The sequence below is a fragment of the Amblyomma mixtum genome, chromosome 9 (genome assembly GCF_055824585.1).
Source record: "Amblyomma mixtum isolate Tamu chromosome 9, ASM5582458v1, whole genome shotgun sequence".
Lineage (NCBI taxonomy): Eukaryota > Metazoa > Arthropoda > Arachnida > Ixodida > Ixodidae > Amblyomma > Amblyomma mixtum.
The window spans coordinates 96,949,255-97,012,755 of NC_143020.1; the positions used below are offsets into that span (position 1 = coordinate 96,949,255).

Below are 63,501 nucleotides of genomic sequence, written 5' to 3' on the forward strand. Positions count from 1 at the left end.
AGGAAAATGACGTGTCATCACGGGTTAGGAGCGTCAGAGGGCTGGCGAGCTGGGCGAAATTTCTAATGAAGCGGCGATAATAGGAGCACAGGCCCAGAAAGCGTCGGACTGCTTTTTTGTGGACGGGGACCGGAAAGGCAGCAACGGCAGCAAGCTTCTCTGGGTCAGCTCGGATTCCGTCAGCACTAATGACGTGCCCGAGGAACTTCAACTCGGTGAACCCAAAGTGGCATTTTTCTGGTTTGAGGGAGAGGTTGGCGGATCGAACGGCTTCGAGGACAGTCCTGAGACGGTGCAGATGTTCCGTGAACGTTGCGGAAAAAATTATGACATCATCAAGATAAACGAGGCAGGTCTGCCACTTCAAACCTGTTAGCACGGTGTCCATCATTCTTTGGAACGTGGCAGGAGCACAGCAGAGCCCGAATGGGAGGACGCGAAATTCATACAGCCCGTCCGGTGTGATGAAGGCGGTTTTCTCAAGGTCCCTCTCATCAACTTCTATCTGCCAATAACCACTTCTGAGGTCGACCGAAGAGAAGTACTTGGCTTGACGAAGTCGGTCGAGAGAGTCGTCGATACGCGGGAGCGGATACACGTCTTTCTTGGTCACACTGTTCAGCTTCCTGTAGTCGACACAGAATCGTAGTGTCCCGTCCTTCTTTTTCACGAGCACGACAGGAGACGACCACGGACTGCTTGACGGTTGGATGACGCCGTCTGTGAGCATCTCTTCTACCTGTGTTTGGATAGCATCTCGCTCACGAGGGGACACGCGATAGGGCTGCTGATTGATGGGTCGTGCTCCTTCATGCGTGATAATGCGGTGTTTAACTATCGACGTTTGTCGCACTTTAGACGACGACGTGAAACACGCACCAAACTCCCGCATGAGGTCCTGGAGTTGCCTCTTTTCTGCGGGTGGAAGGCCTGGATTGATGTCTACGTTGGTGACCGCTTCGGTGTCAGCTCCAGGTGTGCCCTCCTCGCAAGCAAAGCATTCGGCCACTTCCTGAACATAGTCGACGTAAGCGATGGCTGTGCCACGAAAAAGATGTCGATGCTCATTGCAGAAGTTGGTGACAAGGACCTCTGTACAACCGTCATGAAGGGATCCAAGGCCTCGTGCCACCGCAACTCCCTTAGTGAGTACGAGGGAGACATTAGGCTCGACAACCCGCAGTCCCCTATGTGGCTCGTCACAGGTAACTCTTGCGAGAATGCTGGCACGTGGTGGCACCGTAACGGTATCGTCGGCAACTCGCAGGGCGGATCGAGAACCCTGGTGCGCAGGTTCTTCTGTGGCCATTGCGGTCGAAAATGTCACCAAGCGATTCGGGAGGTCTATGATAGCACCGTGCTCGCGAAGAAAGTCGATGCCAAGGATGACATCGCGAGAACATTCGCGCAGAACGAGAAAAGTGGCAACGAATGTGCAGCCTTGGACCGTAACCCGGGCCGCACACATACCGAGTGGTGCGACAAGATGTCCGCCGGCCGTACGTATGTCGGGGCCGTCCCACGGTGTCGTCACTTTTTTCAGGGCCGTCGCAATCCGTCCGCTAAGGATAGAGTAATCTGCGCCCGTATCGACCAACGCGCTAACCTCCTTTGTGTCGACGAGAACAGGGATATCCAAAGAGACCCTTCGTTCAGCGCGGCCCATCGATGGCTGTTGTGGATGACTCAGTCGGTGCGGCGGCGGAAACTGGCCGGCGACTGGGGTTGCGTCGTCGGGGCGATTCAAGCGGCGGGTAGAGGGAAACTCTTCGGCGATGCGGCGTTCGGCGTCGGGGCGATTGGGTCGGTGCGGCGGCGGAAGCGGGTCGGCGATTGGGGTTAGGGCATCGCGGCGAGTCGAAAGGCGCGTCGGGGAAAACTGCGCAGCGTTGCGGCATCCGACGTCGGGGCTGTTCGGTTGCTGCGGCGGCGGAAGCTTTGCGGCGGATCGGCGTTCGGCGGCCTCGCCTCCAAAGGCCGCCGGAGCTAGTTTTCCCGACGAGGGCTCGAGGAACCGCGTTGTCCTGAGGCGAAACGGCGCCCAGAGGGGGAAGACCGGCGTGGAGAAGGCGATCGCGACTCGCGGCGCGGAGGAGACGGCGAACTGCGCTGGCGGGTGACATACTCGGCGATGTCTTGAGGGTGCTCTCCAGGCCGTGGACGGGGGCTGTCGATAGAAAATCCGCGTAGTCCAATTTCGCGATAGGGGCACCGCCGGTAGAGATGGCCGGCCTCACCACAGTGATAGAAGAGCGGTCGTTGATCCGGGGTGCGCAAGAGGTAAGTCTTCCGTGGTGCCTAGCGCCGATCCGCCCAGTAAGGAGTAGGCTGAGCAGAGTGCACCGCGACCAATGGTGCGGTGTAAGGTAAAGGCCCAGGAGATGGGGCCGCGCGGCGCACGACGTCCGCGTACGTGACTGGCTGGACCGGAGTCGGGTACGGCGCGGGATCGTATGGAGTCGGTGGCGGCGCCGGCACAACTGCAGCGTCTGGTGCTCTGAGTGCCTGCCGGACTTCCTCGCGGATGACGCTGGCGACGGAATCGACGCGAGGGGCAAAGGTTCTTTGAAGGTGCTGCAGCTCCTCGCGGACCACTGAACGGATGAGTTCACGAAGGGAGTCCGGATTCGTCCTGGGATCATGGTCGAATCGGTCCAACGTTGACAGTGTCGACGACGGACGCAGTTGCCGGGCGTGCTGTTGGGATCTCTGCTGCAGTAATTTCTCCATGTGGACGGCCTCGGCCAGAAACTCCGCGACGGTGTTGGGCGGGTTCCGCACGAGGCCGGAAAAGAGCTGGTCTTTCACGCCGCGCATGAGGTGCCTCAGCTTTTTTTCTTCAGGCATTGCCGGATCAGCGCGATGACAAAGACGCGTCACATCCTCGACGTACATGGCAACACCCTCATTGGGGAGCTGAATTCTAGAGGACAGGGTGCGCTCCGCGCTCTCCCGGCGGTCGCTGTTGGCGTACGTACTCAGGAGCTGACGTCGAAAGTCCTGCCACGTCGAGAAAGTAGCCTCACGGTTTTCGAACCATGTGCGCGCAGAGTCCTCAAGGCTAAAGTACACGTTACGCAGCTTTGTAGCGGCGTCCCAGCAGTTGAAGGTCGCAACCCGTTCGTAGTGCGCCAACCAATCTTCGGCATCTTCAAACAGGTCACCGCGAAAGGGCTTAGGCGTTCGTGGGGTCTGAAGAGTGAGATAGGTGGGGCTGGCTGCAGGGACAGTCGGAGGCAGGGCGGGTATTGGCGTCGCCATGAGTGGAGGGGTAGTCGAGGGCTCACCGACAAAAGGGAGGGCCTCGGGGGACAAGCCTCGGATCCTCCGGCTGGCACGATGGACAGGGGTGGTCACAAGAGGCCGGCGTGTCGAGTCGTCCTCAGGAGTAGGGAGCATCGGCCGCGCCTCCACCAGTGTCACGACCAGAGGGGCCGTGGAGATAGGCGTCGGGAAGAAGCCAAGACTGGGAGCCTTCTTTTAATTACAGCGCCAGGTTCCAGGACACCGAACAGAACAAGCGCGCCTCGAGAGCCCACCGCCGCTTCGTCGTCGTTTTCGACTCAGCGCGGAGGCCGCGCGGCGCGTTAGGCGCGTGGCAATATATTATAGGTATACAAAAGCCAGTGTCGAGCTGTGCAAATGGATATGAAAAATGCGTACACAAGCACATTCGATAGTACTGGGTACAAAGATTGCGACTGTAAGCTTTCGCAGAAACCTAGGAAAAGTTCTACCACTATGCAGGCTTCGCGAGTTTTGTACGTTAAAACCCGGATGACGTACATGAAAAAGTGCTGTTTTTATGCTGTTTACTATACTTGCCAAATACAAGGTGTACATAACGCGTCACCCAGTTGCGTCATTGCATGTACATCTGCTCTGTTGATATACAGGTGACGCAACGCATTTCATTACACCTTACGCAATGTTCGCGGGCACGTTGAACGCGTTGGTCCCAAGTAAGCGCGCTAATTGTTGCATTTGTTTGACGAGTTTGTTCATATGCAAGTCAGCCAGTCCTTGAAGGCCTGGCTGCCTTTGGTCTGGACGTCGGGCCTTCCGTTGGCGCAGATGAGCGCCCCGTCCGCCTTCAGAACCACCAGCGTTGGTATGCCCGCCACCTTGTAGCGAGTCTTCAGCGTCCTGCGAACAAAGTAACTTCGCGTCCATTACTCTGTCCCGAGACAGTTTTTATACACGTGTATAAGATGCACATATCCTGGCTACATTTGTACCTTTATGCACAAACTCCTTCCTATCGCTCGCCTACTGAGTTCGAACCCGACCGTGGCGGCCGCGTTAATAAGGCGGATAATGATAAGGAAAGAGGCTATTCGGATAATGACAGCGTCCATCATACCGCACCTCAACTACCCTCTCCCGTAACAATGAGCTGGCTCACCAGCTTGCCTGCGATACTATACACCGGGCGCCGGGGATCCCATGGACGAGTCCACCGACGGAGCAGGCGGTCAGGGCTAACAAACACACTGTCAACGAATACTACACGCAGCGAAAATTGGACTTAGCTGATTTACCGCCACCACACCAATCCTTATCGATCCGTGTGGCTAGCATTCTTCGCCGAATACAGTTTAATCTTCTACGTACACCAGCCAAACTTCATCTATACCGGCGCACTTCCACAACTCAGTTCCCAAACTGTCCACACACATATGCGGCCATAGAGCACTGCCTTACTCAGTGCCACGCAGCCTTCCAGTCCCCCGCCCATCCTCCCCCCCCCCCCCCTCCCCCCCCCAACCGTGGCTCATCTGGCTCGCCTCCCTAGATCTGAAGCAGCAACGTGTCCTCGTCGCCTTGGCTCAGGACCTATTGAACGCCCAATAGAAAGGATTTTCTAATAAAAGTGTCACACCACCACCACCCGTAACAGATATCAATCATGACGGAAGGGAAAAATAAACGCGCTAATTAGAAAGGCCTCTAGACTGGCGTTAAGATTACCACAAGTGCTTCATAACATCGTGTTAAGATTAATCCCATGCGTCTCAGAGAGGAAGTACTTGGACGGTCTGGGATTCTACTGGGCTTTCGAAGAACGTAAAAAATCTATCTGCTCGACTCCCAGATCAGGAGACTTAAACGGATCAGGACGGGCCGCACTCTCCTCACTAAACTCAGACTTCTCAACCTATAGAAGACCATAGCGATCAAACCACAAACATCGCTCCAGTAATCAGACACCTTCGTGGTTAGACCGCTGCTCAGGAGTATCGACCCGGCCAACCACGAGGGCTGAAGTAATGCCACAGAGCTAAAATCTTGGACGAACATCTAAAAAAGGCCCAGTTTGTGATGTACGTGGATGCTTTGGTTTGGTTTGGTTTGGTTTGGTTTGGTTTATGGGGGTTTAACGTCCCAAAGCGACTCAGGCTATGAGGGACGCCGTAGTAAAGGGCTCTGGAAATTTCGACCACCTGGGGTTCTTTAACGTGCACTGACATCGCGCAGTACACGGGCATCTGGAATTTCGCCTTCATCGAAATTCAGCCGCCGCGGCCGGGATCGAGCCCGCGTCTTTCGGATCAACAGCCGAGCGCCGTAACCCCTGTGCCACCGCGGCGGGTACGTGGATGCATTGAGGTAAAAGGGCAGAGAGGCGGCCGCAGTAGATATACGGAGTAACTATACCAACCAAATTGCATCCGGACGGCGGAAAAGGTGGCGATAGCCTTAGCAATCTCGGAAGTCAACAGAAGACGAAACAGTTACTGGGTAGTATCAGACTCACAAGCAGCCAGTCGAGCCATCCAAAACAATAAGGGTAGCCTCATAGAAAACAAACTCCTGGCCTGCCGGCCAGAAGGAACAGACACAGACAGGCAAAAAACAATCGTTTTGGGTCCCCGATGATGATGATAAAAGGATCTTATTGGTACAGAGAGCTATGACTGGTCCGACTCTTAAGGGCCGGCCCTCACAAAAACTAAGGGGGGGGGGGGGGTCCCTGTTTTCAAGATTATTCCGGAGCATTCTAACTGCGACACATCTTCTTTCACTCCCATCTTCCTTCTTTCCCTCACGGCACGGTTGAGGTGTCCACCGAGATATGTGAGACAGTCACTGCACCACTCATTTCCTGATAACGAAACTTATAATTTCGACCGCCTGGGGATCTTGAACGTGCACTGGCATCGCACGGCACACGGGCGCCTCTTGCGTTTCGCCGCCATCGAAACGCAGACGACGGTGCCGGGGTCGAACGGGTCCTATGGATCGGTAGTCGAGAGCTCTAGTCACTGAGTCACCGCGACGGGTCCGTAAGCCAAAATGGTCATTCTTCAGTCACTAATTAATTAGCCCGTGCATATTCGGAGTCACAAATAATGAGTGCGAAAAAAACCTAACATGTTATGTTGGTAATACGATAGCATTAGAAACGGTTTATGCCTTTACCGGAAGTGACGGAACTTCCGGTCTGGTGACGTCACTTTCCTCCAGTCAATGGGCGAGTTTCATGACCAACGATGTATTTTACATTAAAAAACATTGAGCAGCGCGTCACTCACAACTGCAGATTATCGCCGAAGGGAAGCGAAAGCCATTCTGCGTGGTGGTTCTTCAGGTCGTCCCGCATTTCCTCCGCAGTTCGGTTCTGCGAGAGGAACACGACCTGCGTTGGTGAGAACAGTCTACCGTTGGCTGCCTGCCGCGTCGAAACCGCGCCAATTCCCACCGAGCAGCCACGTGTCTTTTACACCGGTGTTGCTCTTAACGCCTTGCTAACCACTGAACTATTGCTAACCACGGTGGTGCACGGCTCGATAATAAGCGCAATCTTGTGCATTGCTCTTTGCTCCAGCAACATGGCGGGTATCAGCGCAAGCTACTAGCTAACTAGTTTCAATAGCGATCATTCACTTGGCCTTCAATCTTCACGGGTCCTTGCCCGCACCAGTATAGCTACCCGCTGAATGGAAGCCGTGCCGATTTTGCATCGAATGCCTACCAGGCCGAAAGGAACTTGGCGGTATGTGGTGCTCCAATCCTAGCTGCCTTTCGTTGCAGATTGAACGAGGGGTACAAAAACTAACCCTTCAGGTGGCGCTGCTAATACAACAATTCACTGGGGAGGAACGGCAAGTCCAGGCACAAAAGGGCAGCCTATATGTTCACATGCAATGTAGGCCTAACCCAAATGCATCGTGACCGCTTGAGACGAATTGGACCGGGACTCTGAGGAAGCGTTCAAGTACTTGTTCCCCTGGAGTACCACTTCTGCCGCCACCATAACGGCGCTTGTCATATGGCCTGGTGATTTACCAATAACGCTATACTCGTCCTTGCGTTTTATGCGCATTTTGTGCCACGGATTGGATTACAAACTAGCCCAAACCCACACCTTACTAATCTTCGTCTTTAGTTGCGTCGTTTTCTCTGATTGTCACCAAGTTACCAACCTGAGCCCAAGACGTGCGGCGCAGTTAAGCTTTCGGGCGCGCATACACGTACCTCGACAGGGAGTCCGAGTTGCTTGGCTTCCCGGTATGCCTGGGCCAGCAGGGGCGTGAAGGAGCAGCACGGCGGACACCACTGGGCCGAGAAGTAGAGGCAGACGATCCGCTTGTTGCGCAGGGCCGCGTCGGCCGAGATGCCGGTGCCGTCCTTCGTCAACAGCACTTTGCCCCGGAACAGTTCCATCCACGACCCACTCTGTCAGAGGGTGGGCCGAAAGGCGAGGCACGTTGGGCTGCGCAGAAGGCAAATCATGCCCACGTTCAATTGTTAAGAGCGATACGCACTATTTTAGCGGCAACCGTGCGAAGCCTAGCCCATTACTGGCAATGGGTAGGGAAAGCCGAGACATGGTAGTTGTTTTATATGTGGTTTTGGTTTCAGTTTAGTGTATTCTTTTGTGACTTCTCTCTGTAGATCAGTGTAGATGTGTCCTTAACACGAGTTAAGGACATCGTAGTCGAAATCAAGAGGAAGAAATGGGCTTGAGCAGGGCATGTAATGCGAAGGCAAGACTAACCGCTGGTCTTTAAGGGTAGCGGAGTGGACTCCAGGCGTACAGAAGCGTAGCAGGGGTCGGCAGAAAGTTAGGTGGGCGGGTGAGATTAATAAGTTTGCTAGGATAGGGTGGCCGCAGCTGTCACAAGACAGCGTTAATTGGAGAGGCATGAGGAAGGCCTTTGTCCTGCAGTGGGCGTAGACAGGCTGATGATGATGATTTTGACTGTTATGTGGCCAAAAATGACAATTATCGGCGTCCTCGTCAAAGAAAGAGTCTTTTGTCTTCCACTCGAGCAATGAACCTCGTCTCCGTTCCTTCGGGGCCTTCGCCCCACCACAGTAGCCATGAAGAAAAGCGGGAACTGATGATGTTATTCGAATTTCTCTATACGACATTCGTAAATTTGGCTTCAGAAGTTCAGATCACTTTCCATTATCAGGAGAATCCGGACCCACTGGGGTTTCACGGTACAGAACATAGCAGAACGACGACTCGACGTTGTAGTGCCGGAGCCCACATTTCGCTGGCGGGCCTGTCTAAACCAGCGCTGCGCGCCCGCCGGCGCTCAAAGCAGGCCCAGACTTTCTCGGACAAGTCGCGACATGCAGCGTGACTCATCCCGCCGCCGCGGCGCCGACACGGACCCTTCCTCCTCTCCTCCTCTACGTCGGTGCGAACTCCTCCGACGCTCGCCGGCTCTCGACCATTGGTCTAATTTGAACGGTGGCCAGTGATTGGAGGATTTGAACGGCAGGCTGCCGTAACCGTTACCAGCGGCTATAAAAACGGAGCCGCGCTGAACCCGAGCAGCAGACGGGCAGCAGAAGAGCCATCACGCCGGAGCTACGCTCGCCGCCGGGGCCGCCCTTCTTCTGTGTGCCTGCCCGTGGTGCTCTTGACCCTTGTATCATGTAAAAGCCCTTGTACATACTGTACATAAACGTCCTTTTACTCACCGTCGCCTCGACCGTTTCCTGGCTCGGACTCCCAGTCCCAACAGTGGATGGCAGCTGCGGGATCGACCGGCGTCAGCTACCTCGGTGCGGTGAGTGCCTGATGTTTTCCCCTCAATTCGCCAGACTGCTCTAGCACACGTGATTGTAGTTTAGAGTAGGGCTGTGTGTTGCACTGGAGAGAGCTTTGTTGTTTCGAGCCAAGTCGGAGCGCTTTGAAACGAAAGCTGGTGCAGAGGGAGTAAACGAGGCGTTTTGGAAAGAATTACTTGCGCGTGTCATACTAGTAGCGCTATAGTAGTGAACGGCAAGGGAATTCTAAGAAAAGGGCAAACTACAAGAGGCTATTGTGAGCGATGGAGAACTTCAAAGTGAAGGAACTCATCGAAATTTGTGAAGAGTTGGGCATTGATTTGGGCCCCGCAAAACGAAAGCATGCGATTCTTGAGATCATGCGGAAGGAGAATGTAACGGCTGAGGAAGCCAATGAGGCCTGGGAAGAGATCACAGAACGCCGTGAGCGCGAGGAGGCCAAAAGGCGCCGTGAGCACGAAGAGGCTGAAAAACAGAAGCAGCTTGAGCGCGAACGGGCAGAACGTGAGCGCGAGGAGGCCAAAAGACGCTGTGAGCTCGAAGAGGCAGAAAAACAGAAGCAGCGTGAGCGCGAAGACGCAGAGCGAGAGCGTCAGGAACGCCTTGAGCGGGAAGAGCGAGAGCGACAAGAACGCCTCCAAGAGGCAGAGCGACAGGAACGCCGAGAGATTAGAAAATTAAAAGAGTTGTAGTTGCTGCGAAGCTCGCCGGCGCCTAGTGTAGCTTCAATGACAGTGCAGGCTAACGGCCAAAGAATCCGAGACCAACTGCCGCCGTTCGTAATAGGCGAGGACATGGCAAAGTATCTCGTGAAATTTGAGCATGTCTGTGAGAGGAATGTCATTGAGCGAGAACTGTGGGCACAGAATTTGCTAGCTCTGCTTCCCGGGGAAGCATCTGACGTGATAACGTGTTTGTCGAAGGAGGCGTTCGAGAGTTACGATGAGGTCAAAGAGGCCCTGTTGAGGAAATATAAGCTGTCACCTGAGGCATTCCGGCAAAGGTTCCGGTACGCAAAAAAAGGCAGTGAGTCGCACATCGACTTCGCGTTTAAGCTGAAAGCCGACCTAGTTGAATGGCTCAAGGGCGAGGAAGTTTATGACGATCGTGATAAGGTGGTAGAGTGCATTGCGCTGGAGCAATTCTACCGCTGCATCCAGGACGATGTAAGGCTCTGGCTGCAGGATAGGCTTACTGAGGTTAAGCTCAACAAGGCAGCAGAGCTGGCTGAGGAATACTACACTCGCCGAAACTTGCACAGCAGGGCATTACGCATCGAAAAGGCGGAAACAAAGGATGCTTCTCTAAGGAAGCCTGATGGAAGGAAACCGTTCGCGCGTCGCGATTTTCGAAAAGATGCGTCCGCTTTAAAGGAGGCTGTAGGCGAAGAACAAAAGGAGTTAAGGAAATCTGACGATGCTCCTAAGCAGCGCGCTGATGCCGCACGTGCGTTTGAGTCACGGAGGCCTTTGACATGCTACCACTGCAAAAAGGAAGGGCATATCGCGGCAAACTGTAGACAAAAGGTTGCTTTCGCAACGATTCGGGAGACAGACAAGAATATGCGGTTGTTGGAACCATATATGCAGGAGATAAGTGTGAACGGTAAGAGATGCAAAGCCCTTCGTGACTCGGCGGCAACTACGGACGTTGTCCACCCGTCCTTAGTTTCTCCGAATGATTTTACAGGAGAATGCGCGTGGATAAGGCAAGTAGCCGAGGAGCAATGTGCTTGCTTACCGATCGCTACAGTGATCATTGAGGGTCCTTTTGGTCAGCTTAACACCGAGGCGGCCGTGTCTGCCGCCCTCCCTGAGCATTTTCCTTACCTCTTTTCGAACAGCTCAGAGCAGCTTCTGAGGGATAAAGGCAAATCGTTCTTTGCCGGCGTGGCATGCATGGCCCTTACGCGATCTCAAGCGCGGAAGCTTTCGCAGAAACTTGACCTTGCACCGGAGAGGGAAACACCGCTTAGGGAAGCAGATGAGCATTGTAGCCTAGATACGGTGTCGGTGGAACCTCAGATCGAGGACTCTCCGGGAAGCGGAGAACTCGCTGCTAACGAAACTGAAAACAGTTTAAACGATAGTGGCAACGAGAAGGTAACGGCGACGCTACTGAGCGAGGCGAATTCCACATTGAGCCCAGTTTCCGACACTTGGCACGAGCTAACTCAGGTTGACAGAGCGACGCTCGTTCGGGAACAGCAGGAAGATAGCTCTATAATAGCTTTGCTGGATAAAACTAAAGGAGGAACAAAGAAAAAGAATGTTTCATTTCATCAGAAATCCGGCTTGTGGTACCGAAATTACGCTGACGCCCGTGGTCGCAAGTACGAACAGCTTTTGATCCCACAAAAGTATCGCCGTCAGCTATTGAACCTGGCGCACGAAAACGCGTGGGCAGGGCACCTCGGCGTGAAAAAGACCAAAGCTAGGCTCGCCCAAGAGTATTACTGGCCTCATTGCTGGATGGACATTGAAGGCTTTGTGCGCTCTTGCGACACTTGCCAGAGAGTAGGCAAGTCTACCGACAAGTGGAAGGCGCCCATGAAACTGGTGCCAATCATAACCGAACCCTTCCGCCGGTTGGTAATTGACATTGTAGGGCCACTGCCCGAGTCCAAGAACGGTTGTCGGTATATTCTGACTGCTCTGTGTGTCGCGACAAAGTTTCCTGAAGCGATACCTCTCAAGGAGCTCAATTCTCCTCAGGTCGTAGACGCCCTTCTCTCAATTTTCGCTCGTGTCGGATTTCCCTCGGAAATTCAGTGTGACAATGGCAGTGTCTTTACCAGCTGCCTAACCTCTACCTTTTTCGAAAGGTGCGGTATCAAGGTCGTACACAGCTCGATCCATCACCCGCAGTCGAACCCAGTAGAGCGTATGCACTCGGTGCTCAAAAGAATATTGCGAGTTCTTTGCTTTGAGCGCAAACGCGATTGGGAAGCCTGCGTGCCTGCAGCTATGTTCGCTTTACGATCCGCTCCCCACGAGAGCACAGGCTTCAGCCCTGCGGAGCTTGTGTACGGCCGAAGCTTAAGAACACCGCTGCGAATGTTGCGAGAGTCGTGGGAAGGCGAGGAGGAAGACCCAAACGTGGTCACGTACGTCCTTAACCTGCTTCAAAGGATCGGAAAAACGAAAGATCTTGTCGAGAGCCACATGAAGACAGCGCAACAATTGTCAAAAGAGTACTACGACAAGTCAGCAATGAAGCGTACTTTCGAAGTGGGCAGCCAAGTAATGATACTGCGACCGTCTAAGAAAAATAAGCTTGAGGTCCAGTGGGAGGGACCAGCGAACGTGGTATCGAAACTTTCTGATACCAACTACGAAGTTAAACTAGGTAGAAGGCCCAACAAAATCTATCATAGTAACCTGATGAAACCGTACATTCAGCGTCACGCTGTCGTGAATGTGATTTTGAATGGTTCGGACGAGGAAGGTGCAGAAATCCTGACCTCTGCGGACATGAAGGAATGCGGTTCGGCTGCATTGTTAGAACAGGTTAACTTAGAACCACGTCTAAGCCAAGCCCAGAAGGAAGACTTGAGAACGATTGTTTCTGAGTTCGAAAAAGTGTTTTCGGATCGTCCCGGAAAGACGACGCTAATTGAGCACGATATCGAGCTAACGTGTGAAGAACCGATCCGTAGTAAGCCGTATCGCTGTTCTCCCGAAAGAAATCATGGCAGGTGAGATCAAGCGAATGTGCGACCTGGGAGTCATAGTACCGGGTGAGAGCGATTACACATCGCCCTTGATACTAGTGCAAGTACCGGGAAAAGATCCCAGACCGTGTATTGATTACCGGCGACTAAACGCGATAACCCGGGATCAGACCTATCCAATACCAAACCTTGAGGAAAGGGTGGAGACAGTGTCAAGGTCGAATTACGTATCCACGCTAGACCTCGTGCGAGGCTATTGGCAAGTCCCCCTTACAGAGCGCGCCAGCCGCTACGCCGCGTTCGTTTCCCCATTCGGAACGTTCCGCCCAGTCATGTTGAGTTTCGGACTCAAAAACGCGCCATATTGCGTCTCGAATCTAATGGACCACGTGCTCCATCGTCTGTCCGAGTACGCGCTCCCGTACCTGGACGATGTCGCCATCTTTTCTAACACATGGGAAGAACATGTAGATCACTTACGGGTCGTGCTGAGCAGGCTGAAGGATGCCGGCCTCACAGTCAAACCTGCTAAATTCCAGCTAGGTTGCGCCGAAGTGACTTACCTAGGGCATGTGGTGGGGCGCGGCCGGCGTAGACCGTCAGAAATCAAAGTAGCCGCTGTCGTAAACTACCCCCGGCCAACCACTAAGACCGAGATAAGGGCCTTTTTAGGCTTGGCTGGATATTACCAGCATTATGTAAAAGACTACTCGACGCTTGCCAGTCCTCTCACAGACGCGCTTCGAAAGTCGGAACCCGTGAAGGTGACATGGGACCAAAAAAAAGAGAACGCGTTTCAAATGCTGAAACAAGCCTTGAGTGAGGAGCCAGTACTAATGGCGCCTGATTTTTCAAAAGGCTTCATAATTCAGTGTGATGCCAGTGATCGGGGCATGGGAGCTGTGCTATGCCAAGAGGATGATGAGGGCAATGAAAGGCCAGTTTTGTACCTAAGCCGTAAGTTGACTTGCCGTGAAGAGGCGTACAGCACTTCTGAAAAAGAATGCGCCTGCCTGGTGTGGGCAGTTCAGAAGCTCGCCTGCTACGTCGCTGGTTCCAAGTTCGTAGTCGAAACCGACCACCGCCCACTAACTTGGTTAAGTAATATGTCATCTAAGAGCGGCCGGTTGCTGAGGTGGAGTATGATACTCCAACAGCACAATCTTGTCGTTCGTTACAAGAAAGGCAAGTTAAACGCGAACGCAGACGCACTAAGCCGTGCGCTCTGAGCAAAGCTACCTTCGACCTCCTCGTGATTTACATTTTGTGGCTTCGCGTTAAGTTCGCTTGTAAATCGGGGCAAAATTGATGCCCTCATTCGCGGCCTCAGCCGATTGTTTTCCTGCCCAAATGATCTCGAGGGACCCAATTTACAATCATTTCATTCCTTGTGTTGCTTGCGTTTGACACTTTGTTTGAGTTTATTATTTTAAGAGTTCTGGCATCCCACATGTGTCTCTTGTTGAAGAGGGAGCGAAAAGGAGACAGAACTATTGCTAGCGGAGATTTTATGACCTTTAAGTCTGGCGTTTTGACGGGTGACGGAAGGCACTTGCTCGTGTTGGGTGTTGCCTGCTGTCGGTCGGTTCTTGGCAACCTGCAGAACGATCAACGACCGATGCTGTGAAGCAAGCTCTTCCGAAGGACTGAGCGAAGCTGATCCAGTCACCTGGGCGACAAAGCTGCGGAGCAGTGATCCTGTCCTTACGAGCCGGACCTGTTCATGGAAAGGAGCCTGGAGCTACCTGCGGCTGAACACCGGACGAGAACTTGGAGGAGCCTGGCGTACGAGCGCGCCCCGCATCCGAGCCACGCGGAAGTAGCTCGTCTTCGTGGCGCATTGTCTGGCGGCGGTGGTGCTGTAGTGCCGGAGCCCACATTTCGCTGGCAGGCCTGTCTAAACCAGCGCTGCGCGCCCGCCGGCGCTCAAAGCAGGCCCAGACTTTCTCGGACAAGTCGCGACATGCAGCGTGACTCATCCCGTCGCCGCGGCGCCGACACGGACCCTTCCTCCTCTCCTCCTTCTGTAAAGGTCTCTCAAAGGCGGAGGAGCGGCTTTTGCTTCGCCTGTATACCAATACTTTGCTGTGCCCGGCAGCTCTCAAACACTTCGACCCTTCTTTTTCGGGCAGCTGTCCGCACTGTGCGGAGAAGTCTTCGGACATTTACCACATGGTGTGGGCCTGCCCCTCCAACCCTGCTATCCCCCCTAACCCCAACCCAACCCGGGAGGACTGGGAGGCGACCCTGCTCGGCTGCTCTGACCTGCAGGCCCAACGGGCCTTGGTCGCGCGAGCCCGGGCGGCGGCCGACGCCACTGGGGTCCCGAACTAGGGGCCTCCACCTAGTACTTGTAAGGGCTGGCCCCCTCTGGGTCAGCTCATGCAATACCTCCAGTAGTGCATGTGTAAATAAATGTTTTCCACCACCACCATCTCCGTCGGTGCGAACTCCTCCGACGCTCGCCGGCTCTCGACCATTGGTCTAATTTGAACGGTGGCCAGTTATTAGAGGATTTGAACGGCTGGCTGCCGTAACCGTTACCAGCGGCTATAAAAACGGAGCAGCGCTGAACCCGAGCAGCAGACGGGCAGCAGAAGAGCCATCACGCCGGAGCTACGCTCGCTGCCGGGGCCGCCCTTCTCCTGTGTGCCTGCCCGTGGTGCTCTTGACCCTTGTATCATGTAAAAGCCCTTGTACATACTGTACATAAACGTCCTTTTACTCACCGTCGCCTCGACCGTTTCCTGGCTCGGACTCCCAGTCCCAACAACGTGCGCAAGGAAGTTGAACAGGACAGAAGGACAGATGAGAGAGTTCGATGGACTAATAAAATGTCTAAGATGCTGTGAGGTAGAAGGCTTGAGGAGGTAGTGTAGCTTCGTAGTGAACAAACGCAAAGGAGTACAGCATTTGGTAAAAAAATATAACAAGCGTTCAGAATTCCTACGTTCCGAAGTCACACACTCGCAAAGAGCAACGACGTAATGCTGGACTGCCGACAAATTCCTGAGACGACATATGCCGCAAACGAAGCTTCAGCGCACTGTTTTCGATTTCCCCTCTACCAAAATGCGGCTGGTAATTCGAACGACGAGCGTTCGTCCTCAAAAGGAGCACAACACGGCCGCTGAGTCTATTGAGAGCAACAGTTTAAATAAAATTTGTGTGGAAAGGGGGGGGGGGGGGGCACAGGCAGTGCTGATTAATGGCCCGAAAAGATCGGTAACTTACAACACGTTGGGCAAGTTGGTAATAACACAGCGCGCAAAAAGATAGAACAACACATAGGACACGACGAACAAGAGGACTAACACACAGCGCACAAAAAGATAGACTAACGCAGAAAGCGCACTAACTTGCGCATCGTGTCCTTTACTAACATTCCGTGTTTTTGAGCTCGATGTTTCATAATGCATCTCGATAAAAGAAGATTTTAGTGGGTCAAGTCTTCCTGTAGAGACGTATGCAGCATACCGGTCCAGAATTTCCTCGCATCCGGTATGCTGCATACGTCTCTACAGGAAGACTTGACCCACTAAAATCTTCTTTTATCGAGATGCATTATGAAACATCGAGCATACCGGTCCAGAATTTCCTCGCATCCGCCGCCGCGGTGGCCCATAAACCAAACCAAACCATTTCCTCGCATCCTTTGCTCAAGATTATGGTTGGTTGGTTTATGGGGTTTAACGTCCCAAAGCAACTAATGCTATGAGAGACGCCGTAATGGAGGGCTCCGGAAATTTCGACCACCTGGGGTTCTTTAACGTGCACTGACATCGCACAGTACACGGGCCTCTAGAATTTCTCCTCCAAAGAAACTCAACCGCTCAAGATTATGGTGTCGAGAATTCCACAGAGCCGCAAAACTACTGATAACAACATAACAAGTACTCGATAAATGGTTGATGGTTGATGCGGGTTTAAGGTCCCGAAGCGACTAAGGCTATGAGAGGCACCGTGGGGAAGGGCTCCGGAAATTTCGAGCACCTGGGGTTCTTTAACGTGTAGTGACATCACACAGTGCACGGACATCTAGAATTTCTCCTCCAAAGAAACTCAACCGCTCAAGATTATGCTGTCGAGAATTCCACAGAGCCGCAAAACTACTGATAAAAACATAACAAGTACTCGATAAATGGTTGATGGTTGATGCGGGTTTAAAGTCCCGAAGCGACTAAGGCTATGAGAGGCACCGTGGGGAAGGGCTCCAGAAATTTCGACCACCTGGGGTTCTTTAACGTGTACTGACATCGCACAGTGCACGGATATCTAGAATTTCGCCTCCGTCAAAATTCGACCACTGCGGTCGGGATCGAACCCGCGTCCTTCAGGTCAGCAGCCGAGCGCAATAACCACTGAGCCACCGCGGCGGCCTAAGTGCTCTCACACCAAAAATTCGGCCTTCCAGGTCCGCATGCACTGGGGACGTGCACAGGATACGTACTTTCCCAATGAATCCCATTGTGCTTTATACGGGTTCAGCATGAGCAGGATCGAGAAGGTCGGATGGCGAAGCCCACCCACAAAAATAATACGCTCAAAGCTTGGCTACAGCGGCTCTGGCGTCGTGAAGGTATACCCTGCACAAAGCGGGCCAATGTTCGCGAGGTCGACATACTGACCTGGTCAAGTTCCGGTTCGTGGCTAGACTCACGGCCCAGTAACCCTAACCCTGCGTCCTTCGTAAAGCGGACTTCTTCTTCTTCTTCACCTCTTTATAATGGCACATACCCACGTGGGGGGATTGGCCAAGGTATAGTGGTATACATAAGGGAATTTTCATAGGATTACGACAAAATATCGGAGCCAAACGTGAATTTTGAAAAATGTATTCATGAAAAACGACAGAAGAATATTTGAAGTGAAATAAGAAAGAACATTTTGGCGAGAATAATAATATTAATAATAAAAACTCCGAGACTTTTAAAGGAGTTAGCAAATCAACCTACCAGTTGCAATTATGTAATCATGGAGATTCCCACAAATTGAACCCAATGCAAATCCTTTGGCGCTCGCTCCGAACGATAACAACACTGGCAGAAATAACGGGAGCCCTAACCTGGAGAGAGGGACCTCCAGGTAAATCTTTCTCTGAAGTGCGAACTTTGGACAGCAGAGAAGGAAATGGTCCACAGATTCAACGTCCCCGCATGAGTCACATAGGTTTGTCTGTGACCACCCACATCTGCATAGGTATAAATTTAAACTGGGAATCCTGCACCGCAAACGCGTCATTGATACCTCACACTGCCTGGTTTTACACGAACGGACGTTCCATTTATACGCTATAAGTGCTGATAATCAGTAGTATTTAGTAAGGGATCGCGTAACCTGGCTGATATGTGTTGAAACCGCTGAAACCTGGAGATCGCCAGCAGACTGAAATTCGGGACAGGATGCGTTACTGGCCCGTCGAGCTGACCTTGCTAAATAATCAGCCACCTCGTTGGAATGAATGCCTGCATGACCAGGAACCCAGACAAAACGGACCTCCTTTAAAGTGGACGGGACAAAAAATCGCAGGAAGCGGCACAAAAAATCTTTTTGGGAAGTTTCAAGGGAGACTAGAACTGACAAACAATCAGCCAGGATGATAACGTGAGATACATGACACGGAATTTTGTTCAGGGCCATTCCAAGAGCAAAGAATTCCGCATAGTATATGGGGATATAATCTGGGATGCGGACAGAATAGCTCCATGCCAAATCCTGCGAAAAGATGCCAACTGCGGACGTCCACAGGGCGATGTTTTCTTCACTGGTCGGCACGAGACTCGAGTCGCGCGCCCGTGTTCGGTATTGAGGCAGAGCCGGCGAGATGATGATGATGATGTCCTCAGGCTTAATGGCACATACCCACGGCGGAGCATTGGCCAGGGTGCATAGCGGATACGAACGCACTAGAAAACAGCACGAGGACGTTGTTGTCGTTCACCTAATAACACATGGCATACACTCACAGTGTGGGAGTGGCCAACAATCCGGAGGCATAGATAGCTATCTAGCTGTACGTTTACGCGGCCAAGAAAAAAAAAAGGCACATGATAACGCACGCGGGACTGAAACACCGTTGGGTCCTAGTTCAAGTTGGGCATACCCTTATAAAAGTGGTCTATAGACTGTCTATAGACTTCTTGTAGACTCTGTAGCCTTCCTATTGCAGACACATCGTTTTGTCTATTCCTAGACTACAGACTGTATGTAGACAAAGTCTACTAAAAGTGTATGGCCATAAATCTATAGACTGGCTATAAACTGTCTACATGGTTTGTATTGCCTTTAGGCTTGTCTATAAGAATTGTCTACTGAAAGCCAATAGACTTTATAAGCAATAATCTGTGGATAGTCTATAGACTGCATAAATTTTTCAGTCTACAGACTGAAAAGGAAAAAGAAAAACTAACTAATTAAAAATGTAACAATAAAGACAGAAAAGGCGTTATTAGAAAAATTTAGCAAGGCAGCCAATGAGATTCCAGCAAGAAATTTTGAACGGCAGAACAAAGAGATCTGCGGCTGAAACCAAGTGTGGTGGCGCCAAATGACGGCAAGAGCGGACAGCTCAAAAGAGGGTCTAATGCTGCAAGGGCTCCTCCAACAACCATCTTATAAAAAGAGGTAATGCGGCGGCAATAGAGCCGAAAATGATAAACATAATGAGGTTTACGGCGAAATGCGCAAAAGGAATATACCCGCCGCGGTGGCTCAGTAGTTAAGGCGCTCGCCTACCGAGCCGGAGTACCTTGCTTCGAACCCGACCGAGGCGTCCGCATTTCGATGAAGGCGTAACGCAAAAGGCGCCCGTGTGCTGTGCGATGTCAGTGCACTTTAAAGATCCCCAGGTGGTCGAGTGAGTGAGTGAGTAGAAACTTTATTGATTTCTAAGATTTAGACTGCGGTGGAGGTCGTCTTCAAGTCTTCTCTTCAAGTCTTGAGGTTGCCTCCTTAGCCTTGGGTGGTCCCCTAGTCCAGGGCTCCACTGAGTCTGGCCACCTCGCTTGCGTGTGCTATGAGTGCCCTTTGGGCCTCTAGCTCGCAGCTGGTAAGCCGGCTCTCCCATTGCTCCGCACTTGGTGTGTCGTGTTTGTGGAACGATATGTTTCTATCGCATTCCCATGTTATGTGGTATAGTGTTGGCCTCGCTTCGCACCAAGGGCATGTGGCGCGGTATTGTGTCGGGAACATCTTCCTTAGTATATATAAGTTGGGGAAGGAGCCTGTCTGTAGCTTCCGCCATTTTGCGGCTTCTTCCTTGCTTAGCTCTTTGTGTGGTGGGGGGTATTTGTATCTTAGCCCCCTGTATAAACTTAGTGTTTCAGAGTACCCAGCCCCTAGGCTAGTCCAGAGCTCCTCCGGGGCTTGTGACCCCCCAGCTCGGATAGTAAGCCCTCGAGCTAGTTCGTCCGCCCTTTCGTTGCCCCAGACCCCCGCGTGGCCTGGTATTCAAATTATGTTATGTTTCTCTCTCCTCCCCGAGGGTGTCCCCTCGCTGAGGATCCTGAGTGTCGTTTTGCCTACCCTTCCTTTTGTGTAGTTTCGACACGCTTCTTGTGAGTCTGTTAGGATATTCAGGGGTCTCCCCTTTCTATCCCTCTCCCTCATTGCTAGGGCTATCGCTATCTCCTCCGCCTCTGCTACATTTGATGCCCTGGCCGTGAGGCTCGTTATTTGTTCTCCCTGGTGGTTGACGACTACCGCCACCATTTTATTTCCTCGTTCACCATAGTACGGGGAGGCGTCGGTGTATACCGTGCTGTCCCTGTGCCCTATTGTTTTTTCATAGTGTTCTGCCCTGGCCCTCCTCCTGCTGGCATGGTGGTTTGGGTCCATGTTGCGGGGGATGGGTTGTACGCTTATGTTTCTTCTTAGTGCGTCTGGTATGTTTGCCCTGTTGTTCTGATGTTTCTCCGTCTCCCGACCCAACCTAGTCAGAAGTGCTCTTCCGGTTCTTGTGTCGCTGAGTCTTCGAAGTTGTGCCTTTATTTGACATTCACTCAGCTCTTCAAAAGTGTTGTTAAGCCGTAGTTGCATTAGCTTCTCGTTGGACGTGTTCCTTGGTAGATGTAAGGCTATCTTGTATGCTTTGCGAAGGATAGCTTCTGCTTGCTCTCTTTCAGCTTTGATGTGGCTACAAGGTAGCAGGTGGTCGAACTTTTTTCCGGAGACTTCCACTACGGCACCTCTTTCTCTCTTTCATCTTTCACTCCCACCTTCCTCCCTTCCATTACGGTGCGGTTCAGGTGTCCGCCGAGATATGTGAGACAGATACTGCGTCATTTCCTTTTCTCAAAAACCAAGTTACCAATTTATTTAAACTATGTCTGTGCCGATAGAAGTTTAGAGGAGGGATACGGCGGCGAAGCCTCGTCAAATAGACCTCAAGATGTCGTGTTCGAGAAGATTTCTAGCTGTACGCGGGACTTTCTCTGGACAATTTATATTCCGTTAATTGTAATGCAAAAATGCGCTCTATTTCTTGCACGCCAAACTGGGCAACCCATGTCCAAGTTCACTCGGAAAAATAAAAAACGCTTGCATCTTTAAAGTAAGCACTTTACATAATTTTTAGAAATAGGCTTTCTTATCTAGAAGAACGCTTTTTTCGGCATATCATTGTCATCGGTGTAGTACATCAGAATACATTTAAGACGAACTAACTAGCAGGCTGGTTTAAGTAACAAGGATCAGTGTTCCTTCTTCGGACAGATACAGCTACAACTGCCAAAGCAGCGCTTCGCTATTAGTCACGATTGCTCTCTGAGAATTCGTACAAGTACCGAACACTCGTCAAGATATCTGATTCATAGCAAATTCGGTAGCAAGACTACACAACTTCTCCCCAGTTCGGTTTGGAGAACGTGCCTACTATTTGCACACCCATTGTGCGTAGCACTAAGCATATATTCCATAATACCGACGGTATGCATATTTGTCTGCATGGAAATTCTTCATGAAAAGCCACTGACAATAACTGCAAAGCACGACCGTTCCGGCCGCCGCAGTGCATCTGGCGTTACTGTGTTCCAATGCTGACCCGAAATCGGAAAACTTCAATGCAGGCGTAATGCTCGAGACCTCTGTGTTGTGCGATGTCGGTGCGCGATGAAGCTAAAACCGAAATCAAATGCACATTTCGTAGATTCCCACGTTGTAGTGACGGCAGTCCAGTGGTCAGGAAGACACCAGCCAGTCTTGGAAACGAAGCTCTTTATTTTGGGCTGACTTGCGCCAACAAAATAACTGGCACTCCGGCGTAACATTTCACAGCTCTGTTTGTTTCACAAATTGTACTACACCTTCCCACAGCTAAGAAACTCTGTATTGCACCCGCCGCTTCGCACCTCACGACGACTTTTTAACTCTTTAAGTCTGCAGCGCATTCACGGCTCCACAAACTCATTTAATAAATCTTTTTTACCTAGCTCCATTACACTGTGGAATGACTTACCCGATTTCATAGTTATTGAAACAGAACCCATTAAATTCAGGCAGTTATTATCATCACATTTCAAGGGCTGAGTTATTTTGTCGTGTTTTTGAGTGTGTGCATGTGTTTTTTTTTGTTTTTTTTTTCTTATCTCAAGTTGTTCTTGAGCTGCTGTGTCTTTCTCATGTTAATATTTTGATAATGTTAATGTTGACCATGTACCCTGTACTTTGTATTTCTTGATTTCACTGACCACTGATTATGAAACGACCTTTCCCCCCCCCTTATGTAATGCCCTAAGCCAAGGGCCCTTAAGGGTAAATAAATGACGATGATGATGATGAATCACTCGGCGGCGGCGTAAGCAACAAACGTGCTCGTCGGTCGTCGAACTACGAATGCCGGCTGCTCGCGGCATCGTTCACTTTAAAGCCGGCAAGGAAACTTCGAGATAACAGGTCGAGATCGTCTAGAGTAATCTCGAAAAACGTAGATGCAGCTCGGCATGGCTGTGATCAATCGAGATTAGACTGGTCGCTTCTCGCGTCACGAACAAAAATGATAACAGCCCTTTCCTGCAGCCTTGAGCGCGAACGAACAAACACTACAATGATACGTGGCATTACCCCCCTTCCAAAGAAGCATCGTCTCGATGCTTTAAAATGAAAATAAACACGGAGAATGAAAACTTCGAGTCCTTTAGCGTTCATAATATGGCTTCAGGCGTACGACATGTACGACTTCCGGGCGTGGGTCGCGTCGCTGAGATGCTGTCATGCCGTCGGGGATGACTTCATAGTCGAGGTCACCGATGCGGCGGAGAACCCTGTACGGGCCAAAGTAGCGTCGCAGCAACTTTTCGCTCAATCCACGGCGGCGAACTGGCGTCCATATCCAAACCCGATCACCTGGCGTGTAATGCGTGTCTCGTCGGCGCAGATTGTAGCGTCGGGCGTCGGTGTGCTGCTGGTCTTGAATGTGAAGCCGCGCAAGTCTTCGGGCTTCCTCGGCGCGATGAAGGTAGGCAGCGACGTCGAGGTTGTCTTCGTCGGAAACGTGCGGGAGCATTGCGTCGAGTGTTGTCGTGGGCTTCCTGCCGTATACCAGCTGGAATGGAGTAGACCTGGTTGTCTCCTGGGCGGCAGTATTATAGGCGAAGATCACGTAGGGCAGAATAGAGTCCCACGTCTTGTGTTCGGCGTCGATGTACATGGAGAGCATGTCTGCGATGGTCTTGTTCAGACGCTCTGTCAGTCCGTTGGTTTGCGGTTGATAGGCAGTTGTCCTCCGATGGCTTGTCTGGCTGTACTTTAAAATGGCTTGCGTCAGCTCCGCTGTAAATGCCGTCCCTCTGTCTGTGATGAGCACTTCGGGGGCGCCGTGTCGCAGGAGAATTTGTTCGACAAAAAATTTTGCGACTTCCGTTGCGGTACCATTAGGCAACGCTTTTGCTTCGGCGTATCGGGTCATGTAGTCGGTGGCCACGATGATCCATTTGTTACCTGATGATGAAGTCGGAAAGGGGCCGAGGAGGTCCATTCCTATTTGCTGAAAGGGCTTAGTTGGAGGTGGTATGGGGTTCAGGAGTCCGGCTGGTCTAATCGGAGGCGTTTTGCGTCGCTGACACTCACGGCACGTTTTCACATAATGGGAAACGTCAGTAGCTAGCCGCGGCCAATAGTACTTCTCCTGGATGCGGTGCAACGTGCGAGCAATCCCGAGATGCCCCGCAGTCGGCTCATCATGACATGCCTGCATAATTTCTTGCCTAAGATTCTTGGGCACGACAAGAAGATGTACTGTCCTGTTGGACGCGAAGTTCTTCTTCAGGAGGACATTATTGTGAACGACGAAGCACGACAGTTGGCGCTTGAACCCTCGGGGAGGCGATGCGGTATTGCCTTTCAGGTAATCAACTAGGCTTTGCAATTCAGGATCCGAGCGCTGCTGCTCCGCGAAACTGCTGGCGCTTACCGGTCCTAAGAAAGCGTCGTCGTCTTCTTCTTCGCTTGCTGCGTCGACGGGGGCTCGCGACAAGCAGTCTGCGTCGGAATGCTTGCGGCCAGATTTGTAGACTACAGTTATGTCGAATTCTTGAAGACGCAGGCTCCAACGGGCAAGGCGGCCGGAGGGATCTTTCAAATTGGCTAGCCAGCACAGAGCATGGTGATCGCTCACAACCTTGAATGGTCGTCCGTACAGGTAGGGGCGAAATTTCGACGTGGCCCAAATAATGGCGAGACATTCTTTCTCGGTCGTCGAATAGTTGGCTTTGGCTTTCGGCAGTGAACGGCTAGCGTACGCAATAACTTTTTCCTCTCCACCATTTTTCTGAACGAGCACCGCTCCTAAGCCCACACTGCTTGCATCGGTATGGATTTCGGTTTCGGCGTTTTCATCAAAGTGCCCGAGCACAGGAGGGGACTGTAATCGGCGCTTTAGCTCTTTGAAAGCCTCCTCTTGCGGCGTTTCCCATTTAAAAGGCACGTCCGCCTTGGTAAGTTGGGTCAAAGGCTCAGTGATGCGCGAAAAGTTCTTGACGAATCGCCGGTAATAAGCGCACAATCCAAGAAATCTTCGTATAGCTTTCTTGTCATTAGGCTGTGGAAACTGTGCGATCGCAGCCGTCTTCTGAGGGTCTGGGCGAACTCCATCCTTGCTTACGACGTGACCAAGGAACAGCAGCTCCTCGTAGGCGAAGTGGCACTTCTCTGGTTTCAGTGTTAGGCCCGAAGACTTGACTGTTTCCAGCACTGTCCGAAGCCTTCTGAGGTGGTCTTCAAAGCTTGTGGAGAAGACAACAACGTCATCTAAGTAGACTAGACAAATTTGCCACTTCAAGCCTGCGAGCACTGTATCCATTACTCGCTGGAACGTCGCTGGGGCAGAGCAGAGGCCGAATGGCATCACCTTGAACTCGAAGAGTCCGTCTGGCGTGATGAACGCAGTCTTCTCGCGATCTCTTTCGTCGACTTCAATTTGCCAGTAGCCGCTCTTCAGGTCCATCGATGAGAAGTACTTAGCGTTGCATAGCCGATCCAGTGTGTCGTCGATGCGGGGGAGGGGGTAGACATCCTTCTTCGTAATGCTGTTCAGGCGGCGGTAATCGACGCAGAAGCGAAGGGTGCCGTCTTTCTTTTTCACTAGGACAACTGGTGCTGCCCAGGGGCTCCTTGGTGGCTGGATGACGTCGTCACGTAGCATTTCCTCTACTTGCTTGCGGATAGCTTGGCGTTCTATCGGCGATACGCGGTAGGGGCTCTGCCGCAGTGGTCGGGCGTGTTCGTCTGTGACAATGCGGTGCTTGGCAAGCCGGGTTCGTCGCACATTCGATGCTGATGAGAAGCAATCGCTGTACCTTTGAAGAAGACTGCGTATTTGGTCTTGTCTGCTCCGGGGTAATGCCGGGTTGATGTCGAACGTGGGTTGATGGCCTTGGTCAGATGGTTCTGCGGGTTGGTCGGGTAGGGAAAATACGTCTCTGATGTCTGCCAGCTCGTCGAGGGAAGCGATCGTCGTACCTTTGTTTAGATGCCGGTATTCTTCCGTGAAGTTGGTTAGCAACACCTGGGCTTGGCCATTTCGGATTTCGGCGACTCCCCTCGCGACGCCCAATCCTCGATCCAGGAGTAACTGGGTGTTCGCCTCGATAACGCCTTCGGCATTTTCGATGTCTCCAGTACCTATGCCGACGAGAACACTTGATCGGGGCGGCACGCTCAATGCTTCATCGAGGACGTTTAAGGCAACGTGATGAGTCGCGCCCGTCGCAACAGGTATGGCTTTTTCCGTGGAAAGCTTGATCGACTTAGATCGAAGGTCGATGATCGGCCGATGTTCTTTCAGGAAGTCCATTCCCAAAATCACGTCTCTCGAGCATTGCTGTAGGATCAGGAAGGTTGTCGCATAGGTTCTCCCATTTACAGTAACTCTCGCGGTGCAGCGTCCTGACGGCGTAATCAGGTTGCCACCTGCGGTGCGGATCAGCGGGCCATCCCAGGTTGTTGTTACCTTCCTGAGTCGGACAGCGAGTGGGCCACTCATGACAGAGTAGTCAGCTCCCGTGTCCACCAAGGCAGTAACCGCGTGACCGTCGACCGTAACTTCAAGGTCACTTGTTCGCGTTCTCGTATTATACGTTGTCTTCGGTGTCCGATCTCGGCTTCGTCGAGTAGTAAAGCTGCGGTGGGCGTACTGCGACGTTACTTCACTGGGCAGCGGTAAAAGCTTCAAGTCTGGCCGCGTCGTCGTCGTCGTCGTCGGTGTCGTCGTCGTCGGTGTCGTCATCGTCGGTGTCGTCATCGTCGGTGCCGTCATCGTCGGTGCCGTCATCGTCGGTGCCGTCATCGTCGGTGTTGTCCTCGTAGTTGAGGCATGGTCTTGAGTACTCGTCGATGGAGGATCTTTGTCATTGCGCTTAGAAGCAACCTCACCTCCAGAGGCTGCTTTATTTAGTTTAACCTTCGGGGGCTGAGGGAGCGTCCACGCACGGCGTAACCTCGGCTAGGAGATACAAAGCGCGGGGACGATGGCGACGGGGAACGTGATAGGCCGCTCGGCGATGAGTATTCTTCCCGGCGCAAAAATTCCTCAATTCCGGCTGGTCGCTGGCCGGGTCGGGGTCGTGGAGCGTCGTAAGAGAACCCTCGGATGCCCAGTCTTCTGTATGGGCAGTGCCGGAGGACGTGACCGGCTTCGCCACAGTGGAAGCATAGTGGGCGGCGCTGGTCGGGAGTTCTCCACTCGTCGCATTTCCTCGGCTGCGCGCGTCGCTCGTAGGACGGGCGGGTTGGGGCGAGTGGGCGGCGGTCCAACGCAGCTAGCTGAGGGCGATAGGGGCTTGGGTCCCGTCGTCGAGGGGCAGGACGGCGCACAGCTGCGGCGTAAGTCATGGCTGGGGGCTGCAGAGGCTGCGTGGGTGTCGGCGTCACACCCAAGGCCTGTTGAACCTCGTCCCGGATGACGTCAGTGAGCGATGAAATTTGCGGCTGCGTTCCCGTTGGCAGCAATCGTCGGAGCTCCTCTCGCACAACTTGACGTATAACATCCCGCAGGTCATTGCTGTTAGTGGTGTCCAGGCAGCTTGCTGAGAAAATGCGCTGCTGGCGGTCATACTGGCGGGCTCGGGCATCCAGAGTTTTTTCCATCGTGGATGCCTCTTCTACAAATTCCGCGACAGTTTTTGGTGGGTTTCGGACGAGGCCGGCAAACAGTTGCTCTTTAACGCCTCGCATGAGCAACCTTACTTTTTCATCTTCCTTCATGTTTGCGTCAGCACGCCGGAAGAGACGCTTCATTTCCTCAGTGTACACAGCAACGGTCTCGTTTGGGTGTTGTATGCGAGACTGTAGCAGCTGCTGGGCTCTCTCCTTTCGCACAACGTTCGTGAAGGTCTTTAGAAGCTTCTCCTTGAAGGTTTCCCAGTTCGTAAGGTTAGCTTCCTCATTCTCAAACCAGACTTTTGCTGGTCCCTCCAAGGCGAAGAAGACGTACCTAAGTTTCGTGGTATCGTCCCAGTTGTTGAAGATAGCCACACGGTCGAACTGCTCAAGCCATTCTTCGGGGTCGGCGCCAGGCGAAGCGTCGAAGGTTGGTGGCACCCGGGGCTGGTGAAGAATGATTGGAGTCGTCGTCTGGGGCAAGCTCATGGTAGGCGTTGCGGCTGGCTTCCGCTTCCGGGTAGGGTCCGGCAGATTCCCGAACTCTGGTGCGTCCCCTTGCAGGCGTCGGCTTGCGCGGTGACTGGACTCAGGTCCTGCGGTTGATGACTCAGAGGGCTGGCGTCACGACTTGTAGGGGGTGTCCGGAACATGGGAGGCTACCCCGCACCTCCACCAGATGTCACGTTGTAGTGACGGCAGTCCAGTGGTCAGGAAGACACCAGCCAGTCTTGGAAACGAAGCTCTTTATTTTGGGCTGACTTGCGCCCACAAAATAACTGAATCACTCGGCGGCGGCGTAAGCAACAAACGTGCTCGTCGGTCGTCGAACTACGAATGTCGGCTGCTCGCGGCATCGTTCACTTTAAAGCCGGTATTAAGATCGACGTCAGCGGGTCTCGTTTGGAACCAGCCAGCACACCTGTTTCTACTGTGCATAGCTGCGAGCAACTTCAGCGTGATTACTTTCGGGCCTGCCGCGATGGACCGCACACACAGAGAGGACCCAGGTGACAGCTGACTTCAATTACGGAGTTTGCCCGGTTGGAGTACAGGACCAAAACCAGACCCCCTTTCCGAAAGGTCTGCACGTGTAGAACGCCGCCGCCTCCGCCGCCGCCTCGGGGAGACGAACATTATCTTCCCCATTTGCCGTGACCGTGCCAGGGAACAAAGGGTCTCGTTTCCTGTTGGTTCTTTGGCGTGCCAAGCACCGCGACAAGCTGGCGGGCATCATCTCCGACCCTCGCGAACGTCTCCAGGCACGGGGAACCACTTTCGGCCTTTTCGTGACCTCGCTTTCCGGCATCGAGCGGCGGGTATCTTTGATTATCAGCAGATGTCGGTGACCCGCAGAAACCTTCGGCTGGCCGGAGGCCCTCACCTACCGCAGTCAACGCTACCTCGACGACAACCTTCTTTCCCTCAGACTCCACATGTGACGGGGGCGTGGCCCTAAGTGCAGTGGTGTGTTTGTGTGCACAAGTTTGTGTTGTTTGTGATCTGGGCCCCTCCCACCTCGGCGTGGGCGTCCTCAACCTAGGGAATTTAGGGAAGGAGAACAGTATAAAAGTCGACAACGAGTGCGGCAGGACAGCCTCCCATAGAGCCTCCCATAGCCTCTCTTCAAGCCTCCCATAGAGCCTCATTTGGAACCTCACTTCTAACCATGATGTAAAAAGATGTAAATAAACCCTCTTGTAATCTTCCTCCCATCACCCAACTCTTCGACTTGACGGCACTCATGTCCTGGTGGTGGTGGGAACGGGTTCGAAGCTTGACCGCGGTTCCGTCAAGTGAGCAGCAGCAGCAGCGAGCTAGCAACGACGCCAAACCGACCCATCTTCGCCAACAACTGGTGGCAGCGCCAACAACTGGTTGGCAGCGGTGTGATGAACCTGGTGACATGGTGCTGCATCTGCGGGTGAGTGTTTGGTTTTTGCTTTGGATCCTCCAGGCTTCAAATTCTGGGTTAATAATTTGAACTGCTGGTTGATCGGGTGTTTGTATGTCTGTAGCACAGGGGTAGTAGCTCAGAATCACCATGAGCGAGCAAAGCCAATATTTAAAAGCAGCGACCGTGGACCTGACGAGGTTGTCGAGGACAGAACTGTTGTTCTTTTGCGATGAGTTAAGTGTGGATGTGGAGGAAAGAGCGAAAGATTGGGATATTATCCAGGCAATCAAAAGTTTTGAAACGGAAGAAGAAGATGATTTTGAAATTGCTTGGGATAATACGCACAGGTGGGCAAAAGAACAGGAGCGTAAAATAGCTGAGGAAGCGGAAAGAGAGGAACGAAAAGCACAGCACCAGGAGCGTATGGAGAAGCTAGCAGCGGAGCTAAAAGAGCTTAAACTCGAGGCTGAGAAAAGGCGGCTCGCAAGGCTCAGTGTTCTTAATAGGAACGAGGTAGCAATGAGCGACGCTATCTCCTTCCAGACAGGGCCCTTAACGTTCCAGTCCATCGCCGGGCTGGAGAGACATGACTCCATAATACAGGATTGCGAAATGGCGCAAAACCGGCATGGATGGTACACAACAGAGCGCGGCCAAAGTAGAGAGGCTACAGAGACAGTCTCCGAGTTAGCTAGAAGTAACTCCGCTAGAGCTCGTTCAGAAAACTTGTGGAAAGGGCACGGATGGCGTCGGTCAAAGCCGAGCCAAGAAAGATTTCCGAAGCGAGCTAAAGAGACAGTCGCCCAGTCAGATAGTCGCAAACCTGCGATTAAGGGCCGAGAAACGGAGTCTAACCGGCACCCGCGGTTTAGAAAAGAGAGAGCTCCGAAGAGAGGTTGTGCAGTGAAAGTAGGAACCGTGGCCGATTTGGTTAAGCGCGAGGACGCTAGAAAGGAGCCATTACAGGCGACTAACCGGCACGGATGTGAAAGGGACAACTTCCCCAAAGGTAGAGGTTTCAAAAGGGAAACAAAGGGGAGCTCTTTAGGAATGGCGAATCGTGGCAACTCCGATTTGAGGCGTCACTGCGGTGCCAGTGACCAAGCCAGTGTTGTGGCTACCTCGGCGAAGCTGGCGTATCAAGAGTGCGAAGCTACTGTTGAGTTAAAATGCAGTATTGAAAGCCAGGCTGAGACAGAGGAAGAGAGCCCGATTCGAAAAGAGCAGTGCGTTTCGGAGGAAAGCACTGAGAGCGATAAGCCAGCTGCAGAGGACTACCTTCAGGGGAGCGAACTGCTCAACTCCGGGGCAGCTGAAGGTCCGTCTGTCAGCTCTGTGGAGATGACCATCTGTTGCGAAGGCAAAGAGGTCAATTTTGTGACTAATGAAGGATCACGCGATGCATGTCAAGGGCTGGAGGAAACAGTCTTGACTCAGGCGGTGCATGCGGAAAGTCCAAAGAGAAAAAGGAAAAGGGCAAGAACCAAAAGGAAACGGTTGAAATGTGAGGCCCTAAATTCACGTGTGCGGACAGGTGCTAGTGTTAGCACAGATGAAAATGCGGCAGAAGGGAAAGAAAAGCCTTCCCGCATTAGAGATCGCAAGTTTGCGGCTAAAGTTACTGGTCAGGCGACACGCGGGGATTGTTCTAAACCTGACCGCAGTAACAGAAAGGGAAGACCGCATCTTCCGAGCAGAAAAGGAGCGCGGTTTTGCAAAGGGCATCGGCCTGCGAGAAAGCTCAGACCACTCCGACCTTGCAAGAAGGCAGCAAGGAAAAAGGCAAGGCGGCCCGAGAGACCGGAAGGCGCTAGGTTGCGCGACCGTCAGCGCATGCGAGCACAGGGATTCAACAGAGACCACGCATGCAGGCGTGATCAGCGCGCGCAATTGAAAAGAAGGATGCGTCCTTCACTTTCGGCACTGGATTCCGGGAAGCGCGCAGGGCGAAAGGGTAGCCGTGCTTCGTGCTGGGGGCGAGAACAAAGAACAGCTTCTCGCGCTGGTCGCTGTGCGTCGCCAAGAGCCGGTTCTCGACTTTGCATGCCCTACCAAGGCTTTCTGAGCGTGTCGAGGGGGCGCGGAGACGACAGAGGGAGTCGTAGATGGCTTTTTTCGGTGGCCTTTTGTCACGAAATGACAGCAGTGTCATCAGTCAAAGCGCGACCCCAGCGGGCGCGTTTGAAGGACTAATCGTTTCAACGCCGCAGAGGTGAGTCAGCTTTCACCCCCGCGTAGCCATTCGAAGTAGCTGGTTTTTTGTTCCTTTTTTTTGTGTGTGCGAAATCAAAAAGGGAAAGGCTACTTTGTTTTGGGCTAAAGATTTGGAGTTGACGAATGTTACTGTGTTTTCATATAACTTCGGCAAAAATGTTATTGGGGCCCCTGAGTTAGGAATTGCGAGTGTTAATTTGCCATGCTACGAAGTTATGAGAGCACTCGCAGGAGTTTAGCGAAGATTTGTGAGTAGACTATGTGCTGTCTGCATAGTTGGAACTGTTCAGAGCATTCAAGTTTTGCTGTGTTTGAAGGTTGGCACAGGTTTCCTTTATATCGATATTAGACTCAGACGTGTCAGACTTGGTTGAGGTACATGGCGGTTGTAGCTACATTAGCGGCAGTGTAGCTAATGCCTTGCGAAGGCAAAGAAAGTGCGTGTATTTGTGCTCATTTGCGTACTCGTGTTTACTGGCGCGTGGTTAGTTATCCGATTGCGGTATTCGGAGATTAACCGAATGAAGTGAAGGTGCAGAATTTTGTGTAGAACGCTTGTAGCAGCTTGCGTATAGGTTATGGTGCCTGACATAATGAGTATAAGAGAAGTATTGCGCCAGTACTGGAATGAGTACGGATTCTGATGAGCAGTCGTATCTTTGTGAGGTTAACTGGAGCAGTTGATTCTCAGTCTCGAGCGATCAAGGTTCTTTGAGAAGAGCCAGAGGATTAAACTGAGCGTGGGCCAAATTTTGAGCAGACTTTCGATATTCGGGTGGTATTGGGTATCAGAGCTTTATTGATAAGGAATGGAGTTTCTATTCAAAATTTGTAGGCTTTGACACACCACCGCTTATCGTACAACGTGGCAGTCTTGTCTTTGGCGACCTCAGATGTGACGCGGACGCTCGCTTTGACCCTAAATTCGGGCAAAATTGAGGGGTCAGTATTCTGGAGCAGGATTTTGTTTGGAATTAAAAGGAAGCCTGGTGAATCTTGAGTGAATTCCAAGCGCCTGCGCGTGGAGCGGTGCTCTGTTGTTTGGAACGTCCCATCTGTGCTTTCCTTTGTCGGTGGTTTGGTGTTTCGGGTTTGCCTTGGGAGTTGATGTTTCAAGACAGGATATCAACGTGGACGCGAGCCCATCTCTTCCTGCCAAGCGGTGGGGAACGCTGGCCATTCGAGATTTTCCGGGCCGCGGAGGAGCTATTAAGATCGACGTCAGCGGGTCTCGTTTGGAACCAGCCAGCACGCCTGTTTCTACTGTGCATAGCTGCGAGCAACTTCAGCGCGATTACTTTCGGGCCTGCCGCGATGGGCCGCACGCACAGAGAGGACCCAGGTGACAGCTGACTTCAATTACGGAGTTTGCCCGGTTGGAGTACAGGACGAAAACCAGACCCCCTTTCCGAAAGGTCTGCACGTGTAGAACGCCGCCGCCGCCGCCGCCTCGGGGAGACGAACGTTATCTTCCCCATTTGCCGTGACCGTGCCAGGGAACAAAGGGTCTCGTTTCCTGTTGGTTCTTTGGCGTGCCAAGCACCGCGACAAGCTGGCGGGCATCACCTCCGACCCTCGCGAACGTCTCCAGGCACGGGGAACCACTTTCGGCCTTTTCGTGACCTCGCTTTCCGGCCTCGAGCGGCGGGTGTCTTTGATTATCAGCAGATGTCGGTGACCCGCAGAAACCTTCGGCTGGCCGGAGGCCCTCACCTACCGCAGTCAACGCTACCTCGACGACAACCTTCTTTCCCTCAGACTCCACATGTGACGGGGGCGTGGCCCTAAGTACAGTGGTGTGTTTGTGCGCACAAGTTTGTGTTGTTTGTGATCTGGGCCCCTCCCACCCCGGCGTGGGCGTCCTCAACCTAGGGAATTTAGGGAAGGAGAACAGTATAAAAGTCTACGAGTGCGGCAGGACAGCCTCCCATAGAGCCTCCCATAGCCTCTCTTCAAGCCTCCCATAGAGCCTCATTTGGAACCTCACTTCTAACCATGATGTAAAAAGATGTAAATAAACCCTCTTGTAATCTTCCTCCCATCACCCAACTCTTCGACTTGACGGCACTCATGTCCTGGTGGTGGTGGGAACGGGTTCGAAGCTTGACCGCGGTTCCGTCAAGCGAGCAGCAGCAGCAGCGAGCTAGCAACGACGCCGAACCGACCCATCTTCGCCAACAACTGGTGGCAGCGCCAATACCGGCAAGGAAACTTCGAGATAACAGGTCGAGATCGTCTAGAGTAATCTCGAAAAACGTAGATGCAGCTCGGCATGGCTGTGATCAATCGAGATAAGACTGGTCGCTTCTCGCGTCACGAACAAAAATGATAACAGCCCTTTCCTGCAGCCTTGAGCGCGAACGAACAAACACTACAATGATACGTGGCAATACCGACGGTATGTATATTTGTCTGCATGGAAATTCTTCATGAAAAGCCACTGACAATAACTGCAAAGCACGACCGTTCCGGCCGCCGCAGTGGATCTGACGTTACTGTGTTCCAATGCTGACCCGAAATCGGAAAACTTCAATGCAGGCGTAATGCTCGAGACCTCTGTGTTGTGCGATGTCGGTGCGCGATGAAGCTAAAACCGAAATCAAATGCACATTTCGTAGATTCCCATGGCATTTTGCGCCCTCTATCAGAACGCGGTCGCGTGAACATACTTCGTGGTATTTGTGGAAAGGAAATCGCGCAGTAACGGTCGAACTTCTCGGTGGACACCTCAACCGCGATGTGAGGGAAGGGAAGGAGGCGGGAGTAGAAGAGCTCTAGAGTGGCCGTAATGGAGGATGCAAAAAAATTTAAGGTCCGAAGGGCCAATGAAAACTGAAGGGGACACGATAGCGTAGAGGGTTGGTTCCAATATATGCAGAACGTCATTCTGTACTTCACATTCATAGATCGCTCGGAGTCCTCATGCCACTACCACCGCAGTGGTGCAGCGGTAGCGCTCGGCCCCACCACCCAGTGATGGCAGGTGCTGCGATGGATGGGGCTTGTGAGATCCAGCTGCAGTGCCACCTGCCACAGTGTTTAGGTTTAGGTTTATTGGGGTTTAACGTCGCAAAGCGACTAACGCTATAAGGGACGCCGTAGTGACGGGCTCCGGAAATTTTGACCACCTGTGGTTTTTTAACGTTCACTGACATCGCACATACACGGGCCTCTAGAATTTCGCCTCCATCGAAATTCGGCCGCCGCGGCTGGGATCGAACCCGCGTCTTTCGGGTCAGCAGCCGAGCGCCGTAACCACTGAGCCACCGCGGCGGGCCCTGCCACAGTGGGCAGGTTGTGATGACGTCACAGCCTCACGTGACCTAGGCTACTTTGCCGGCGATGCAAACCATGACACCGGATTCTCCGCTTAACGAGGACCGTTCTCCACATTCGATAGGGCACGGCGGTCCCCAGTGCATTACGCATCACAGTGCCCGTCACAGTGAAACGTTGCCAAAAAATTCGGCGGCTCACCCCAGTTGCGCACAAGGCGCCTCCACATGGAGTCTTTGCGGGATATAAGGTGAGGTAATTACGAGTTGCCTCGCAGTGAACCACCGAACTGTCCCTGGTTTCGCTCGGAACACAGCGTTGGGCGAGAGGGCTGAGCGCCAATCGGTAGAAGATTGCATGCCCGGCAGCTATAGCGGTCCATACCATTACCTTGTATACGGCAGAGTTGAGCGTTCTCTCTAACATTCAGGCAATATGGGTATAGTGTCCGAACGGTAGATCCGCCATATATGGCGGTAGGGTCGCTAAGATCGTAGCATCATCGACCTGCTAACAACGGTCGTCCAGCCAGCTGGGGACGTGTGGAGCCGAGCTGTTCCTGAGTCACTGCGAAATTTCCTCCAGTGATTCCAGCGGCTCGCATCCTAAGCACAACCTTTAATGGGTGATTAGGGCCAACTTGGGACACGTCATTCCAGTGGCAGCTAGGTCTCGCTCCTGCTGCCTCCCAACATTCGAGCCCGAAACCTTAAGTGGTCAGCTCGAAGCTGGTACGTGTGTGACATGTTTGTGGAACTATATGAATATGGAAGGTATGCACAATGCTTGTTCTTATAAGGTAATCTGAACAGCACAGGAAATGTGAAAGTTGAGTAGTCGGAATTAAATTTTCGGACCTGCTCCCATAACTTCTTTGAAAAGGCGGAACTACTGATAAAAGAAATATAATTCTGCCGTGAGCTTTCTTCTGCGTTTTGACGAATGTAGCGCGCTTTGGCTCTAGCTTTTTTAAAACTCTGCCATGGGGTATACATACGAAATACACCGCATGCTTTGTTTTTTTTTCTTTTTTTGCGGCTGTGCATTCTTGAGTCCGCCACACCTTCTGTCTTTTTCTGTACTAACACTTTAGTTTGGGGGATACCTATCCCTCGTTGCAGAGATTACGCAAGTAGTGAATTTTCCATTTATGTCATCTGTGCTGAGCTCTTTGCAAAATACTTTGTCTAATGTGGCATGGGTTGCAAAAAGCGACCAATCAGCTCGATGGAACTTCCAGCGTTGTGGTCTGGTTGGGACGATAGGCGCTGACGATGATAACTTAATAACTGCAACGCAATGATCACTTCCTAGAGGGCAGTCGAAAATATCCCGTATAAAATCATTAAAAACTGAAGGTGATGTGAAAGCCAAATCAAGACAGCTTACTTTACCCGAGCTTGGGCTACAGTAAGTGGCCTTTCCTTTGTTTAATAGGCATGTATTATTGGAACGTATAAAATTTTTCATTTTTTGCCCTCTTCTCTCGGTCCCCTCACTTTCTCAAAAAGAAGAGCGAGCATTAAAGCCCCTGAACACAAGGTATGGTTCCGAGTTGTTTGAAAAGGTCTTCTAGTTCTTGGATTGCTGCAGTCAGGTCCGATGGGATCTTCATACATAAAGCATATTGTTATTGTTTTGTGGCTGATGATTATAGACATCAACATTCACCGAGAGTGGTTAACAGCATAACTATGCGTGAAAAGCCCACTTTTTAGTGTTTTTATCAGTTTTTGCTGAGCGCGAATCATGGCCACATGACGTGTTGAACTTCAGCACAAACATTAGTGCAAGCAAATTTGAGAGGACACTTAAGCTCCTCGTTAAGGGCACGACGCGATAGCGTAATGGATTAGGTTTTCAATTCTGAGCAGTTTGACGCCTCTGAACGCGTTTTCCATTTCTTTTTCAGTTGGTTTAACTTAATTGATCGAGCAGTTGTACACTGCACATTTTCATAACTAGCACCATCAAGCATTGCCTTTTCATTCTGAGCACCTTGACGCCTTTCAACCCCCGGTTTTCAATTTTTTCATTTTTTCATTCCTTTAATCAAATAATCAAGTCATTAAAATGATTTAACTGAGTCGTCATCGCCTATCACACACCAATCATTTATCAGTAACTGGAACCGCAAATTACCACGATACGTTTTTACGCAGGCCCCGATCATAGGTCACCGGTTGGAATCTCTGCCGCAAGCTAGGCTCTAACTTAACTAGTCAGTTTATGCTGCACGAAACCCTGAACCGTATGACACCATCCGGAACATTGTGCGACCAACGGTTAGCATGATATGATGTTTTTACGCAGCCCCGGCTTATCGACCGAACGAGCTGTATACGCTGCTGAGTAAAACTTGTGCGTCAGCACCAGCCTAGACTTTCAAACCGTTTCCTAAAAACACAATCCGCCAGCGCAGGCGGCCGACGCGCAACTTCTAGACCGCCCAAAGACCGATCGTGTTCCTGCTCTGAAAGACACCCCTGGGCAAATTTAGGAAGCAGAGGTGAAAGCAATAAGGTCGAGGCCCCGTGCACAAACTGCTTGCAGCTGCGCTTCCTGAATTTGCGCCTGTTGTGTATTTCAGAGGACAAGCACGACGGTATATACGCATCTACAGGAATTTTCATCGCCGCGTTCAATGCAATTTACACACTAATGACAAATTTAAAGCCACAACACTCGCGTATTCGGCGGCGTATAAGCTGCGGAACTGACAGACTGTAGTCGCACACACCGTTTCTTGCTCCTGCGGCGGATATGGCGGCAGGCTTTGAGAAGACTGTGGTCACGTCAATGCACTACGAAGACAAGTCCGTGGCAGAAGTCCTTTCACCACCGATGGCGAAGATCCCATGTTGGCAGCCGATGGTCCTGCGAATGGCGACCACGAATACAACGTTGTCAAGCGCCGGTTTCGGGCACTGTAGGTGAACAGAAATTCCAAGTTCTGCAACAGTCCCCCCCCCCCCCCCCCCCGCTTTAAAAGGGGGGGGGGGGGGGGGGTAATTCATTAGCTTCGTTAGGCAAGGTCGGTTTCGCACGGCCAGCATGAATTGGGAGGATAACGTCGGGCCACCGCCGCTTTGCTCTGCTAGGCACAGGCAAAATTCTCGCCAAATCTCGCGCCGCTGCTCATATGGCGTTATCATCCTAGTCGGCACGTGCCCGAGCTGAGGCCATAGCAGCGCCTTTGATTTCTCTAGATGCCGGTCATTCCTTATCATACTACAGTTTTACAGAGGTCCTCGTCTTATCAAGGCGTTAAATGTTTGACTGCTCATCGTTTTTTTTTTTCTCTCAGGCAGGCGCATACGAGAACCGCGTGACTTGCGTTGGCGAAAGGGTCGACGGACAAGCGTCACAGACTGGTTGGCCGTCGCCAAGAGTGCGCCCGCACCTGAACGGCAACTCTGTATGTCGTCCCAAAGAAAGCCTTCACTTTTGAACATGGAAATAGACTTTACTGGACTTCACTTATGCAGTTAAGGCACTCGCCGATAACGAGCAGTTTGTTCGTTCTTCAGCATTTTTGTAGCGAAAGCTTCATTAGCCACGAACTTGCGATTTCGCTGTGGCGGTGCCCCGGGGGCCTATTCGCCAACTGCAGCCTGTACAGCCACACGGCTTGAAACCACGGTGAATTGATCACGGTGACTGAAGATTGTCACAACGGCTTACCTAAAAGGGATAATTATTCCCTAAATAATGCTTAAAAGTCTATACCAACCTATTGATACTAACTATGTAATATTTAGTTTAAATTCAAAACTGATATTCCAGCGCTGTGAATAATCTGTGTAAAAGTATGCAGAAAATGTTTTGAAAATCTTAAACGGCGTTATATGCCACTAAGCATCACGATTTGCGACCTAAAAGGGGAAAAAATTGGAAAATGAAATAAAAGAAAACAATAAAATTACAGTACAGAGAGCGGAGTCGAACGGCCGACCTTCCATACGCAACACGTGCCTCTAATCCACTGCGCCATTGCGGCGATGTCAAGCCGTCGCTCTGAATGAACATTTATAACCAGCCTTAATGGTGGCTGCTACCTGCCGGTGGGCGGCGCTGTCATCGCTGGCTGTACCGGCTGCATTTGGCGAACACGCGCCCCGGGGAGGCACAGAGACCGACCTTGAGCCGTTGCCTAGCAACCGCCGCAGCTGGCGGACGCCTCGCGCTCGCCGCGCCATCTGGCATGACGTCACACCGCGCGCCTCGCCACGGAGTCGTATTTTCGTATACCTTTTTTGATTCTTACGTATTCTGATTTTTCTGCTGAGCACGATAATCCTCTGGCCCTGGCGTATTGTTCAGTATGGTCGATCGCTTTTTGTAGCCGCTCTTGTTTAGCTGCTAGGGAGCCTGTGGTTGTCCATATTGTTATGTCATCTGCATACATTGCGTAGCTGATGTTTTCTATTTCGTCCAGTACTTTCGTGAGTCCTATCATCGCTATGTTGAATAGTAGCGGTGATATTACTGAGCCTTGCGGGGTACCCTTGTTTGGCACCGTGAAGCTCTCCGATCTTGTATCTCCGATGCCTATCGTAGCTGTTCGTTCCGTGAGAAAGGCTTTGACATAATGGAAGGCTCTGCTTCCACAGTTTATGTTAATGAGACCTTCCATGATGGCCGCATGTCCCACGTTATCGAAGGCTCCCTTTATGTCGAGTGCTAGCACTATGTGTTCGCCGCTTCTTTGTATTTCAGTGAGGACATCCTCCTTTAATTGTAGGAGTAAGTCTTGCGTGGACAGTCCCCTTCTGAAGCCAAACATGGCATCAGGGTAATATCCCTTGTCCTCCATGTAGTTTGTGATCCTTTCATTAATCACCCTCTCGTATATCTTCCCTAGACAGGAGGTTAGGGAGATTGGTCTTAGGTTTTCAATTTGGAGCCTTTTACCCGGCTTGGGTATCATAATTACCTCTGCATGTTTCCATTCCGCCGGCACGATTCCTTTTTCCCAGATAGCATTTAGGTACTTCGTAAGCTCGGCGATGGCCGTGTCTCCCATGTTTCTAATGGTAGCGTTATTTATTTTGTCCTTTCCAGCTGCCGTATTCTTTTTTGCTTCCCCTATGGCTGCCCTTACTTCCTCCTCGGTGATTGGCCTATCCATCTCGGGGTTGTTTTCGCCGGTGTATACTTGGTCTTGCTTTGGGTGCATGATTGTGCCGTAGCATTTTTCCCTCAGTGCTTGTGTTAGTTGGTCTTCCGTTCCAGGGAAGGTGTGGAGTAGTTTTTTCATGGACTTGCCGCTTTCCGTTTTTGTTTTTGTGGGGTCTATCAAAGCTCTTAGTATATTCCAAGTTCGGGCCGTGCCTAGTGTTCCTCTAAGTGTTTCCGTGAACTGTTGCCAGTTTTGCGTGGCGATGTTGTCTGCGTGCTCTGATGCCTTCTTAGTCAGTTCTGCGATCTTCAGCTTGAGCTTCCTGTTGTATTTTTGCCGCCTCCATCTCCTGATAAGGCTTCTTCGTGCTTCCCATAGGTGAAGAAGGTGGCTGTCTACGTCTGGGTGTTGTTCCGTGCGAACGATCATCTTCGTGTATTTTTGTCTGACCTTCATAAGCTCCGTGCACCACTCTTCTATGTTGGTTATCGGTTTTATTATTTCGTCGCTGTGGTTTCTGAAGGCTTCCCAGTCTGTGATTTTGTCAGTCCCTAGGCATCTCTTCATTTCTCCTGCGGCTATTTCTAAGTTAAGGATGAAGTGGTCGCTCCCTAAGGTTTCCATTGTATTTTCCCATTGGATATTCTCGTTGTTTTTTGAGAAGACTAGGTCAGGCGTGGTGTCTTTGCAGACGCTGTTTCCTATCCTCGTCGTAGTTGTGGGGTCGTTAGCTAGCTCCATGCAGTATTTTTCTATGCTTTCTGCTATGCTTTTACCTTTGGCATTGAGTTTTTGGCACCCCCAGATGGGGTTACGTACAGCCTCCCCTACCACAAACTAAACAAGCAAGAGACTCTACAAATCGACACCATACTACGCAAAGCGTACAAAACGGCGCTCAAACTTCCAATGTCCACACCAACCGAAAAACTAATGGCCCTGGGAGTATCAAACACCTTCGACGAACTACGAGAAGCGCAACGTAGTGCGCAATTAGACAGACTCACTCAAACCAGAACGGGAAGACACCTACTGGAGAAATTACGGCTACCTCTAGGTACACAAGAGACAAGGAACAGATTAATAATGAAGACAGAAACAACATCCGGGTAAGACCAATACCACGACACATGGATCCGAATTTACATCATGAAAGACGACAAGCCAGAGTCCGAGCACTCACAAGGGAACTCAGCGACAATCCCAACGTAGTCTACACGGACGCAGCAAAGTACCAATACCAACGCAAAACAATCGCCGTTGTAACAGACGAAGGAGGGCAAGAAATAACCAGCGCAACGATCAACAACCCAAACATAGAAGCAGCTGAAGAAGCCGCCATTGCTCTCGCAATATCGCACGGCAACGCAACAGGACACAACCTCACTATAGTGACGGACTCCAAACAAGCATGTAGAAACTACACAAGAGGCAGGATCGACAGCATCGCCAATCATATTCTACACACGACGAGAAGACACAAAAACACTAAACATAGTATAGTGTGGGTTCCGGGACATGAGGGGATGAGGGGCAACGTGGCAGCAGATGAGTTAGCTCGAGGATACGTCCACCAAGCAGACTCAGCACTTGGCACCACAGGCACCTTTGACCCAGTTACCCCCACGTACTCAGATATACTCGATCATTACAGGGGTCAGCGGAAACGCTACCCAGCCCCACACAAAAGGCTCACCAAAGAGGAGGCGGTAGACTGGAGCAGACTACAAACCGGTACCTACCCACACCTTCACAAACTACACAAGATTTTCCCTACACAATATGCAGACGAATGTCCGTGGTGTCAGGGTAAACCTACACTAGAACATATCACATGGACCTGCCCTAAGGCAGACTTAGAGCCAAGAATAAACCCGAGTGTGATGCAGTGAGAGCACTTGCTGGCCAGCGAGGACGAGGAAGCGCAACGATTCCTAGTGCGCCGAGCCACGATGGCAGCAGTTAAGTGCGGCATCCTGGACCAAGGATCGACCACGGCGCCCAGTGACCCGTAAGGGTCAACACCAATTTATTGACAATAAAGTTTCTTCCATCCATCCATCCATCCATCGCCGCGGAGCCGCCGCCGTTGTCTGACATGACGTCACACCACTTGCCTCGTCGTTGCGATCGCTTTCGCTGCATATCCTGGCATAGCCGAGCTAAGCCGCTGCCAATTTTTTTGCGGATCGCACTGTGCGCAGCTCTGAGAATATGCGAGTGCCGCGCAGGAAGGTTCACAAGACGATTGCTGCGTCTGTCTGCAAGAATGACAATAAAACAAGGAGGAGCTGTTGCCCTCGCAGCATGTGTACCGCAGATGTACAGCGCCGCTGATCTCTGCAAATGTCATCATTTTTTTTTTAAATTCAGGGGGCACTTTGACTGTCTAAAGTGCGTAGAGGCGAAAGCGTTTTCCGCATCACTTTGCCTATGTGACACTGGTGACGTCACCACTGGATGACATCACACACAATTGATGACGAAGTAATGACAAATTACTAAATGACTAATTACTGATCAATCACTCAGTACTAATTGACTGCTAATTAATAGCACTTAAGCTTCGCCTTTAGGAGTGGAACGCGACAGCGTGTTGTAGCGCTGCCAGGAACACGATGCCAGGGAGTCCACAGAACGCCACCATCCGTTCGGCGCGATGCCTTACCCTCTGAACGCAACGCTTTTTGAGGAAAGGAAATGGCGCTGTAATTCTCAGTCATCTCGGTGGACGCCTTAACCGCACCCGCACCGTACAGGAAGGGAGGAAGTGGCAGTGAAAGAAGAAAGAGGGGCCGTAATGAAGAAACTGAAAATTGTATTTGAGGAAAGGAAATTACGCAGTAACTGTCTCACATATCTCGGTGGACACCCGTCAAAACGGGGACACATCTGTCGACACGGCTGGCGACACGGCTGCCGACACGGACGCAGACACGGCTGCCGACACGGATTGCTAACGACAGCATGAGGCATTAAAGGCTTTCGCCGTATTATAACATAGGCGTTTTATTATCATTTGCTGCTGATATAATGGTTGCAGAGTAACGAGGCAGGATTGTGCACGATGAACAGGTAAAAAATTTTAAGGGGAAATGCGAACGTATTTCGAGTACCGCATATGTCGGCATTCAAAAACGAACTAACAAGGTAGGACGGAACTTACTGTGTAGGCATTTTTTGTGCCTTTTTTTAGTTTTGTGATGTCATCAACTCGTGGACAACTGCTTGTTTAGACACGTTCCTATCTCGTGGCTAGTTGGGTCCCATCACGTGACTGGTTGATGAAGTCACTATCACTATTACTACTACCATTAACTGTTTTTTTTTATTCGAGCTGTTTGCCATTAAGCATAATGAAAAAGGGAGAGAAAGTTATAAAAAGGAGCGTAAACCAGCCTCGCATAAAAGGCGGCAAAAGTTCGCGATAAAGCGATTATCTTGAGTCCGCATGCGATAGTTGTCTGCAACGTCCCATCGCAGGCCAACCTTTCTTAGGAAGCGTCGTCTCACGGAAGCTGTAGCCGGGCAAGTCCACAGCAAGTGTTTTTCGTAACTGTTACTATCACCAACTATTTTTACTGTCACTATTTTTATCAATCATTAATTACCTCAGGACGAACTGGCGGGCTAGTTGGTTACACATCTCAAAAATTTTAACGAGCGCACGAGAATGAAACAAGGACAGAAAGAAGACACACACCACAAAGCGCCGTAGCCGGGCACTTGTGGTGTGTGTCTTCTTTCGCGCTTGTTTCATTCTCGTGCGCTCGTTAAAAATTTTTGAGATTAATTACCTGTTATAATTTCATTGCATTAATTATTACCTGTTCTGTTTCATTAATTACTGTCTTTAATTTTTTGATTACTTTACTTGACATCGTCGTTTTATCGAGTACACACCTCGTAGTTATGCCAACCACAAGGCAAGAGATGCTTTCGCATTTAAAAAATGAGAATTAATCACTAAATTTCACACTTTTGAGGGAATATGTTTTGGACATCTTGCGGGAATACACACTGCGCATTTATAACCATTTTCTATATCGCAAAGGAGAACGCAATGTACACGCTGTTCAAAATTAGGTCTCATTGATCTTTAAAAAAGCACCAAAAGCAGTACACAAAAGCCATTATTTTAGATGCCTTGTGTGCTCAGGCAGACGCAAACATTGAAGAAATTGATCAAATGAAATTCATTAATCAAATTTTCATTTATTGCAGTTAGCGTGCATGTTTATATTGATAACGTCGACGCAGTGGCATTCAAGGACTATTCTGTTTTGTACAATTTTAGTAACGCGTCTGGGTTCTGATATATGCATGTCTAAAATTTCAGTCCAAACTGTCATTACGCATGCAAGACGGCGGAGCTCGGCACGAAGCTCCTCCCTGAGGTGACGTAGCTGCTGCCTTGGTCAATTCGACTGGAAAAAATGCCGAGGTACATGCGACAACTATACATTTTCAGAAATGGGAAGCAAACATTTAAATCGCTTCCTATTTACAAATATGTGCGCGCCATAGGTCGTACTGCGCGTGTACGCTGGCCTGAAACAGTGCGTACATGATTTCTACAGCGCACTTCAAAGCTCACCGGAGTATCTAGAGCACACAATGAAATTAAGGGTTATTTATGCAGATATATTAATGTTACATAAATGAGTATATCAGTACCTTTACAGCCATCGCATGCTTCATCTAGCTTGGCGTGACCAAGGCATGACTACTTTGTGTCTGACACAAACGCTGAGGACAGCTACATGCGGACAGAGACGCCTTTTCTCTGGCAGTTGTCGATCATCGAGGTTCTCCCCTTCATCGGCGACAATCGATAAAACAAAATTTCCGGAGGAGGCCGAAGAAGCTGCCATAGCTTTAGGCTTACCTCTACCACTTCCATATACATTATAAGTGACTCCAAAGCAGCAATTCGAAATTTCGAAAAAGGAAGGGCCCACTCAGCAGCCTTCAAAATCTTACAAAAAATCTCCAATACCCGCCAGATCACATTGATCTGGGTCCCCGCCCATTCGGACCATCCTGGAAACGAGGCGGCGCACCAATTTGCCCGAGGATTCGTGGTTAACCGGGAGGCGCGCTACCCCGAGCTCAGGTCGGCCAAGGAGCGAATGACAACCTACAAAAAAATTACTACCCACTTCAAGAAAGAAAGACAAATTTTGCCAGAACCACATAAATCTCTGAGAAAAACACAAGTCAGTTGGCGGCAGCTCCAAACAGACACTTTCTTTAATCCGTACACGTACTCCATATGGTTCCCGGAGCAGTACAGCCCCGTCTGTTCTCTCTGTGGGCACCAAAAGGCACACACCGCACACCCTATACTCATGTACTCAAGACAAGCCATCGAAGAGTCTGCAGCTCTCTACCCAATCTCAGTGGGAGGCCGCGCTGCTCAGCTCGGACCCGGAGGTTTAACTTCGAGTCACAGAGCGAGCCGAAGAGGTCGCCGAACGACATCATCGGTCGGCCACCTGGCGTCCGGCCTAGAAGAGAAGCCCACAAGCGGGGAGGGAAACATCACCCCAATCCGCGCCTGAGACCTCTTCTTTAATATAGTTTACCTCCTCCTCTTCCTCCTAGTAACCATGCAACCAATTAAAGGGATCGTATAGTGATGCTCCAAGTAAGTGGGACTGAGTTTAGTTGTTTGCTTAATTAACCAACTAGCCTAATTAACAAATTAGCCTAATTAACCTTTCTAGTCAGACCAGATAAATAAATAAAATCGAGTAGGAAATTGGTCGAGTTGGGGAATCGAACCACGGTCTCCGGAGTGCGAGACGAGTCAACGACGAGTACGCTAACCACTCCGCCATTCCAGCTCACTGGTTTGGAATTAACAAATGCGCGTCTAGCTAGTACGGCGTCTTCGTTCACTCCCATCTTCCTCCCTTCCCTTACGGCGAGGTTCAGGTTACCGACGAGCAAGGCGTAGAGCCGAAAGGGCGATGGTGGTGGTGGTGAAAACTTTATTTACAACTGGGGAGTTTGGGACACAAAGGTCCGTGGGCCCCCGCACGGCCTCTGCATTCAAACGCGTTCTGTGGACTCCTTGGCAGCGTTGCAAGACGCTGCCTGTTATACTCTTAGAGGCGAGGCTTAACATCTTAACCACACATCAGTGACACAAGCAGCAACACCGCGCTTAAAGGGCCCGTGCCCACCCCAGCGCAGCAGACACTCTCTACCTCTCTTTGAGCGAGCCTCCTCTCCTTCCATTCCCTCCTCGAAATTCTTCTCTCCCGCTCCTCGTCGAGTAGGCTCGGCAAGGCAAAATCACCCCTTCCTTCTCCGGTGTAAGCCGGAGGCGTGGTGTCTGTGGAGTGCGTCACAGGGCGACGTCATGGCCCCGCCTTCAATAGAATTCTTTTCTTGGTTTTTGCATTTTCTCCGCACACTGAACGATCGAGAGGCGCGATCGGCTCGACCACCTAGACTTGTTAGCGAGCGCATCCTTTCATACATCTGTTTGTCATTCCCAGTTAACGAGCCACCTTTTCATTTTCTTTTAGGCCTCCCCACCGTTTCACGAGCGGAGGGGCGGAAGTCGGTTGTGTTCGAAACACACGGCGAAGCGCGGACCCGGCAACCGCCCGTTTGCTTTTCTCCATGCGTGTTTGTGTTCTGTGTGTTTGTGTCTTTTCTCCGCTCCAAAGCATATGTCATTCATTGGAGTCAAGGCGTACGCAAGATGCACGAAAGATAAGCGGTGTGTGTGCGGAGCGGTCAAGTAGGCGAGCGAGGGAAAGGCTCTGCTGCACTACTAATTAAAACCTTGTTTTGGGGGGCTCGCATAGAAGAAAAGAAACTGAGAAGGGAGCGCGCACGCAGAGCGTCTCGTGACGTGATCACGGCGGGGGGGGGGGTGGGGGGGAGGGGGGGGCGAACCAACTCCCTCAGTTTTACTATTTTTTTACTTTTTATGGCTAGGGTTCAAGGCGATCGCCGCACGCTCCCTCCGCAGTTTTTTTTTTGTTCCTTCATGCGGGTTTGTAGGCATGAGCCAGAACAGAAGGCGCTGCGGAAAGCCTTGTGCAGACGACGCGACGCCAAGGCTACGCCCAACCTTCTCCCGTCAGTCAGAACGATGCACCAATGGAGTGCCTTTAGCGAAAGTAGCCCCCCTTGACGTCAGCGGGGTGCCGAGTAGTGGGCCGGGCCCGTTTTTGAAGGAAGGAAAGAACGAACGGGCTTTGATTTGAATTTTCGCAGCTTTTCGGGGCGCGCATGGCTCTAGTATTTTGCAGAGGTTATCTTCGATGCCTCATCTATGCAGTGGGCTTGTTTTTCAAAAATGTCCGGACCATGGGCAGTGGCCCTTTAAGGCTTCCGCGTCACCGCTCTTGAGGTCAACAAAGCGCTCCCCTGAATTTTTCTACATTTTACCTGGACGATGATTGGAGTTGCATTTAAAAGTTTACGCTAAACCGGATATGAATAGCAGTTGCTTTCTTTCATATGTGATTTTAGCAGGATTAATTAAATATATACACCAGCACTTTAAGTTACCTAGTCCGGCATTGCGCTTCAGCGCTGGTACCATGAAGACAGTGGTACTTCAATCAACTGACTCCGTTTTCAGCGGTTTTAGCCCCAATGCGACCTCCACGACTACCTAGGACGAGGATGGCCCTCTCCCGACGCCAAACTCATACACATGTGGGAGGCCCAGCGCAGTCTTAGCGCTCGCTGGCTCCGCCAAAAACACAATCGACCCCTCAAGCTCCGTCTCGTTCGCCTCGAGCGAGAGATCGAAGCTTACTCCATCAAACTGAGTCAGGAGCAATGACATCAAACCTGCGACCGTCTTAACGGCCAGTTAGGATGCAAAAACTCGTGGTTCTTGCTCAGACATCTACTGGACCCAACTCACACCAAATCCACATCTCACAAGAACCTCACCCGTGTCATACACGCTTTTCAGGGAACAAATGAGGAACTCCTCGCTACCCTGAAAGACAAATACATCAATACTTCCACTGAAATTCCCATCCTTTCAGAATACACGGGTGCTCAGAACACCAACATGGACGCCAACATCACGGCAGGAGAAGTCCGCGCCGCCCTCAACCAGATTAAAACCACCGCGGCCGCTGGCGACGACCACATAACCAACAAGATGCTTCGTAACCTCGAAGATCAGTCCGTCGAGGCACTCACGGACCTCTTCAACCAACACTGGCATGAGGGTCGCCTTCCAGACACTTGGAAGCATGCCAAAGTGATTTTCATACCTAAGCCAGGCAAACGACTCGAGCTGGGCAACCTTCGGCCCATCTCGCTCACGTCCTGCCTGGGAAAGGTCATGGAACACGTCATACTCAATAGACTCCACACTCACGTAGACCAAGAAGACCTTCCCCCCCCCCCCCCCCCCCCCCACTATGATCGGCTTCAGGACCGGCCTCTCCACTCAAGACACTATGTGGCAAATCCCACACGACATCCTCGATCCGAGACCCATCCGAGCTACACGAACCATCCTAAGCCTAGATGTCAGCAAGGCTTTCGACAACGTGTCACATGCTTCCATCCTGGCAAACCTCTCACAAATGAATGTAGGCACTCGCACTTACAACTACATCGCCGACTTTCTTCATAACCCTACAGCAGAACTTCACATTGCAGACCTCCACAGCGAGAAGATCACACTAGGCACCCGAGGAACACCACAAGGAGCAGTCCTATCTCCGTTCCTTTCAATGAGAGGCCTCCCTCCGCTCCTGGAAGAGATACCTCACATTAAACACTCAATATATGCCGATGACATTACCCTGTGGACCAACTCTGGCTCTGACGGGGAAATCCAAAACTCCCTCCAAACAGCAATCGATAAAGTACACTCCTTTGTACAGGCGAACGGGCTCACATGCTCCTCCACGAAGTCAGAATTACTAGCCATCAGGGACAGACGAGTTCGCCTGCCCGTCCCCGACCCGCAAGAACCTATTGTGCTTCAAGTCGACACACATCCCATACCTCCGGTCCGCACCATCCGCGTTCTGGGTATGTTAATACAGAACAACACGCAAAACTCGGAGGCCATTCAGCGCCTCCGCACCACAGCCAATCAGATCAACGGCCTTATCCGCCGCATCGGCACCCGCCGGAAAGGTATGAAGGAGGATGACCTCTGTCGGCTCACGCAAGCTTTCTTCATTAGCAGGATAGTCTACTCCTACCCCTACTATCACCTCCGCCGGAAGGACGAGGAAGCTGTGAACAGCATTATACGTTCAGCGTACAAAGCGGCACTGGGGCTACCTCAGTACGCCAGCACACAGCACCTCCTCCAACTCGGCATCTACAACACGCTCACAGAACTCATAGAGGCACACAAGACCGCCCAAATCCACCGCCTCTCCCGCACTAAACACGGGCGGCTCATACTTGACCGTCTCAACATCAACCCCATAGGCGACGTCCACCCCACGACGCCCATTCCGATAGGGGTCTATAGCCGCCTAGTTATAAAACCAATCCCCAAAAACATGCTACCTGGCCGCCATGATACGCGCCGTCAGCTGAAAGCCCAAGCACTAGATGCCACATACCTTGCCGACGAACACGCAATATACGTAAATGCTGCACGGCAAAGTGCAAACACATACGTGGCTTGTGCAACCACGCCACAATCTACTCTCGTCACCGCCGCCACAGTAGTAGCTCACTCTCCGACAGCGGCAGAAGAAACCGCCATCGCGCTGGCCATCGCTGACCCACGTACGCGCACAGTCCTCAGCGACTCCAAAAGAGCGGTACACAATTACTCGGCAGGTTTTATCTGCCACCCCGCTGCACGCATCCTTCGCGGCTGCACTCCCGACCATAAGATCAACCTGGTCGGGTACCCGCCCACGCGGGAAACTCTGGAAACGAAGGGGTCGACCGACTAGCCCGAGGACTAACCAACCGGGCGGCCGGCCCCACGGACCCAGACGCTCTTGCCGAGGCTCCTCAGACCTTTGCTGAAATTACCAACCTCTACAGAGAGATGAGACGCCAGTTCCCGCCTCCACACCCCGACTTGAATCGAGCGCAAGCCACCTTGCTCCGCAGGTTGCAGACACACTCCATCCTTAGCCATTATAGACTTTCACTCATCACAGACGGGGAATACGACCCCGTCTGCGAAAATTGTTACCAGGAGAAATCGCCACCCAGGCTCACATCCTCTGGGGTTGCGCGGGAAATCCGCCCCCTCGAACCTAACTGCCAGCTCCCTCCGAAGACGGATGGAACCAACTCCTCAGAAGGCCAGACAAGAGCATCCAGCTGGCACTCATTTCGTGGGCCCAGGAAGTCGCCCCCACCTGGGCGCCACACCAAGCCCACCTGCCGTAAATCCCGCCAATCTATGGCAATAAAGTTGTTTCTCTCTCTCTAGCGCGTGCAATTATTTCTTGTTTTTTTCCCCCCCACAGTGATTCGATGTGTTTTCATAGAAAGATTGAAGTAAATATTGCCGACGATTTCGTTACTTTCTAATGCGAAATTTGAGCGCCGCTCGTGAGAGAGAGAGAGAAAAACTTTATTGTTTTGACTGTCTGCTTTGTTCCTAAATTTTCTGCTGGGCACTGCACTGAAGGGCAAACTTCCAGGCCCTTAATTTACCTATCCCTGAACGAAACTGATAGGGAGAGCGATAGCAACATGGTACTTCCAATCTCATCGGTGTTACATGTGAGGAGATCGGACATTTTGGAGAAGTGCGTCATTTGTCGGTAGCCACATGCCCCTTTGTATTACAGGGCCACCTGAATATGTAATTATTAATGAAAGAGTAAACACGAGTCTTTTTATTACGACATACTGTACTTCGGCGTTATCGTTTACCATTAAAGTAGAAATGTGCGTCCCCAGAGACGAAGTTAACCAGAGTGGAGCGCAACGCTAAGCCTAAAACTCCTGCCGCAAGACGTAATAACTCGCAATGGTAGATACGGCTCCGAGCCGGACGCCGTATGGGTGGCCGCTGCTTGCACGGGTGATGGTGGTGGTGGTGAAAACATTTATTAAGAATGAACAGGAGGTATGTTTGGATCAGCCCGTAAGGGACCGATCCTTACAAACACTAGGTGGAGGTCCCTAGTATGGGACCCCAGTGGCGGTTGCCGCCGCCCGGGCGCGCCCGACTAAGGCTTGTTGGGCCTGTAAGTCGTGGCAGCCGAGCAGGGTCGCCTCCCAGTCCTCCCGGGTTGGGTTGGGGATGGTGGGAATAGCGGGGTTGGAGGGGCAGGCCCACACCATGTGACAGGTGTCAGAAGACACTCCACTACAGTGTGGGCATCTGCCGCTAAAGGAGGGGTCAAAATGTTTTAGCGCTGCCGGGCACAGCAATGTATTGGTGAGAAGGCGGAGAAGGAGCCGCTCATCCGCCTTCTTCAGGCCTTTACATGGGCTTGGGTAAAGGCGATGACAATTTTCATAATATGTTGTAATATCTTTGAATGTATAGACCGGATTAAAATCGGGTTCCTGATCGGATGGGGAGGAGAAAACAGCCCGGTGAGAGAGCGCGCGGCCGGCTGCGTCTGCTGCCTCGTTTCCTGCCAACCCCTGATGAGCAGGGGCCCATATAAGGTAACGGTGTGCGGGGTCCGTATCCCGTATGCAATTTTAGTAGATTCGATAGGCTAGGAAGGGAGTGCAGCCTTGTTCGACGTTGTTCATCCCTTGTTCATCAACAAGGAAGTTGATGAAGGCGACTATGTGCGATGCACAGCGCGAGTGTGTGTAGCAGTTTAACACGAGGCGTGATAGGCTGCGGCGATAGCATAGTGCCGTCGGGCAATGGCCAGCAGAGATGACCAGCGAAGATGTTCTCTTCGCGCCTACCGCAGGTTCGAAACCCAGTCGCGGAAATATTCATTTTACTTATCCATGGGCCATTGCTATTCTATGTTTAGCCAAAGTCACCATCAGGATCACCTTCCCATTGTATACAGTTGGCGTGGCGCTCCTCCGAACTAACCCGAGCTTACCCGAGTTATTCCGAGGCTTCGCTCAAGATTCTTGGTTGGGACCGCTATAAGTAGTGACGAAAAAGCATAAATAACGCAAGCGCTCAGCCAAGACGCAGATATTTTATGATTCCCTCATTCCTGTTGCATGCTTCAGCACGAATAAACTCGGAGTCTTACATTGACACCGATGTTCGAGTGAGTGGACATCTGCAACGAGGCTCACTTGAGACGAAGAAACAGTTTTCAAAGATGAACTAAGCTCTCATTGTCTTACCTTTGACGTGCGCTATCAAGAGAACAAGCAAGCTGACGAACTTCATTGTGCAGGAGTCCGGTGTCCACTGCAGAGCTTGGGAGCTCTTCGCTTTTGTAGATGAGCTACAGCCGCAGATCTCAGGTCATGGTCACATGGCAGCTGACCGTGGTCTGCGCCAGACACGATAAGGTCAATGTTTATTGCTTTTTTTTTACTTTCCGGCTAGACCTGCCTCTTTACGTCGAGACTATGGTTAGTACAGTTTTGTCTTCGTGTGCAAATCAAGTATTTGTGCTGGTCGGTTACCTTCAACGGACCGATAGCATTTTCCACATAATAGAAGGCTTAGGCTGACAAGATTCGGACACGCTTTGAAATAGCCGTCAGAGGCTGGCTGTGAAAGAAGAGGCAGTAAAGATCACCTGTCCTGCGTTGTTTCACCCTGAAGTTGTCTTTGCACGGCTATTTTTCATATTTGCTTCTTTTGATTTCTGCCTCCCAGTATCCGACTGTTGCACAGTGCTAGGCGTGAAGCTTTTCTACCATTTATGAAGCATAAAGTAAAGGCCTTGTTGTTTAGGCTTGCATGGAAATAGATTGCATGCGCAAAACCTAACTCGATGTTCCCCCGCATGTATAGTCTTGTTCAAAAGTCTTCATACCAAAGGGTTTTCGTTCGACCTGCATTATGTAGCAATGACGCACCATCAAAGACCACAGAGTCTTGGAATGAATTCTAGAAGGTTTCTTACCGTAGTACAGAAGCTTCCTGCATGTCATGTTCTTTGAATGTTTCCCTATATTAAGAATTAGAGCAACATCATTCCACTACAAGTGAACACTGGCCTAAAGACTTTTGAGGGGGGGGGGGGGGGGGGGTGTACGTCACTCATGTTAGTAGGCGTTTCTAGTCAAACACTTTCCTTTATGTATATGCTTGTTCAGTCGTTCACGCGATGCTAGTCCTGGTAGAATGTAAACTTGGGTCACTGACAACGTAAAAAAGGGGGTTAGTTGACGTTTCGGAACCGCTACGGGTTCCTTGTTCACAATGAATAACCGGCCGATTAAGATGCAGCTTATGTAGCTTTGACCACTCGGCGTAATGATTTTGCGTAAGCCGGGTGAAGATTTCCCTTGGTTCTGTTAAGTGTTCGGCGTCGATTGTATTATCAGGGATTCGAAGTGCAGCCGCACTGATAGATTTCTTTCTGTAGCAACGATTTCCACGTCATCCCAAGCGATCTCATGCCCTTCTTTTTGCGCGTGTTCTGCCCCAGCACTTGACGCCATCCGGTTTTCTGTGACATTTTTTCGGTGCTCTTTTACCCGCTTTGGCAGATTTCCGGTCTCTCCGATGTAGACGGAGTTGCAGTCGTCACAAGGTATGTCTTATAGACGATGCCCGTGAACTTTGAACGGGGAAGAGCATCTTTCACGTTCAAAAGTTCCCCGCGCAATTTTCTTGTCGGTACGTGGGCAATATGTACACTGTGTTTCTTGAAGATTCCTGCCAGAGCTTCACTTATGCCTGGGATGTAAGGAATCACCGCGCGTTTCGGTCTAGATGACGATGCCGCACTTTGTGTGGGTTCCGGCTGCGTTTGGTTGGTTGGTTTATGGGGTTTAACGTCCCAAAGCGACTAAGGCTATGAGAGACGCCGTAGTGGAGGGCTCCGGAAATTTCGACCACCTGGGGTTCTTTAACGTGCACTGACATCGCACAGTACACGGGCCTCGAATTTCTCCTCCAAAGAAATTCAACCGCCGCGGCCGGGATCGAACCCGCGTCTTTCGGGACAGCAGCCGAGCACCATAGCCGCTGAGCCACCGCGGCGGCTCTCCGGCTGCGATTGCTTGTCGATCTGACAATAGGACACGCTTTCAATAAACTTTTTCGGGTAGCCGTTCTTTTCCAAGTCCTTTCTGATAGTTTCGAGTTCCTGATTGAGGCTGTGCTCATCGGAACATGTGCGGACTGCCCGGTTCACAAGTAAAGCCACGACTGAGCGTTTGTGGGCTAGTGGGTGTAACGATTTGAAATCAAGGTACCTTCCTGAGTGAGTAGGCTTCCTGTACACTCTGAACTTTATGCCGTTAGGCAAAGAACGGGAAGAGAATGGCTACCCGAAATAGTTTATTGAAAGCGCGTCAGATCGACAAGCAATCGCAGCCGGAACCCACACAAAGTGCAGTATCGTCGTCTAGACCGAAACGCGCGGCAATGCCTAACATCCCAGGCATAAGCGAAGCTCTGGCACGGGTCTTCAAGAAACACAGTGTACAATACGGTCCATTGCTAAAGGGAACATGCGATCGCGTGGCCTCCGCGCTTCACGAAGCCCTGCTGCCTAGATGCGGCGAGAATATGCGGCAAGAGGCGCGTGCGTGGAAAGACCAGCCACTGTGCTCACTGCGCATGCCTCTTCTGCCGACAATTCCCACAAGTTCTCGGCGGCAGCACGGCTCGAAGCGCGGAGGCCACGCGATCAGATGTTCCCTTTAACAGTGGACCGTACTGTACATATTGCCCACGTACCGACAAGCAAATTGCGCGGGGAACTTTTGAACGTGAAAGATGCTCTGCCCCGTTCAAAGTTCACGGGCATCGTCTATAAGATATACCTTGTGACGATTGCAACTCCGTCTACATCGGAGAGACCGGAAATCTGCCAAGGCGGGTAAAAGAGAATTTATTTATTTATTCAAATACCCTAAAGGCCCGAGCGGGCATTACATAGGGGGGAACAACAGAAAAAATTTCCGATGAGTACAAAATTCGTTGGCCGGGAACACATTGTTGAAAAGCATCAAACACTCAAAATATAAAGGCACATGACAAATAACACTCAGGTTTCCTTCAAAAGCAGTGCTTCAACAAGAATGCAAAAATATGAAGGTTACAGCTCGAAGTGACGTTTTAGAGCGGTTACAAACGCTTCGTAATCATTGGCAGACGCAATGGTGCCAGGGAGTAGATTCCATTGACGGATGGCGATGAGGAGAGGCGAATGAAAGAAGAGATTAGTTCTAGCAAAAATGGGTTCTACTTTCAGTTGGTGATCAATACGTGGGAATATCCGATGAGCCGGCTTGATATGGTACGAAGCAAAGGAAGAATGACTGTGATATAATTTGTAGAAAAATGACAGTATGGAAACCATTCTCCGTTTTTCGAGAAGAGGTAAATTTAGAGCTTTTTTTATTTCAGTTACACTCGCTGACCGAGAGTAGTTCTTCGATATGAACCGGGCGGCTTTATTTTGCAGGGACTCTAATTTTGTTACTAGGTATGCTTGATGGGGGTTCCAGATCAAAGAGGCGTAATCCAATTTCGAGCGAACTAATGTAGTGTATGCCAATAGCTTTGTGCCTGGATTAGCTAAACGCAGGTTACGTCTGAGGAAGCCGAGTGTTTTGGAAGCTTTGTTAATAACTGTATCGATGTGCCTGTTCCATGAGAGGTCTGCTGCTAAATGCAAACCTAAATATTTTATGATGGGTGCCGATTCTACTCGCACATTGTTCAAAGTGTAACGACAAGGTTCGGCGCTAGATATTGTGGTAAATCTAACAACTTTTGTTTTTGAGGTGTTAATCTCCATTTGCCATTGTGTGCACCAGTCATTAATTTTGTTAAGGTCTGATTGTAGACGAGTAGAGTCGGAAGGATCAGTAATCTGTCTGTATATCACGCAATCATCTGCAAATAATCTGACCGTGGAATTTAGGTTATTACTTATATCATTAATATAAACTACGAACAAGATAGGTCCGAGTACAGACCCTTGCGGTACTCCAGATTTAACGGGGGAGAGGGACGATGAATGCCCATTAACAAAGACTGTTTGATACCGACTGGCCAAAAAACTCTTGATCCAAGAGATAATTTTAGGATTTAAGTTCAGATTCTCAAGTTTATTCATTAGACGTATGTGTGGGACTTTATCGAATGCTTTGGCGAAATCTACGAATACGGCGTCTATTATAGAGTGAGCATGAACAGCGTGATGAAGGTCAGTGATCAGTTCAAACAGCTGTGTTTCGCAAGATCGACCGTGTAAGAAGCCGTGCTGATTGACAAAAAAGAAGTTATGCTGTACCAGATAACCCATGATGGCAGATGAGAGTATGTGCTCGAGCAACTTGCAGCTGATGTTAGTTACCGAAATGGGCCTGTAATTTGAAGGGTTAGAAGCATCGCCAGATTTAAAAACGGGAATGACACGTGCAATTTTCCAGTCCTTTGGAACACAACCTGTGTCAATGGATTGCTGAAAGATAGCAGCTAAGATGGGGCATATTGCAGGTTTTGCTATTTTGAGTAATTTAGGACATATCCCATCGAGGCCGGGTGCGGAGTTAGCGGGTAGACGGTCTATGGCAGAGGATACGCCCTCTGGCGTGACAGTTATGTCGGGCATAGTTGAATGCAGCTTTGTAAATGTCAGGTCAGAAGGTAAAGGGCTCTCATCTGTGTGAGAATTGAAATGATGTCACAAAAAACTGGACGGCGTCAAGTGCTGTGGCAGAACACGCGCAAAAAGAGGGGCATGAGATCGCTTGGGATGACGTGGAAATCGTTGCTACAGAAAGAAACCTATCAGTGCGGCTGCACTTCGAATCCCTGATAATACAATCGACGCCGAACACTTAACAGAACCAAGGGAAATCTTCACCCGGCTTACGCAAAATCATTACGCCGAGTGGTCAAAGCTACATAAGCTGCATCTTAATCGGCCGGTTATTCATTGTGAACAACGAACCCGTGGCGGTTCTGAAACGTCAACTAACCCCGTTTTTGACGTGGTCAGTGACCCAAGTTTACATTCTACTATGCCACTACCTGACCAGACGAGATTAAGTCAAACCCTGGATTACAGATTCTAGTCCTATTGGAAAAGGGCAACAAAATAGCCCAAGAACCGACAACAAACTGCGCAACGCTACATACTCATCTGCGGTACTCAAAGCAGAATACAATTCACAGCCCAACGTGCGAGCAATATTAACCGGAAGTGTTAAAAGCTACTTCTAAGCAGCAAAGAGAACACGAGAAGGCGATGAAAAAAAACGAGAGAAGGAAACACAGCCTACTTCAGCGCGATCTAAACCGCAGTAATAGAAATAGACTATGAATAAAAATGGTTAGTACTCATCAACAAACAATGGCGTCAACAACAATGGAGCGAGTAAAAAGCACTCAGGACAAACTAAAGTTGGCCTGTATCGATAGAATTCTGCATTCTAGCGAACAACAAGGACGTTACCACCACTTAAAGTCATATGGAAATGGAAAAGGCAATGGAAAAGACAAAACAAAATACAGCGGGCAAATAAAACTACTAACGCGCTTCGAATACGAACACACCGTTTTCTAATTAAAAAAAATTTTCTCGTCCTTTCTAAAGACACATCTACTCATAAGCATACCGTCGTAAGGAAACGCATACACCAAGTTCGCCTTTGATCTTCAAGAAGCAATGCAAAGACTAACAGTATTTCAGGGTTCCCTTGCATCAGTATCGCATTAGTTGGCCTCATTAAAATCCTGACATCTCGTCCGTCCGGCGAGAAACCCAGACATTGATGGGTAGGGAGCTGTCTGTGTTTGCACTAGCACAAGTGTGCAATGTCTCCTAGGTTTCGAAGCTCATATATGTAATGCAATCGCTTTATTGTGCCAGAAAAAATGTGCAGGCAATGCATAGAATTTTTGCGACTTGTGCATGGCGCTCTCAGTGGGAGCCTATGCGCCGCGGCAATTTGTTTCTCCCTATAGAATCTGGCGGAGACGGTCTCCAGCACTTCTTTGTCCATGAGTTTGTTGCAAGATTTTTCTTTTTTAAAACGGCAAGCCGTCCCATCCTCGTAGCTGTGCTCACCCGATGATTAAGTGCCTATTTCCTATTCTGTCTGCGCCCACCGGTCACGTACGAAGGGGCCTTTGTGGCGCTTTCTTAAGGGGCAACTGCACCACTTATTCAGAATTTCGCGATATTCAAGGATTCAAATCTATATAGACTGTAGGTGAAGCATGCCAAGTGTTATTGCACTAGCATTTAAAATCGGGACATAATCGACGAGTGAATTTTGCGCTTCTCCTCAAAGTATCGCAGGTCTGCTGGGAAATTCAGTGTGACGTAACGGAAGGTGTGATTTCAAATTACCGCTGCCGTGAGCCATACGCTGCCGTGCCTGGTTGGATGCTGCCAAACAACGCTCGGTAGGCTCTGCTTTCGGTGGCGTTGGCTTTTTTTTTCCTTTAAAGCAGGCGTTTATGTGTTAGAAATGTGCCGATACCTTCGATGACGTCATCATGCGCAGCCCCCTTCCCCCACACTTAGCGTTATGCGCTGCGGAGAAGCTTGAAGGCTGTCGCGATTTTGTATCTGCGACTACGTCACCATTTCAAATGCTAGCCTAATAGGACTTCTTACCTGCAAGTTTCACACATTCGACCCTTTTAAGCTCGTCGATTTCGAGAACATATGCAGTTGCCCTATAAGGAAGTTGTCAGAACATTCCATTTCCTCACTGAACGTTTTTCCGTCGAGAACCTATACGGTCTCTCCAGAAAACAGATGACAAATTTTTTGATTGAGACGTTATTTCTTGCATCACTGAATTGGCAGCCATGCTTTGCCTTTTTAGAAATCAATGTGCATTAAATCGAGTGCAACAGATGTGCGGTCAATCAACCGCGAAGACCTTTTTCAACTTCACACGTCAAACTTACTTGTCAAAACGTGTGGTTCGTTCCAAAGGGAAGTTTCTGCCATGGACAGTGAACTGCCGTCTGCGTCAGCAGCGAGAGACAATTGATCATTGCTTTCTGCTTTGTGGTGGTCTTTTTTTTTTTCAGTGTGTGTGGGGGGCGGGGGGGGGGGGGGGGGGACATTCTGCAAAGTAATCTCAAAACGGACATCAAGATCACTCAAGAGAGGACGTAAATGTCACTCCCTTCATCACTTCTCGGCCTTTTGTCTAAGATCAAAGTGCAGAAACCAAAACCCTCTCTTCATGTGCAAAAACATTTTTTCTTTATTCTACTCACTGAGACATTTACTTTTAAAACATGGCTCGAGAAAAAGTGTATTATTGTGTCTGCGGTTAACTATACCATTCGTGGTGCTCCTGAAATGATTGAGCATTGATTTATTAATTGTAAAGATTTAATACTCTTTTGGGACATATTACAACGGACATTGAAAAAAGATTTGACTCCGCATACTGTACAATATCTTACTGCACTGTCATTTATTCATGAACCCTTAGATATGTGATTTTTAATTGGATTACACAGCCTCTGGAAAACACGCATGGTAGATCGATAATTTTAATCGGTTGTTTATGCTAAAGACCATTTCAGTCGAATTACTTTACACCTGAAAAAAACATGCATGACAAGACCAAGTTTGATCCGGAGTGGCACTCTTAGTGCTGTCCTGTTATTGTATTTTTTCTAGTTCTTTGTTGCTTAGATGTGTCGTATTATGACGTATTAGCTATGCGCTCTGCATTGGCTCTTTTGTCATGCTTCGTTGCTTAGGTGTGTTGATTTGCCACTGTTTGCGTAATATTTGTTGATGTTAAACCTGTTCATTTCCTTTTTTCTAGTTGTTTGTTGCTTAAATGTGTCGTATTATGATTTATCAGCTATGTGCACTGCATTTACCCTTTTGTTGTGCTTCGTCGCTTACGTGTGTTCATTTGGCCCTGATTTCGTAATATTTGTAGATGTTCATCTTATTCATTGTCTTTTTTTAGTTCTTTGTTGCTTAGATGTGTCGTATTACGATTTATTATGTACGTGCTCTGCATTTACCCTTTTGTTGTGCTTCGTTTCTTACGCGTGTTGATTTGCCCCTGATTTCGTAATATTTGTAGATGTTCATCCTCTTCATTGTGTTTTTTCTAGTTCTTTGCTGCTTAGATGTGTCGTATTACGATTTATTATGTACGTGCTCTGCATTTACCCTTTTGTTGTGCTTCGTTTCTTACGCGTGTTGATTTGCCCCTGATTTCGTAATATTTGTAGATGTTCATCCTCTTCATTGTGTTTTTTCTAGTTCTTTGCTGCTTAGATGTGTCGTATTACGATTTATTATGTACGTGCTCTGCATTTACCCTTTTGTTGTGCTTCGTTTCTTACGCGTGTTGATTTGCCCCTGATTTCGTAATATTTGTAGATGTTCATCCTCTTCATTGTGTTTTTTCTAGTTCTTTGCTGCTTAGATGTGTCGTATTACGATTTATTATGTACGTGCTCTGCATTTACCCTTTTGTTGTGCTTCGTTTCTTACGCGTGTTGATTTGCCCCTGATTTCGTAATATTCGTAGATGTTCATCCTGTTCATTTTCTTTCTTCTAGTTCTTTGTTGCTCAAGCCGTATACCCTGCACACACAAGACCCTTTACGGCGTGAATTGTTGATCAGAGCCTCAAAATGAACTGATCGTCGTCTATATTATCGTTTAAGCATATCTTACCCGCGATGAGAAGTGATGTTAAATTATCGTTTCTGCGAGCAACGAGAGATTTCAGAAACTCCCGAATACGACACACCTAAGCAACAAAGAACTAGAAAAAAGACAATGGTCTGGCTGAACATCTAAAAATATTACGAAAGCAGTGGCAAATCAAGACACTTAGGCAACAAAGCGCGACAAAAGAGTCATTGCAGAGCACATAGCTGATAAATGATAATACGACACATCTAAGCATCAAAACTAGAAAAAGGACAATGAATAGGATGAACATCTAAAAATATTACGAAAGCAGTGGCAAATCAAGACACTTAGGCAACAAAGCGCGACAAAAGAGTCATTGCAGAGCACATAGCTGATAAATGATAATACGACACATCTAAGCATCAAAACTAGAAAAAGGACAATGAATAGGATGAACATCTAAAAATATTACGAAAACAGCCGTAAATTAATACACGTAAGCAACGAAGCCCGACAAAAGAGTCAATGCAGAGCGCACAGCTAATGCATCATAATACGACACATCTAAGCAACACAGCAATAGAAAAAAGACAATGAACAAGATTAAAATTTACAAGTATTACCAAAACAGGGGCAAATCAATATACGTAAGCAACAAAGCACGACAAAAGAGCAAATGCAGAGCACATAGCTAATACATCCTATACGACATATCTAAGCAATAAAGAACTAGAAAAAAGACAATGAACAGGATGAGCATCTTCAAATATTACGAAAACAAGGGCAAATCAATACACGTAAGCAATGAAGCACGACAAAAGAGTCAAGGCAGAGCGCATAGCTAATACATCATAATACGACACATCTAAGCAATAAAGAACTAGAAAAAAGACAATGAACTGGACATCACTAAGAGTGAGTGCCACTCCGGATCAAACTCGGTCTTGGCATGCATGTTTTTTTTCAGGTGTAAAAAAATTCTACTGAAATGGTCTTTAGCAGAAACAACCGATTAAAAGTATCAATCCATCAAGCGTGTTCTCCAATTAAAAATCGGTTCATGAATAAATGAAAATGCAGCAAGATATTGTACAAAATGCAGAGTCAAATTAATTCTTTTTTTTTTCAATGTTCGTCGCGTAATGTTCCCGAAAACCATTGAATCTTTACAATTAATGAATCAATGCTCAATCATTTCAGGAGAATCACAATGGCTACATTTGGCCGCAGTTACGAAAATACCGTTTCTCTCGAGCCGTGTTTTAAAAGGAAATGTGTGAGTGTGTAGATTGAAGAAAAATGTTCTTGCACATGAAGAGAAGGTTTGGTTTCTACAGTTTGATCTTAGCCAAAAGGCCGAGAAGAGGTGAAGCGAAGGGCATTCACGTATCCTCTTGAGTGAATTTGATGTCCGTTTTGAGATGCCACTGCAGAATGCCCCCCCCCCCCCCCCCCCATCCCCAAGACACTGAAAAAAAAAGTCGACGACAAAGCAGAAAGCGATGATCAATAGTCTCTCGCTGCTGACGCAGACGGCAGTTAATTGTTCATTGTACAAACTTCCCTTTGGAGCGAACCACACGTTTTGACAAGTAAGGTTGCCGTGAGAAGTTGAAAAAGGTATTTGAGGTTGATTGACCGCACATCTGTTACACTCGATTTGATGCGCATTGATGTCTAAAAAGGCAAGGTATGGCTGCCAATTCATCGATGCAAGAAATAACATCTCAATCAAAACATTTGTCACGTGTTTTCTGGAGGGACTGTATAAGTACTCGAAGGGACAACGTCAATGAGCAAATGGAATGTGTCGACAACTTCCTTAAGAAATTGTCACAAGGGCTCCTTACGTACGAGACCAGTGGGTGCAGACAGAACAGGCAAATACGTCCTTAATCATCGGTTAAGCCCAACTACGAGGAAGGGATGTTTCCCCGAATAATAAAAAAGAAAATTCTTGAAACAAGCTCATGGACAAACATGAGCTTAAGATCGGCTTTGCCAGATTCTAGAGGGTGAGGCAAATTTTTCAGAAAAAGCAGCGCAAAAAAGACGTGGACAAGGACGAGATGACAAGGACGGCCACTGAACTTACAAAAGGTTTTTATTGTGAAAGTATTCACACTTAAAAACATTCTGTGCAGTCGTGGGTATCGGCTGTACAGAATGGCTGTATTCGGTTTCACTTCAAAGGTGATGCGGTCTGCAGAGCAAACCAGTTCTGCCTTTCAATTCCGCTCGCACAAATCTCGTTAAACGAGCTATTGCCATTCCATGCCTCAAGAACGCTCTCGGCAAAACTTGCCCGCATCTTATATCAAAAACGTTCAACAGTCAAACTCAAAGACGGCTGAGCGCTGGGTACCCTCACCACCTACTGGTTTCAGTCGCTGAACGTCTCCTGAAAAACATAGGCAGTGAGGTGCAAACGTGCGATGCCCGCGCACAGTGGTAGAACGTAGCGGCGATACCTTACATACACACACCGTCGCACAATCTGAAAAGGTAAGCCAGCGTTACGACGTGAAAGTCGTATTCTCCGCTGCCCACAAGCTGTCCAAGCTTTGCAGGATGAATGATCCGGAATCAACTCAGCACCGTGGCTGTGGCAAAAAACACAGGTGGCCTTTGTTGAATGGGCAGAAGGCGTAGTATGCCAAATTCCCTCAAGCTGTGGAAAAACGTATGTGGGGCAAACTGGGAGATGCGTGAACGAGAGGTTACGCGAGCATGCCAGGAACGTCAATAATGCGTGCGAGGGAAAAGATTTTAGAGGTTTCCTCTCATGTCATTACATATCTTACTTGCCAGGATCGTTCACCTGCAAGTGATAACACCTCCGTAACCAGAAAGAGCAAAGAACGCATCACAAGAGAAATCGCAGAATTTGAACAGATATGTAGTCTGGGGGAGGGCTGTGTCAGCACCGCTTCTACCACCCTTTCCCCAAAAAAGCTGACCTATTTGCGAATGCGTGAATGATATCCCCGGCCGT

At 50.1% G+C, this 63,501-nt stretch overlaps 2 protein-coding genes and 1 pseudogene across 3 annotated transcripts; 2 read left to right on the forward strand and 1 right to left on the reverse strand.

Annotated features, from left to right (window-relative positions):
- Positions 1-4,001: 4,001 nt before the first annotated feature.
- LOC149330236 (nucleoredoxin-like protein 2) lies at positions 4,002-37,512 on the reverse strand. 2 transcript variants are annotated; one of them, XM_089559785.1, is made up of 4 exons: positions 37,423-37,512; positions 7,480-7,717; positions 6,537-6,622; positions 4,002-4,146 (listed from the first exon to the last, which is right to left on the reverse strand). In XM_089559785.1, exons 2-4 carry the CDS (start codon positions 7,666-7,668, stop codon positions 4,002-4,004), a joined length of 420 nt encoding a protein of 139 aa, XP_089415911.1. In that variant the 5' UTR covers positions 7,669-7,717; positions 37,423-37,512. The 2 variants fall into 2 exon arrangements, with proteins under 2 accessions (XP_089415911.1, XP_089415909.1); XM_089559783.1 differs by having other exon boundaries at positions 6,537-6,640.
- LOC149330237 (uncharacterized) lies at positions 9,051-11,091 on the forward strand (annotated as a pseudogene).
- LOC149330238 (uncharacterized) lies at positions 11,997-12,731 on the forward strand. Its single transcript, XM_089559394.1, has one exon. It carries the CDS (start codon positions 11,997-11,999, stop codon positions 12,729-12,731), a length of 735 nt encoding a protein of 244 aa, XP_089415520.1.
- Positions 37,513-63,501: the final 25,989 nt, after the last annotated feature.

Excerpts from the sequence above, each read along its gene's own strand:
- LOC149330238 (XM_089559394.1), top strand. The coding sequence starts at position 11,997 with ATGTTCGCTTTACGATCCGCTCCCCACGAGAGCACAGGCTTCAGCCCT.
- LOC149330236 (XM_089559783.1), bottom strand. The coding sequence starts at position 7,668 with ATGGAACTGTTCCGGGGCAAAGTGCTGTTGACGAAGGACGGCACCGGC. Across the intron at positions 6,641-7,479 it reads AACTCGGACTCCCTGTCGAG|GTCGTGTTCCTCTCGCAGAA; the intron begins GTACGTGTATGC and ends TCACCAACGCAG. Across the intron at positions 4,147-6,536 it reads TTCGGCGATAATCTGCAGTT|GACGCTGAAGACTCGCTACA; the intron begins GTGAGTGACGCG and ends CTTTGTTCGCAG.